Source organism: Vulpes lagopus, chromosome 1 (assembly GCF_018345385.1).
Source record: "Vulpes lagopus strain Blue_001 chromosome 1, ASM1834538v1, whole genome shotgun sequence".
Classification (NCBI taxonomy): Eukaryota; Metazoa; Chordata; class Mammalia; order Carnivora; family Canidae; genus Vulpes; species Vulpes lagopus.
The window spans coordinates 169,956,160-170,028,248 of NC_054824.1; the positions used below are offsets into that span (position 1 = coordinate 169,956,160).

Consider the following 72,089-nt stretch of genomic DNA (forward strand, 5'->3'; position numbering starts at 1 on the left):
AGTGAAAAGTGAACAGAGACAGTAAAACAGCAATAACAATAAAAAACAAACCTAGAGGAGGAGCATATTTTTTTAAAAGATTTTATTCATTCATTCATGAGAGACAGAGAAAGAGAGGCAGCAAAAGGTAGAGAATACTCAGTGGAAGAATTCAGGAGGGCTGCTCACATTGGGAACTCAAGGCTGACTGAAGTGATTTCCTTAGGGAAAGGACAAGGACAATACTAACTGGTCAATGTACTGGAGAGTCCAGATAGCAACTGCAACCTGCAGACCTCCCAGGCTTGTGAATATTACCTGCAGTCTTAGTAAGAGATGCTTTAGATTGTGCCCATTCCCTCAAGTTCTGAGATTGATCACTTGGTTGCAGTGTAGCCTGAGCATTCCCAGGAATGTGGTGTGTTGTCCTGGTGCCACCTCCTCCTATCTGAGACAGGGGATCTTAAGCGGGGCCAACTAGACTTGGACTCTCGATCACTGACATGCTTGCCTGTCAGTGGGAGCCCACTTCCAGGACCTCAAAGATAACTTGGTTATGTGTGCTTGCTGATGGGTGAGAGGCCCATCCCTCACATCAAAGGTTGATATTTGAAAATTTCTTCTGTGCCTACAGGACTTCATCCAACATCTGGCTCAAATCTGGGAATTTGGCATTAATGAAGGTCATTCTAGCTGCTGTGCAGAATAAATATTGGAGGTGAACATGATGTCCAAGCACCTAGGTGCTCCATCTGGCATAGAACTTGAACACTCTGTAATTGGTATATAGACACAGCTTAACAAGTCCTGCTGGATATAGGCTCTATATACATTTTGTGCATTTTGTGGAATCTGTTCCATTATCTTTACTAAGCTAATGTGTGATTAAGATTTAGGAAATTTCTGTAAGGTTTTCCTTCTGGTTGTCTAACTTAAAGTACTAAAAAAGTGTCCTATGTATCAAATGATTTCTCAAGAGTCATCAAAGGAGTTGGCAGTGAAAACATGATTTGGGTTATTCTGTCCACCAAGTAGCCATTTCTCAGCCCCAGGAACCCAGAGTGCAAGGCAATGCCCCACCTCTACCTAGGGCTTAGCTCTGCCATTTGTACAACTTTGATTCCAAGATTCCTTCTTAGTTTAACTGAAGGAAATTGGGTTGAGTGAGCGTGTGATAAAGATAGTAGTTAAACGGATTAGATCCATTCTTTGCTCTTCTTACTTTGACAGGCATGTAAGTCCCACTCCATTCTTCCTCATGTGAAAGCCCAAGGGAGCCCAGTTGGGTCCTGGTCTTGGACTACAGTCATTTTAGGATGTCCCTTATCCCAGACCAACCTAGCCTTCTCTCAGGCTTCAGAGTCCTGACAGAAGGGATTTATGTACCCTTCATGGATCATAAAAAGGAAATTTCTCTCAAGTTGTAGCAAACAGACTTTCAGGGAAGAATATGCATTACCCACTCCCCATGTACACTAGTGAGATGGCATTTTCCTACATCTGTGAATAAATCCTAAGTAAAACCAGTCCCTGGAATCACTTTGTCCTTCCACCAGCCTCAATGAATTAATCTCATAATTCTATCTTGAAACAAACATGGTTAAAAATCCATGTGTGCTGAGTGAAGAATTTCATATCATTATTTTAGTTTCAATATTAAAAACTAAATTCAAAGGTAACAGTAAATTTATAATACTCTAAAAGTTTACTTTTGATAAAAGGCATTATTAGTAACTATTGCTGTGTAACACTTGTTTCCAAGGAGTTGGATGTTAGAACACACAGAGCTAAACTCAACCCTGGTCATTTAAAAAAAATTCTCTCATTTCTCTTTGTGTTCACAAGATTTCATTAAACATCTTCAAAGCTATCTAAGCACTGACTTCAGAAGAATGAAAACAGAAAAACAGAGTTCTTTCTTTAGTGGATAGTCAAGATTTATCTTCATTGAAAAAATTAATTTGGCCTTAGTATACTTATGTAAGGATATGACACCTCCTCAATCAAAAATCTCCCTTTTCTTCCTTTTCAAATTAATGGCTATAAAGAAAAGTTTCAGCGAGAGAATATAAGCTCACATAAGTCACTGCAGTTCATTTTTTTACTCTGATGTCTTACTCTTGAAGGAGAAGGAAATAGGAGAAAATGGCAAATGTCATTCCTGAGCAAAAAAAAAAAAAAAAAAAAAAAGAGTGAGGAGCCATAAATATAACCCTTAACCAGCTGATCAATTGGCAAGGGTAACTAAATCCACAGATAATTTCCAATTCTCACTTCAAAAAGGTTTCTCTTTTTAAGAGATAAAATATAGAGAGTAAAACTGTTATGAATTTCAATACTTTCCTTTTGTCAATGAGGAGACTCATTAGAGAAGAAACAAAAACAAAATCCTAGGTAATTGATAGCCTGGAAAGTAAGGTTTAATTACCAAGGGTTTACTGACAATACACTTTATTACTGGGAAGCACTCACCAGGATTTGTTGGAAAGGAGACTAAGCAGCCATACTGAGAAAGAAGAGAGTAAAGAGGATGTGTAGGGAAAGCTAGAATGAAATCTCTGGGTTCTCCCCAAATCTTTCTTTACTGAAGAAATGTGCTGGAAGTGTGATCAGGAAATAATAGTAGCCCCTGGGCTTACCATTGAAGGGACGTTGGCCTTCACTTAGAATAATTCAGGGCACTATGGGGGAGATACTTTCTTCCCAATGGGGAAAGGGAAAGTGTGTGGTGCCCAGGAGAGCTCTTTGGTTCTTTGAGACTTTGAGCTTTTAGAAATTCCCTGTATAGCAAGAGGTGGAGACTTGCGTTCATCTTTGGGGAGAACCTTTTCTTTGTTTCATGAAAACTTACTCTAAATGGGCCCTTTAGCGGTAAAAACTAAAGCAAGTCTTCACCTAACCCAGTGTTTTGGGGGGAAACTGAGACATCACAGTTAATCTGAATTAACTAGAATTCTATTCTAGAATTAGACTGAGCAGTGAAGTGAGTTGGGGTGTTAATAGTTGTGTAGAGTTGAGTTATGTTGTAATTTGGCATTAAAGTGTACCTGCCTAAACTCAGTTGTCCTAGAGTCCAAATGAATATTTATTAAAATGAAAGTACATTATAATGGTTTAAAATTAGATAATTTTAAAATAGGATTAAGAATCAGAAATCAAAATCATGAAAGCTCCTAAAGGCAGATAGAATGAATCATTATAATTTTCCTCTTGATTCCATTTCATCCATATAAGTAGAAATTTCTCCACAAAAACTTAGTGAAATATCGAATGACTCAGAGCTCATGACTCCTTTTACAGTTTTTGCCCCTTCACAAAATAAAACATTTTTAGCATCACAGAAGATACTTAAACACTTGTTGATTGAGGTGAGATTTCGTTTGCTAGAAAAGAGTTTAGTTCACCTAAAAGTCTCTGAGAAATGAATGCACTACAAGGTACACACTCTGATTTGATGAGAGAGGCACTAGCTACAGGATTCAAAGTTTCCATCCTTTAAATCAGTGGAAAGAAGGAAATCCAGGCTCTTCAGCTTCGCTTTTGCATTATCAATAAACTCCCTGGAGGCTTTCTGCAGTGGAGGCCGGGGTGGGCCCATTGGAATCCCAGAGACCAGAGTCATGATGGCTTTGGTCTGCGACACTCCAAAACCTAGATGGGAAAACAAGGAAATAATGACCAGGAGCATCCACTTTGCCACAAACATTCCAAAGAAGAAATCGTTTTCTTACAATGACTTCTACAATAGGATAAGGTAGAAGAGAGGGGAACATTTGTTATCACTATGGCAGACTGAGCAGACATAGGGAATCCCTCTTTCTGCCTTGAACATATAGAACAAGTAGAGAGTTTTTCAACAAATTGACAAGCTGCAAAACAAAACAAAGGAAGACTCAATGTCAACCTCAAAAGCAAGAAAGAGGGACCAATGGTATCAGGAATAAAGAGGTCGGTGTGGTGAGTTGCTGAAGCCAAGTGGTGCATGAGCATAATCTGATTCAGGGATATACTGCATGGATCACATGACACAGGACTTCATTGCTAAGAGAGAATTTAGTTTAATCACATCTAAGAAGTCTCTGAGAATGACACTATTTAAGATGCTGCTATTTAAGAGCTGGCGTTATAAAGCTGGGGCAGGAATGCTAGATGAAGCCTTGGGTCTGTGCATAGCAGGGGGCTGAAACTAAACTCCCTGTGCAAAACTGGTAGCCAGCCTTCTATGAAAGGCAGTAGAAGAAAACCTGGCCTGCTGGCCTGGGGACAGAGGCAAGGAAGCTTGACTTTTGCCAGGTTGTGGATGGAAAAAGATCATATGAAAGGAATCAATCCCAAGCCTGTGCCACATATGAATGCTGAAACCATATTTGCATTAGACCCTTGGTGTAAAAACCAGACTAAGAAATTAACCTAAAAACTGGTTAGAATTGGTGAAATTATAGTGTCCAACAGAGGCAAATGTAAAACCACTTGTTAGGACACCTTATAACCCAGAGCACAATGGATTCTCCAGAAAACAACAGTCTCTGAAAACAAGTTCAGAGTTAAAAATTACAAAACACATGAGAAAAAGAAGCTGCACAAGAGCTAGCAAATGCACAACTGACAAATCCCACATCCTGAGATTAGAGGATACCAAATTCTGAAAGAGACCTCACAGAGATAAAAGAACTGGACTAGAAGCCATAGGCTAATAGAAGAGCATATATATAAAGAACAAGAAGATTGGGATACCTAGGTAGCTCAGCGGTTGAGTGTCTGTCTTTGGCCCTGGGTGTGATCCCGGGACCCGGGATCGAGTTCTGCATCGGGCTCCTCGCAGGGAACCTGCTTCTCCCTTAGCCTGTGCCTCTGCCTCTCTCTCTTGCTGTCTCTCATGAATAAATAAATAAATAGGGATCCCTGGGTGGCGCAGTGGTTTAGTGCCTGCCTTTGGCCCAGGGTGCGATCCTGGAGACCCGGGATCGAATCCCACGTCAGGCTCCCGGTGCATGGGGCCTGCTTCTCCCTCTGCCTATGTCTCTGCCTCTCTCTCTCTCTCTCTCTCTCTCTCTCTGTGACTATCATAAATAAATTAAAAAAAATAAAAAAAATAATCTTAAAAAAAAAGATCTGGGAAAAAGCAAACAAAAATACTAGGAATGAAAAATATATATTCAGTGAAATGAAATAGTAGAAAAGAGAGCTGAAGGGACGCCTGGGTGGCTCAGTGGTTGAGACACCTGGATGGCTCAGTGGTTGAGCATCTGCCTTTGGCTAAGAGTGTGATCCTAGGGTCCTGGGTTTTAGTCCCAAGTCGGGCTCCCTATAGGGAGCCTGCTTCTCCCTCTGCCTATGTCTCTGCTTTTCTGTGTCTCTAATGAATAAGTAAATAAAATGTAAAAAGAAAAAAAAACAGAGCTGAAGATAGAATTAGGGATTTTGAAGGTAGATCTAAAGAAACAACATAGCACAGAAAAAAAGGTACTTGTTTTTTAACTGGCTATGGCTTTTAAGCCCAAGGTAATGAGAAGTAACTTTCTTTTGCTAAGCTAACTAATCATAACAGTTGAGCATCTGGAAGAAAAATAGCACGACCAAAGATACAGAGAATAGTTTGATGAATGCAAAATGGCCGTCCCAGGCTTCTTACAAATGGCAGAACAGGGAGCTACTCTCATAATAAGACTATGAGTTTATTAAGTCTCTCCTTGCCTAAATCATGAATGCTCCAACCTGCCAGGGAAGTTTGAAATGATTTCTTTAAAGATATGCTCTTTTAAACCATAAATTTTTTTATTTATTTATGATAGTCACAGAGAGAGAGAGAGAGAGAGGCAGAAGGAGAAGCAGGCTCCATGCACCGGGAGCCCGATGTGGGATTCGATCCCGGGTCTCCAGGATCGCGCCCTGGGCCAAAGGCAGGCGCCAAACCGCTGCGCCACCCAGGGATCCCTCTTTTAAACCATAAAAATTATCTTCATGAGTCCATTTTTTCTATCTATCTATCTATCTATCTATCTATCTATCTATCTAGGCAGAGAGAGAGAGAATATCCAGAGCAGACTCCAGGCCCAGCACAGAGCTTGATCTCATGACCCTGAGATCATGACCTAAGCTGAAATCAAGTTGGATGCTTAACCGACTGAGCCAACCAGGTGCCCTGAGTCAGTCCACTTTTAAAATGCAAATATTCTGGCAAGAGAGTAAATTCTTTCAGCTAATATCTCAGAGCTGTAGTTGGCAAAAATGTTGCAGTATCATACTGGTATACAGAATGATCTTATATATACACAGGTACGAGTGTAGTTCTAATTTTAATAGTTCAATATTTATTTAAATGTACCTTAGGAACATGCATAGCTGTCACGCCAAATCACAATTTTGTGAAAAGCATTGCTTAGAACAAGGGAATAATAATAGGTAATTAATTGTACTTATGGCACATAAATATGACAAAAATCATGAAAGTGAAAAGCAAATGGGAAACACTGTCTCTGAAGGATTAAGGGAGCTAGCGGAGAGCTTCTTCCCTCCTGCAAGAAGGAGGGACATACCACATAATAGGTGCTTGGGGCTCAGCAGGAGTTGCCAGGACAAGACAGGCTCTGATGGGGAGGTGGGAGGTCTGCCAAGAATAAACCTAAAACTTTTTCTGGACTCGACCCAGGTTCTCAGGAAGGGTCAGTCTCCTCAGGAGTGGGATGAATGGTGGCATCTGTCATTTGTGATGGGGTAATATTTAGGAGACCCCGAGAAGGTTTCTCTATGCAAATTCACTGTATTTCCCTCAACTTTTACTTTGTCATATTATCTAAACCTCCATCCACTTGAGCTTACTTATGTTAATAAACTCTTTTTACATTGCAAATACTCTTGGGGGAGCTGTCAGTCATTCACAATTTAGTAAGATCTATATTCAGACTGCCTTCCTCCAAGTACTCAGGCTGCAATCAGCCACAGTGTGCTAGAACTCTAATGAGTAGAGGCAAGTAGCAGGAAGGAGTGCTCAGAAGGATCAAAAGATGGGATGCAGAGTGGGGAGACCAACAAAGTGCTAAGATGGGGGAACGAGATTTGTTGAAGGGTGCCAGAGACCTGCCAACTAGGTTCCATTTTATAGGGTGGGCCCTGAAGCTAGTATGGAAATAAAATTCTGCTTGCAACAGAACATTAAAAGGTGTCCTCACTGAACCCTCAAAGAAAGTGATAGTGTTCCATTTCCTTTATCCTATTAGCAAACAAAGCAGGAAACTTACCTAGTTTGAGCACAAAGTTGATAAATCTCTGAATACAAAACTGGAAAGGAAAAACAAATCTACAGTCAGCATCACTAAGCTGTGATAACAATTAAAGAATTTTGGAGGTCAAAGGACAGAAACCCCAAACTAAAAGGCCCATATACCTTAGTTTTCTGAAGCCCTGTCAGAGTGGACAAAAACAGCCAAGTGAGGATGGTTGAAAACCAGCCAGGATACGGTAAGATTTTTTCATACATGTAAGTTTTATAAGAAAGGTCCATGCAGAAAAGCAGCACCAAAGATAGAATTGAACAATAGACTTAAGATGGCGGTAGGCACCCTTTATCCATCTAGCTGATCTTTATCCATCTAAACTTATCAGTTAGTGTGATTGTTTTTAAAGTGAGGTACACTAGCTTCTGGGGTACTCTCTAAGATAGCTAAGGGGCGCTCAGCCAAGGCTAAGATTTATGGGAATAAATAATTTCTGGATCCTCCACTTCCACAAGTGCTATTTTCTAAAACTGATGAGACTACGAATTTGCATAGAGGTGCAGGTTGTCATTTTAGATTTCTCTTTCATAAGTGCTTCTTATCCCACTTTTGAAGGAAAAAAAGACATATCTTCTATATCACTGCCTTGGGACACCCCTGGGAACCAAATAAAGGAGCAGATCAAAATATTGGTATTGGCATCGACAAAATGACAAAGCAATTCCTCTAATTAACAGGGAAAGAGTCCTTTAAAAAATCATAGGGCTTTCAACTTTTTGCTTTCAATGTTGCTACTCAGGTTGTCAGCTGAAAATCACTAAAGCATTCTGTGATTTTTAACACAACCCAAAAAACTGTGCAAAGAATTGAGTGACATTGTGATGACAAAATTTCTTTCATTCTTACTACTGATTTACAAGAACAGGGTTTCATAGCACTTATTTCTCTAAAAACAAAAACACAAATAGTATCGATGCTGAAATTTAACTCATCCTAGCATTATGTAATACTCATCCATGAATTCGTGAACTAATTCATAAAAGACAGACTCTCATCCATTTAAGAGATGCATTTTCGATAATACTTTTACGTTGTTTTAATCAATTAGTTTAGTAACAAAAAATTCAGTGAAGAATGAAATTTTAATACCCAGAGCCTTACAAACATCTATGTATATGTTCTTTTCTCCCTCATACACAAACTGTAATACATTACATTCACAACTCTGTAGTCTGCTGCTTTTGTACACTTAATATATCATGGAATCCTTTCAGATCTATACACAGAAAATGATCTCATCCTTTTACAGGCTGCATGTAATTCCATTGCATAACTGAAACATAATGTTTTTAACTATTTCCTTATGGACGGATATTTGGGTTGTTTCAGTCTTTTGCTATTATAAACAATGTAGTAAGGAACATCACTTATATGTGTCATTTCACTTATGTAAATATAACAGATGGCATTTAAGCCCATGAGAATGAATAAATTCTGCCCTTTTTGCCTGTCTGCTTCTTCGCTTGACTGCAAATTCCTTTATAGCAAGAGACCAGCTTTCCTTAAGTTATGCACTTGACTCAGCCCTTAGCATATGAATAAAGGAGTCAGTGAGACCCACTCACACTAGCCTTCTGTAAGAAAAGACAAAGAATGTGGTAAACTACATTCCTTACCAATACCATTTTGAGTGGGATGACTATTTGAGTGGGACTAATGGGGTAAAAAGAAATGGAAACTGAGCCAGACATTAAAAGAAACTACTAAACAGAAGGGCTCCCTGTCATTCAACTCAGAACAGGTTGGAATTTTCAGAAATAATTTTCTTTGGGAGACTAACTTATTGGGACTGAGCACCTGTTCTGATCTTGCTTATGCCTTTCACTCCTACTTACTTTCTTGGGATACTCCAGTTACTTTTACTATCTTGAAAATCCCTGCACCTCTTGGCCTCCGAAAAGTCCTTCTCTTCTGCCTCTGCTGTTTCCTTCCACCTCATTCCACTTACCTCAAGTACACATATTACCCAGCTGCGAGACTGGTTCTGCCCTTCATGAGGCTCTTCATTCCCTGGACATCTAGCCTGCCTTCCGTGTAACATCAACAGCAGCCATCATTTCCCCCGGGGTCTTCTCTGTCATCCATCAGCTCCTGCTGGTTTTGTCTTCCTGTTTCAAAGCCAGCATCTGCTTTAAGATCACTCATTTGGCTCTTGTTTCTGCCTGGTAGATGCTCCCAGTTCTCAGCACATGGTAGGTGAAGATGACTGACCTGCTCTGACTTTGGATTAAGTCTCCCTATTTTAGGTTACCAGCTTCACAGCTTCTTCATATCCTCCGGAGACTGGGGTGTGAAGTCCTCAAGAGGATGGCATATGGTCATTTCCCCAAAAATCTATCACTATTGTTTTATTGTCACAAAAATACTTTGAACATAGAATACAAATAAGATCATTTCCAGGAGGGACAGAGAAGGTCATTCCCTTACGGGGCCTGTCCTGATTAGACACGTAGGCAACACAGACAATGGGTATAGGTTTGGCTTTAAACAAGAGCCAGTAAGAAGCCGAAGGAAAGTAAAGACAGATGCAGATAAGCAATTTTAATGAGGGCAGGTGTGGCAGGAGTGCACATGAGAGAGAATAAGAATTATCCAGTGGGGGAAAAAGTGGCTGTGATTTATATGATGGGAAAAACAAGTTAACCTGATGGTTCAGGGCTGAAGAGAAGTCCTTTTGTTCAAAAGCCTCCAACATCTGGTTTGTCTTTTTTCCCAGGTAGTTATAGGTACTGGAAAGAAAACAGTATATACTGCAGGATCAGTAACTCAGCAGGAGAGGTCTAGATCTTTAAATCCCTTTGATGCTTAAAAGGGAAAAAATATACCAGGCCTTCCAAAAGACTATTTTTTTGGCCCTAATCTATTAGAGATCAAGTGTCTTCAGTTCTGAGTTGTCCAGCAACAGTAAGCAGTGCCAAGAGGAGGCACAGAGTACCAGAGGGGATAAAGGGAAAGGAAGGAAAGTGGGAAAAGGATAAAATTAGAATAAAGGGAATAAAGCTAGAGGTGGAGGTGTGTTTGGTAGCTAAACACCTGCCCGAGGGCACAGGCACAGGCACAAATATAGATTCGAACTATTGGGTAAAATATAGTATCTGAGGTGAGGCCTAAAAGCCTTATGCTGAGGAACTGGGTGAATGGGGCAAGCCCCAGCAGATTATCTGAATTCTCTGCCAATTTATACATTACCTGTAATTTATATGCTTATATAATTTACATATTACCTAGCAATTACTTTCTAATAATAATAAGAATCATAATAAAATGAGAGATCATTTCTGGTCTATTCTGTTCTAGGTGCTTGACATAAATCATGTCTCGTCCTCTCACAGCCCTGGCTTCTGTTTCATTGTGAGGAAACTATGACTTAAAGAAGGCTATATAGTTGTGGCAAAGGCTTTTATCACATCACGCCGCTATCTACAATTCAGCAAAAATGAAAGTGAGAATAAGTTATTTGATCTGAGAAAATGTGGACTTAAAAAAACCCTCCAACTTTACTAGTAAAGACAAGTACCTCAGACTAATCACAGAATTCTTAGAAAAACCATCAAGGTAGACATTTATAGAAATTCTTAACAGGGATGTTTCCCCAGTTTCTAGCAGCTTCTCATATAGTCAGTTTCCAAAAAATATATTTGATGTACCAAGAACAGAGTGTTGTTGGTATTTCACATATGGAGACCCTAGAGTGAACAGTAAGGGATTCCAAGAATATGATGTTCACATTATCTTCTCATAAGAAAGTAAGGAAAAATAAAATATAATAGCTGAGATAAGTCACTTATAGATGTGAAACACTCCTAAGTCACAATATATTTGAGGAGCTTCAGAATAGTAAAATTCAAATTTCAGGGCTCTTAGGCATATTAAATTAGAGAGGAGTATAATTATAATGAAGAAGAAATAAAGTCTAATGAAATGTACCTCGCTTACAGATTATGTGGACAAAATTAAAATGCCTAGTATGGAGGCCAAAAAACAAAAGTCATCTTTGGGGACAAAACTAGTAAGAATTTCATGGTCAGTAGATCTAGGCATTCAGGTTCCCTTGGTAGAAATGTCCTTGTGGTGACAATGTATGTTGCAGGCCAATCTGGCTTGGTGAATAAGCCATTGAGATAATACAGCTAACTTATTCTTCATCAAAGCCATGCTCACCAAGACACGTTATCACTATTACTTTGCTTCTCCTACACTTTTCCTATAGGGAGGAAATGCACTTTCAGTTAATATGAATATTTCAATCAATCACTTGCAGGCACATTTCTAATGAATTAAGTTAACATGTGCAGTGGAGATGCTAATTGAATTCCCTGCCTTCCCTAAGCCTCTGCTGAGTAGGCATCAGGCCACAGAATTCTACTTCTCTGGCTGCAGCTGATTGGACTCAGATATGAACAGGGAGTGTTAGCCAGTAATATCCTGAGATGCCATGACTGGGCAGCCACGAGTGGCCATGTGTACACTGAAGCATGAAAAATACACATGGAGAGCAAGAGAGGGAAATAAAGAGGTGTGCAAAGAGATGCAGGGGTAGAATCTCCAGAGGACCATAGACGGAGAGCCATCTGCCATGGCTGTTGACAGCTTTGCTGTCCTGGGTTCTCATTTTCTCTGAGGCTTGGCTGCATTTCCTCCTCTTGAGTTTTACGTAATTTCCCAGTAGTTTATAATAATGTATCTTCTTCCACATTAGCTACTTTCAACGGGTTTCTGTTGTTAGCAACCAAGTAATTTCTGCCAAATTCTGTGCATGCTCTTAGCTCCTGGGCCTTGCCTCTAATTGCAACAGATGCTTCTAATATAATAACAATGACTGAGTTGCTAACAAACTGCTAAGCCATACTTAATTCCTTTTTACTGAAAGACTAGGGGAAGGAAAGGCCATTTTTTGTTAGACATGGTGTCCATACAAGAAGTAGAACCACATAGGCGGCAATGCCTCCATGGTGGGGGTGGGGGGAATTTTCCATTTATAACTGTTGGGAAAAATGAGTTAGGCTTACCTGCCCACTGCTCCGGTGGCTCCCATCACCAGGGCACTCAATAGTTGCTAATCAAAAACAGACACAGAGTATTTACTTTTATGAAAAAGAGTAAGAGACAAGATGCTGCTACATAAACAGCTTTACAAATTGTTCTGGAGGGCAACTAACTGGCTGGGATAGGCCAGTGGGTGACTTACCTCATCCACCCCAAAAAGGAAAGCAAACTGTCGCTGGCGATTCTGATCAACACACTGCCCGAAGTCTAAGAGATCTGTGTCACTGAACTTCAGCCCTTGGAAGGTGGGGATCTTATCCTGAATCCCATCCAACAACTCCTCGGCACGAACTGCTCAAAACAGTAAATACCTCACTAATCTGCACACATCCAGAAAATGTCAAATCCCGTCTTGTAGCACCGCTCACATTTGCACTGAGTGCCAGGGGCTATTTTTAATGGACATCACTGACCCTCACCTAGTAGTTCCCATATATTTATCAGATTTAAGCCCCAAGGTTTCCATTTCTCAAAGACAACATATGAATGTTTCCAAAGCACAACTTCTACTTTTTTTTTCTTTTAAGGAAGTAGGAAGGAATAAAATCTAAAAAATACTCTTTGTGTCTCTCATAAGTAATAAAAATAATAATCCCCTAATAAGTTTCCTCTAATTAACAATCTCCTTCCTGGAGAAGCATAGTAACCATAAAAGAAAAGCCCTAAAGAAAAGTGAGGAAAGATCAGAGTAACTTCCTGTGTGCCAGGCACTGAGAATACAATAGAGTACAAGGTAGACACAGTGGATGTCCTTGCAGGGCTTATAGGCTTGTGTCTTCTCATATAAGAAGTGGATGTATGTGTGATAGACAAAAGGTGTCTGCTAGAAAGGCATCTTTCATGCTTAAAAACTTTCATTATAAGTTAGTGTCAATGATAAGAGTGAATTATTTTTTTTAAAGAGGAGACTATTTTATTTTTTTTAAAGATTATTTATTTATTCAGAGAGAGAGAGAGAGAGAGAGAGAGAGAGAGAGGCAGAGACACAGGCAGAGGGAGAAGCAGGCTCCATGCAGGGAGCCCGACGTGGGATTCGATCCCGGGTCTCCAGGATCACACCCCAGGCTGCAGGCGGCGCTAAACCGCTGTGCCACCGGGGCTGCCTGAGAGTGACTTATTTTTGATAAGACTGACTTATTTTGGAGCCAATTGGAACCATCTGGTGAACAGTTTTATGTTTGTGACATGAGGTGGAGTGAAATGCAGTGGGAGTTTTTTTTTTGTTTTTTTTGTTTTTTTTTGTTTTTTTGTTTTTTTTTTTGCAGTGGGAGTTTCTTAGTGAAATGGTAAGATGTGAGAGATGGAGGGAAAGAAACATTGAGAGAAACATGGAATGGTACTTACTCTTTACTCCCGTCAAGGCCGGAATGTGATAGTAATAAAATGGTAATGCTGGGGCGGCAGCAGCCACCTCCTTTAGGAAATTAATCAAGACATCTGAAAGAATAGCAGGAAAAGCCATGATGTGAACAAGTATAAAACACTGGCTTTCCCTGGTAAAAAATTAACCGTCTATTGAACTGCAACCATCCCTCTCAGGAGCTGAAAATTCTCTATCACTCTTACCATCCCTGAGATTGTTACTGCAATGTCTTTGCAACTTGCTTCATTCAAAGTTTTACTTTTCTGTAGAAAGGCCAAAGTAAGATGATTGCTTTCCTACTGTACTAAAATACCATTAAAAAACTGGCATGAACCTTCCCACATAATAAGAGAAGCTCATGGAATACTCTTATAAAAGCCAGAAGCCCATCAGTAGGACTCTTGTGCTCTTACCACACAGGGGTAAATGTGGTCAGTGAACACAGGATTTTGCATTAGGATCAGAACCATCAAGTTGTAACTGAGAAAATTCTATAACAAAAGATAAACATTTGCTCAAAGAGGGAAGTTGTAAGAATAGTGGCACGTCTCACAATAATTCAACCAGGGGTTGGCACTTTTCCCATTTGGGGAGAAATCCAGATACAGCAGAAGAGAATTCATTCTAGTTTACTGAGGATTTGCAATTTCCAACATCATCTTCTGTAAGCTTTCACTGTGACATTACTGCAGAGGATTAATAAATCCAGCAGACTCGCTTATCCTGGATAGTGGGAGAGAGAATCTTAGGTACTCCATCTGAATACTGTGATGATGTACTCTGTCCCTGATAAATATTTGACAAAATTATTATGTAGAACTCATTATTTTTCCTTTACTCTTTTTGGGATATTCATGTAAAATTTTTATAACCATGTGAAAAAAACGTTTAAAATGTTCATCTTCAATTCCCCAAATGGCAGAATTTAAATTACTTATCCTATGTTAACAATTATTTTCTACCAATAATAGATATTTCATGATAATTTTGATTCAATCACATTTGGCTATGAATTTATTTAATCATGCATGCAATCATGGATTGTTTTCAATCCTTTCAAAATTTATATTTCTTTGTTTGCTAATCAGAAGGATTAAAAAGACTCAGTATATTTGGAAACTACAAATAGTTTCCATAGAGAAAGCAGAGAAGAAGGAGAAAGCAATTAACTTGGTATTTTGGGAGACAATGGATCTTTCTGTGAAATCTCCCTCAAATTCATTAGTCATTCAACCTTGAATAGAACACATAGTCTCAAGATGCCCATCACTTACATTCCTCTTTTTTGAGAAAAATAGTTATGCTTTGCTGGACTATTTCCAAGCCATGTGACTCTGACATTCTACACAGCCAACTCGACTAGGAATGGACACCTGACTCAACCACAGGCACCTGTAGGTTGACCTGGGGCTTGGTGAATGACTTAATCAGGTCACTTGGAAAAAGAGTTGAAGCCCTTCTTAAAGGAGCCTTTTCTTTCATGGATCCAGGGAGGCCAGATATTCTGGACGGCTGTTGTACTGCTGCAACTGCACACCATTAGTCCATACAACTACTTTCGTAAGTTCAATATAACCAGTTTGAATGAAGTCAAAAAGAAGTGGACCATGTAAGGCACTGTGTGTTTTAGACTATCTGTTTACCTTTGTTCCATGGCTTGAGAAAGAAAGGTGCAATGACAGCGATGCCATCGGCTCCAATTTCTGCTGCATGTCGGGCCTTTATGAGAAGAAAGAAGACCATTATGGGTCTGGTCACAATTCTGTCTGTAGGTTGAGGAGTGATTCCCCACATCAACAAGCAATTAATTCTCCGATAAGAGCTGCATGTCCTGCAATTCTACTCAGCTCTGATACTATCTTCCTGGAGACAGAATCAGATTACGGGTTAAGGGCTCAGTCCTATAAGACTAGCCTACTTCCCTGAACTTTAGATGCCTGTCACAAGCCCACGTCATCACCTGTGCTTCTGACTGACTGGCCACCGACTTGGAGGTTCTAATGATCCCTTTCTTGGGTCAATTAATTTGCTAGAGTGGCTCACAGAACTCAGAGGAACATTTTACTTACTAGACCATCAGTGTATTATAAGAGGACATAATTCAGGAACAGCCAGGTGGAAGAAATGCCAAGAGCAAGGTATGGCGAGAGGGCTTGTAGCTTCTCTGTCTTCTCCCAAGTGTGAGTGCACCACTCTTCCTATATCTCCACATGTTGACCAACCTGAAAGCCCTCTGAAACCTGCCCTTTTGGGTTTTAATGGAGGCTTCCCGGGCAGCCTGGGTGGCTCAGCGGTTTAGCGCCACCTTCTGCCCAGGGCGTGATCCTGGGGACCCGGGATCGAGTCCCACGTTGGGCTCCCTGCCTGGGGTCTACTTCTCTTCTCTCTCTGTGTCTTTTGTCTCTCTCTGTCTCTCATGAATAAATAAATAAAATCTTAAAAAAAAAATAATGGAGGCTTCCCTACATAGGCATATTTGATTAAACCACCGGCCACTGGTGACTGATTCAACCTTCAGTCCCTCCTCTCTCCACAGAGGTGCAAGTCAGGTAGGACTCAAAGTTCCAATCCTCTGATCACATGGTTGGTTCTCCTGGCAACCGGCTCTCATCCTTAGCTGCTTTCTAAGAGTCACCTCATTCACATAATAGGACATTTTTATTGCTCTCATCACAGAAATTGCAAGAGTGTTAGGAACTCTGCACCAGAAACTGGACAAAGACCAAATATATATTTATTATAAATCACAATATCACAACCATCTTGGAATAAGTGATTTATTATATTCACCTACTGCTTAGATACTGATAGTTGTAATAAATTTCAAATTTGCCAACTGATACACCACAAGATAGCAGAAAATAAGCCAAATGTAATAATGAATGTCATTACCAGGAAAATCCCAAATTGCAAAGTAGAGACCCTGGGTGGAGGTGACCTGTGCATTTAATCTTATTCTTCAGACTTTGTGAGTGCAAAAATACTTTGCTAAAGGAGACATGAGTGGTTCATTGTGATAAGTTATAACTGTGAATAGAGAAACTCACAAGTATAATTTCTCTTCTAGTGTTCAGCCCAGGAGTCTCTCCTGTCCAATGATATAATAGTCATATTTTAAAATTTATTCTAAGTTTATTAAAAATTTTTAATTTATGGATTGGGAATGCAGTTGAGAAAGGTTCAGAAGAAAAAGATTATGTACATAAAGGAAGATTCAGTGTACCACTATTCTGAAGTTTTCTCAAATTCTCCCTCCAAAAATGACCATTTCCTTCTGCTGGGCCCTCAAAACATTCTTATCTATTTCAAGTAGAGTACCTTAAATCTACTACATTGCAAGAGAGTGTATACAGCGACTGTTCTCAAACAGAAGGAGTTCCCGAAGGCAGGGGTCAGATCTTAATCACTCGTGTACAGTTAGTTAATTATGGTGCTGAGCACATAGAAGGGATTTGCTGACTGCTTCAGAACATGCCCCCTCCCCCAACCTAAAAGGGAAAAACGCTTTCCTCTGAGACTTTAACTAATAATATCGATCTCTAATAGATGTGATTTGCTTTCTGCAGAAGTAGGAGAACCAAAGAGAAGACCGGGATATAGTCCAAAGACCAATTGTGACATTGGGTAGAATTTCATTAACACCAGTTGGATGTAATACGTTTGAACATTTGTTTAACACTCTGTTTCGGACAAGAGTAGAAGGATAACTTTAGCTGAAAACAAGGAAAAAGGAAACAGCTAAAAGACAGTTGATGGCTATGCCCATTCAAATATCATCCAATGGAGTTATGGCTAAGCAGATACCAAATTATGGTCTTGTTGGAAAGATTTTCCCCATAGTAAGGGATTATCTCTATAGCAGGAGATTATACTAAGATTATTTCTATACTATTCAAGTGTTCAGCCCAATGGATGACAGTCTTTCATGCCATGACAATATTTTAAAAGTTATATTACACATACGCAGTTAAAAAGAGATGAAAACAAATTTCCTTCTTCCTACTACCTTAATTGAAAGGTCTATTTTAAGAACAAATCAAGCATAAGAAGGATAAATCAAGCCTCCAAGTCCTGATTCTAGGTTTATTACACAACCATCTAGCAATATATCTTCCCTGTGGCTTGCCTAAGAGTACTGAATTGCAATTTTGTGAATATGTATTATACGTTCCATCTGTAAATTCAGTAATAGGAAAGACAAGCAAAACCCATCAAGAAGATGTTGGGGCTAGATCAAGTCATTGTAATTTTTGGAATCAGAATATATAAATTCTAAAAACATGACTAATTTAGTAGTGATCCAGGTATTGGGCCTTCTGGTAAACACCTCAATACTTTTGATCTTTCTTTTTTTACCCAATTCACAAAGTCCTCAAAGTCACCAGGTCAGGTACTTTTCTGCCAGAAACTTTAACTCCTTCCATTCCTGCCCTTTGCTCCATGTAATCTGCTAATCTTTAAACCTGGAGCAATCCAATTGTTTGTGTTCTTGAACCCATGTTCTGGTAGAAGATTGTAACTAGAAAGAAATTTTTATAACTTAGTTGAATGGTGGCAAGACAAATTTATGACTTATAGCTTCAGTTGGTTTTTAGCACTTCTGAGCAGTACTTCTTAAAAAATTAACTAGTTAAGGGTGCTTGGCTGGCTTAGTTGGTAAAGCATGTAATTCCTCATGTCAGGTTTATAAATTCAAGCCCTATGTTGGGCATATAAGCTTATTTCAAAAAAAATTTTTAATGTGACAAAACCACATAAAATTTACCACCTTAATAATTTTTAAATGTACAGTTCAGTAGTTTTAAATACATTCACATTGTTATGAAACAGATTTCAGAACTTTTTATCTTGCAAATCTGAAACTCCATACCCATTATATAATTCTTTCTCTCTCCCTTTAGTTCCTGGTAACCACCATTGTACTTTTTTCTGTTTTTATGAACTTGACTACTTTAGATACCTCATTTAAGAGGAATCATTTAGTATTTGTCTTTTGGTGACTGGCTTATTTAACATAAAGTTCTTTTTTTTTAAATTTTTATTTATTTATGATAGTCACACAGAGAGAGAGAGAGAGGCAGAGACTCAGGCAGAGGGAGAAGCAGGCTCCATGCACTGGAAGCCCGACGTGGGATTCAATCCCGGGTCTCCAGGATCGTGCCCTGGGCCAAAGGCAGGCGCCAAACCGCTGTGCCACCCAGGGATCCCTAACATAAAGTTCTAAAAGAGGTTCACCTATATTACTACATGTGACAGGATGGATTCCCTTCATTTTTAAGGATAATATTCCATTGTATTGTTAAAAAGAAAACCACAGGACCCAAATGGAGTCACTTATGTTAGGTCCCACATCAGCAAACCAAGACCTAATACCTAACCTGATTGCAGTTTCAATTCTCCCAGGAATGTAATGTTTAAACTGTCCACATGGAATATCCTGGTCAGCCCTAGGAAATTTACTGCCAGACCTCTACTATTCCCCTTAGGAAGGCAATCTTGCTTAAAACAATGTGTTCTTTGCTAATAATCTCCTTTTTCTTGATTCCTCTCTGTCTTTAAAACCTTTCCTTTTCCATAGCCTGATGGAGCTCCCTTCTCTTTGCTAGACTGGTTGTTGCTGGATTCATGAATCACTCAATAAAGCCAATTTGATCTTTTAAATGACTTAGTTGCATTTCTGTCCTTTAATACTATGTATGTACCATGTTTTTGTTTTTTTAAATCTGTTTGTCCACTAACAGGCATTTGGGTTGCTTCCACCTCTTTCTATTGTAAATAATGCTGATATTAGGGGGATCCCTGGGTGGCTCAGTGGTTTAGTGCCTGCCTTTGGCCCAGGGCACGATCCTGGAGTCTCAGGATCGAGTCCCGCGTCGGGCTCCCGGCATGGAGCCTGCTTCTCCCTCTGCCTGTGTCTCTGCCTCTCTCTCTCTTTCTCTATCATAAATAAATAAATAAATAAATAAATAAATAAATAAATAAATAAATAAAATATTAAAAAAATAATGCTGATATTGGGTGTGGACAATCTTCCTGTGTCCCTTCCTGTGTCCACACCCAATGGGTGTGGACAATCTTCCTGTGTTTCAGTTTTCCTTCTCATTCTCCCGGGGCAGCGACTCTCAATTTTTACCACTCTTCACATCTGGACCCCATCTTCCATCTCCTTCAGGCCCAGCAAATGACTTCACCTTCTGCTTTTGAGAGCAACTGAGGTTGGCTTAAGTTCTCGTTACTTGCAAACTGAGTTATGTCTATACCCACCCTTACTTCGCTCAGAGAAAGAGGGACCTCTGTCTCCTATTCAAAACTCTGCTCCAGGAGTTACCACCTTGGGCTACTCATTGTGGTTCTGTGCCTGCTTCTGGATGGGGAGTTCTGAGGTCCCACATCTCATATTCCCCAATGACAGTAACTAATATATGGCAAAAACGGTATTGAGTTTAACTTCAGCATAAAAAAGGAGCTCCTTCCCTTCTGTGGAATCAAACAAATGAACATATAAACAAACAAAAAACCAGAAACAGACTCAAACACAGAGAACACACTGGTAGCTGCCAGAGGGGAGGAGGGTAAGGCGGGAGGATGGGCAAAATAGGTGAAGGGGATGAAGAGGCACAGACTTTTTTTTTTTAAGAGGCACAAACTTTTGGTTATAAAATAAGCAAGTCACAGAGATGAAAAGTACAGCATAGAGAATGTAGTCAATAATGTTGTTAACATTGTATGGTGACAGATGGTGACTACACTTATCATGGTCAGTGCTGAGTAACACACAGAATTATCAGTTCACTATGTCATTCACCTGAAATTAATAGAACACTGTATATGTTAACTGTGCTCCAATAATAAAAGAAAAAGGAGGTCCCTTGAGTGGTCTCTCTCAGATGGACCTACATACATACCAGTTCTTGTGACTCTTTCAAGCTCAGGGCTCCTACGTGAATCACTACTTGATCCAACCTGCAAAAGAGAAAACACTGTTGGATCACTTGGAAGTTTACAGTAACATAGAAGGGCTGCACCACACAGGTTTGTGCTGGTTTTGGCAGTGAACTAATGTCTCACTAATCTCAATCTCAAAACGATTAAGTTCTATAATGGTCTATTTGAAATTAATCTAATAATGGATTAAAAAAAAAAAGAATGTCCAGAGAGTAAAATTTAAGGTCCAACCAAATGGAATTTTGAAACCATAAATCAATTAATCAGTATTTGAAGATATACTCTGACGAAGCATTGTTTTAGATGGTGTATTTGATGGTGATATGTGCATGGAGATTGGTATGAAATGGAGGTATTTTTGGTTAGAGATAAAAATTAAGAGGTTCTTCAAAGAGTACAGCCAGGAACAAGCCATATGAGAAATGAATTCACTGTAAAAAGCTTTTTCCTGTCTTGTAAGTCCTCGGAATTTGGCCTCTTATGAGAGGTTTCCTCTGAGACCCTAATATTCATCTTTGGGGTTGCTCCATGTGTCCCCATGGGCAGAGGCCACAGTGAGTGACACTGGTGTTCAGAATAGGATGAATAAAATGCAGCTGTGAGTCCAGTCATCCCAACGACTCTTCTGAGGGACCCTGAAAAACTCACATGCCATCCTCAAGGGATGGAAACACAACATTCTTGTTTAGGTCTCACTAGTGAGTCCCCAGTGACTCTGACTTGTCGTGCCTCAGGTGAAATGGGCCCTCACTAAGGAAGTAATGTGATTAGGGTTGCATTTTTATTCTTATTTTTAAAAAAATATTTTATTTATTTATTCATGAGAGACACACAGAGAGAGGCAGAGACATAGGCAGAGGGAGAAGCAGGCTCCATGCAAAGAGCCCAACTCGGGACTTGATCCTGGACCCCGGGATCATGCCCTGGGCCAAAGGTAGCTGCTCAACTGCTGAGCCATCCAGGTGCCCCAGGGTTGCATTTTTAAAGATTTTATTTATTTATTTGAAAGAGAGAGAGAGTCAACAGAGAGGGTGGGGGAAGCAGAGGGAGAGGGAGAAGCAGACTCTAAGCTGCACAGGGAGCCCAATGACCAAAGTGTTCAGTCCCAGGACCCCGAAATCATGGCTTGAGCTGAAGGCAGACACCTAACAGACTGAGCCACCCAGGGTTATATAACCTCAGGGTTATATTTTTAAAGTATAAGACCTCTGAAAGGAGAAAGGAAGGTTGACTGCTGGACTCTTACCAGCAGCTTTTTTGCACAATCTCCTTAAACTTTTCAAACTCCTTCTCCTGGCTTAGGTTAAAACGAGCCATCCCATTCCTTCCCCCTTCCCCCCTGCTGCTAGGTGCTGCTACAGAAAACCATCCTATGGCTTTCATACCAACCTGTCCTTTCCCAATTTAAGAGAACGAGGCTCCAAAAAGCCTTCCGGTCATCATGACTTACTTCCCTTCCAATTCCCCGCAGTGGCTACTTCAAATCTGGACTATTCTCAAGCTCTTGATTCCAACCCAACTCCTTGTTCCTGGTTGATGTCCTCACAACACACCAGAAGTATAGACATTTCATACACAGACTGCCACACTTTTCCTCTTGTGTACCTCTATGTTTAGCCACATCCTCATTTATGCTTTCTTTCCAGGTGTCCTCTGAAGTTACTCTATCTTTGGTTTTGTTTTAACCTGCCACCCCCTAGACCTTCTCAAAGGTATAAGCTGTCTTCTCTCTCTTAAGCTCTTCTCCCATAACAATGTCTTTTCAGCAGAGAAACGTGCTCAAGACTTCCCCACTTTAAAACAAACTACCCTTCTTTTAATCTTGCTTCCTCCTCCTTAACCTACCACTCCATCTCTCCTTTCCTTCACCAGAAAATGTTCTGAGAATGAGCTGTACTCATGCCCCCCATCCCTGCACTTCTGCAGCCATCCACAGTTCACTGCACACTGCGTCTATTTCAACAACCGACTGGCTCCATTCTCTCTGAGGTCATCAGTCACCTCAAACCAAGCGGTCTTCTCAGCCCTCCACCTGCTGACTTGCACAACATCCAACTTTTATAACAAATTTGATGATGAACACAGCATCTACTGCAAATGATTACAATGAATTCCTGTATAATACTTGCTACATGCCAGGCACTGTGTGAATCCTTGCTGCACCATTTCTAGTGCTTTTCTTAATGTTGATCCTTAACATTCCTCATTTCTCTGTCCACAGTCTTTAATCTTTTGGGGCCCACAATCTGACTGGAAATGAGCTGAAAGCCAATGCATCACCAGAAACTGTCTCTGTGGACATGCACTCAGCCTTGCATACGGTCTCAGAGTACTCGAGGTGCTCTGAAGCCCTTTAAGGATCCCCAAGGAGGTCATGGGCTTCACACTGACAATATCTGCTCTAGGCTCATTTGGCACTTACCTCTGATCTTCGCCTCCATCTAAGGCAACATCTCTCACTGCCTTCTCTCATCCCCATTTATGCTATTTATCAGAAGAATCAGTGTTACATTTCATGATCTGACATCACCATTGGATGGCAAGCAAGCTGAAGGCAGAAACACGGTTTCATCTCCCCAGCGCCAGCACAGTGCGGAACACACAACATCACAGACAACAATTTCTTTGTTTCTTGGTGAATTGAGTGTGCTTACTGAACTGATCCTGTCCTATTTGTTTACCATGGCATGAATTGAGCATTATAACAAAAATATACCATTACACTGAAGTTTAAAGGATACCAAAAGTTCCCTAAGACTATAAAATGAAGCACCATAAAGAGCAGGCTAAGTCATATGCACAGAGATGTAGGGAAGCAAGGGCTGAAAGAAGCATCAGGTACTCATCCCGAGAGGGGAAGGGGCAGGAGCTGTTCAGAAGGGCAAGGGGACAGCAGTCTTTCATCAGCACTCCCCCTTCTCATCCCTTCAGTTCAAGGATGAGTAACCCAGGGGATTGGCTTTGTCAATAGATAAGGGGCAGCTTCCAGCTTCTAGATAGGCCCTCTGGGAGCCAGGTGGGCCATACAGTCAGGCTGCCCTTACACCCAGAAAGGAGGGGCGCTCCTGTGCCTCAGCTCCTCGCCAAAGTGCCAAGATCCTCATGCCTTGAGCCTGACCTCTGACCAGAAGGTGGGAGTCTGTGTCATCAGAAAAGAGCCATACTCTAGGCAGCTCTCTTGAAGAGTGCCTTTATCCTGGTAATGCCACTCACTTGTTCCGCCCTTTTGTCACCCACTCCTCTGCCACCCGGCGACGCTCTGAGACACTCAGGGACAGGCCTTCTCCCGTTGTGCCATTCACTGTTCCAAACAGAGAGACAGTTAGTGGGGCCAACCAATTCCTTTTGCTCCTCTAACACCAACATTGAAGTCAGACCTCCCTGCTTAAGAGGAAGGGGGGAAAGATCAGAGGATGGAATCTGGATGGGAAATGCCATGTTTCCATTTGTATCTAAAATTTTTTTTAAGACTTTTTTTTTAAATTTTCACCTTGTTCAAAGCAGCAGGCAGGTGAATTATGACTTGTAATTACAAATCTGTCCTTGCTATCAGGGACAGATAGCAAGTACTTGAATACAGACTTAGATAACTATCCTCATTTTAGGCAACCCTCTAAACACACCTCCCAGTTCTATTATTTGGCTTGAATGGCAGGAAAATCAACACCGCCCAGTACTGGGATGTCAAAGGGGCATAAGTGGGAGTTACAAGGACAGTGGTGCATACTACAGGTCTACAATGACCTCAGGTTATAGTTTTACATGATGAGCAGATTCTAGGACAATCTTGCCATGGTAATTCATAAGAAAACACCAAGGATATTAATATTTCTTGTTTAAGCATTCTTGCGTGGTTACTTATCCTCACAACAACCCTGCAAAGTACAAACGATGCTTCTCATTTACAGATGAAAAAGATGAGTTTCTGAATCACTAAATTTGAAACCAGAGCTGTGTGTTTCCAAAACTTTCCCTTCTAATACAATAATCTCTTAATGGACCACAGAAAGTATGCAAATGGCACTAGGATACATTACTGGGACCTAATGCATATGGCAGCATTTTGGATCTCCAAATACTGAGCACTCAGCTGGGGTAGAGAAGCAAGGGTGAGAGTAGGAAAGAGTGTTTTTATCACTCTTTTGGGCTCTTGAGACACTTCAAGTATGCTCTACTAGTAGAAATGTTCCTGTTTCTTCCCTATACCCAGGGGAGATCTGTGGCCGTTTGGAGAATAAGAATCAGTCTTCCCCGACCATGGCTTGGAGTTGTAGGGGGACACCAAATGATTCTGTAATCAGATTCTGGTTTTGACACGTGCTCTGAACACCTTTTTGCAGTTTTAATCTGCCTTGATTATGACCTTGTACTTCCAGTCCTTGAGGGGCCCCTGTTGGTAGAATACTAGCTTGAAAAAAAGCTATAGTGTCCAGTTTAAGGGGCCAAGCACCCAGAACACTAGGCAAGGGGCAACTCAATCATAGGTAAGTATAGTTCTCAGTCCTAAAATGTTCAAGGTCTGATTTTTAAAATTTCTACTGTCTGTGACATAAATGAGGGTAATGCTGGACCTGTGACTCTTTTGTGTTCTGAATTTAGAGCCTTTCTACATTTATTGTATGAAAGGTCTGGGTGAAGACACAATAAAGCTCATTCTTAAGAGAGAGAGGTCTGGATTTTGCTATTACTCTACCATTTCTTGGCTAAGTGCCTCTAGGCACTGTAAATAATATATCTGAGCCATAAATTTTCTTCTTTAAGTTGGGATAAAAACAATACCTTATCTGTTTTGAAGGTACACCACCAAATTAGATAATCTCTTGAGGTACTTTCCAGGTCTAAAATTGATGAGTCTACAGATTCCCAAATTTTACTTAGCTTAGCTAGGCTCAATCATAACTTATGACACAAGATACTGTGACTCCCTAACTAGTAACCAGGTGACAGCTACTTTCTAAGGAGTGGACTAGAGATATGTAGAGAAATCTCTAAAGATGACTCACCAAAAATATTCTTCACTCCCTGTTCTTCCACAAGATAATCCACATACTGACCAATGACTGAAAAGTTGATTTCTCTAAAGGACATGGGAAAAAAAAGGTTAAAATAATGTATATTTAGTCTTTATTTTTTTTTATTTAGTCTTTAGATTATTATTCAACCAATCCTCAAATCTATAAGTGGCTCTCTTTTGTTAATAGTTATTAAAAGTCCACCCAGCCGTATTATACTAAGCAAAATAAGTCAGTCAGAAAAAGACAAATACCATATAATTTCACTCCTATGTGGAGTTTAAGAAACAAAATAGATGAACAGAGGGGAAGGGAAGGAAAAGTAAAATAAGATGAAAATTGAGAGGGAAGCAAACCATAAAAGATGCTGAACTAAGGAAACAAACTGAGGGTTGTTGGAGGGGAGGTGTGTAGGGGGATGGGGTAGCTGGGTGATGGGCATTAAGGAGGGCAACTGGTGTAATGAGCATTGGGTGTTATATGTAACTGATGAATCACTAAATTCTACCCCTGAAACTAATAATATACTCTATGTTAACTAAATTGAATTAAAAAAAAAAAGTCCACCTACCTAGTTTGTAAAATTCTTAGCTTGCTCTAAATAACCCCTGGATTTTTCCTTCTTTCCTTTTTTTTTTTCCTTGCTTTTTTTGAATTTAGTGATTTTTCAATCAAAATGCAGGTGAGGATGATGGGGGATGGAGAGTGAAAATCCAAAGGAAAACTGTGGCTATGGCTAGCAGGTATTAAATATCACAGAACCCACAGTTACATTGCCAAGAACAAAAAGTACTAGTTGGCTTCCATTTACATTTTGTGGATGGGGCCAGAGAATTAAGTTTCATTTCAATCTTATTAACATCTTTTTCATCTTATTATATTCCTTGACAAACAAAAAAAAATCAATCTGATGCATATAAAAAACAAAAAAAAATCAAATGCAGTTATCACAGGTAATAGGAACAGGAGAGATAAAAGCAAAGAATGCACAGGTGATCACTGCTCACAACATGCAAATGACAGCTGAGCCAGCCACTTGGGAAGACCTGCTTTAAAGAGAGCAGACTCCCTCCTTGATGGCTCCTGGTATTTTAACCTTGCTCTCCCTGCCCCACCTGCTCAAATGCCAAATTATGGCCTCTGTCTTGCTGAGCAGGGAGGCTCCCTGAATGCACAACAGCACCAAATTTAGGTTGTTTTCACCTAAAGGGAGGATGGGCAAGTTATCTGCCTAGATAATCTATCTCAACACCCTCACTTAGGTGGGCTTGACCTGTGCAACTTGAAATGTCTACGCCTCAGACATTCCTGACCATTTGGAACTGGCTCCTGGCTGCTTCCACCAGCCCATCACCACTTGGGATAAGCTCTGAGATGCAGGAACCATCAGCAGCAGCTTTGTTTGCATATGAACTCAGATTTTTGACCAATAATGTCCATCCTGCTAATGCAAGCAACCAGGAAAGAGCTCCCAATCACACTTCCAAATCACAGGTTGGAAACTGGAAATAAACCTAGTGGGCAACAGCCTGCATTAGAATCACAGATTTCAATATGGTGGCTCCTGTACACTTTCACTGAAACCTTGACACCTCCTCAATCCTATTCCAGCCTGTGTACTCAAGATCACCTAGAGTAGGCTTGGCTTCTTCACCAAGGAGGAGCCTGTAGAGCTTCAGATGGTCAAGGGCTGGTAGGTAATTGTACTCACTTTGATGTGTGTTTTTTTGGTTTGATCTAATGTTTCTTTGGAAAGGGAAGTGAGAGAGCTTGTTTCCATTTTCAGAAATACTTAAGGAGAGAAACTGTTTCTGTTAGGGGGTGTATGTGTATATCTCCAAATTGGACTCTAATCTCAGTTAGGGACCCATTCTGTGAGTAGGCCTCTAATGGCCTGTCTAGTACATGGGCTCAGCACTCTACCTGGCTCCACTGAAACAATCATTGCTGCTGTCACTACTCCCTCATGACAAAACCCAGAAATACCTCACACCCTCAGCAAAGTTCATCTCTCTCTTACTATGAGGATGATCTTGTAAATTGTTTATGCACACCCTCCAGGCTAGAGCAAGGACCTCGTGAAGGTAGGCACTGTGCCATTTATACCTTACAATCCCTAGTCTGCACCTGGCAGAGTGTGGAAGCTCAATGATGATGAAAGTCTCATGATCTCTGCCTTAAAAGCAGCTTATCCCCACACCTGCAGGTTACACTTAAACTTCACTATTAACTGAAGAAAGGAGATGGCACAGTATACAAATAACTAGAATATTGATGAATATATATTGAAGGCTATGACTGAGTTAAAAAGTGTACAGCGGTTCAGATGAGGGATGAATCATCCCAATTAGGGAGGCCGCGAAAGGAGACTTCAAGGAGGTGGATCTGGAATAAAGAGGATGAAATCCTGTGCTTTCTTCCCTCTGATGTTCTTTGGTTGCTATCTGGCCCTGTGCTGGTGTCCTTCTCTTTCTAGGGAGATAGCTACACCCTTAGGCAGATCTAAGCCAGTTTCTTCTCCTTCCTCAGTGAACTCCACACTATTTTATGGCTTCAGTGGGTAGTGCTTACATCTACATTGATCCCGTCCTCCTATGCCTTTAGGCTTTGCTGGATGACAGCTGTAATTTCCCTTGGGTTAGGGATGCTAATTTGGGTGATACATTATCTATCCCTTCAAGAAGGCAGTTGGTTGCTTCTTATAGAACGTCCCTAGCCTACAGGAGTGACACTAATAATAGAATCTCTGGGCAGTGATAGAGTCACGCAAAAATGTCCTTGGATGGATAGTCTTTTGGAACTACCAAATCCTTAGAGAAAGAAAGGTTGTAAAGAGATGGCTCCTAAATATGTTTTGACTTCTATGATGTTAAAAATTGGTTTTCTTGTTTAAAAAAAAAATGAAAGCCAAAGATCTAACGAGGACAGGCCTACATTACTATGCAGCACCAAATGGCTGGGAAAAGCAGTGGCTGTCCCCTTTGGAGGCACAGAAGCTTCCCAGACCACCTCAGGGATTTCAGATCTCTGCCTGATGAGAGGTGCAAGTTTGCAGCCCTTCATGTTGTTGCTCAGTGGCTACAGTCACCAGTGAGCCCAGGGGAATCACGTAGAGCTGTTTCCATAGCTGTCACCAAAGTACCCCAACAGCAGGACCAGGGTGGGAGCGGGATGATAATTCTCTCTGGGTACTTAGCTCCCTTTCCTGTTTTCTCACTGTAATCTACCTCTCCGTGGTATGTCGGCTTATGTTTATTGCTGCAGGCACTGTATCAGGTATTTGGAAGTCACTAGAGATAAGGCAAGCAGTAAGACCAGATTATTCTCCTCCCTGCTGGATGGCCACTTGGGGCTCACTGCGCATAGGAGTGAGAAGTGGCACAAGCCAGTTCATTTCCAAAGGCAGGACTGGCTTTCCATGGCAATGTCTCTACCTTTGTGAGCCCTAAGAACACACTAAGTACTGCCACCTCGGCCGAGTAACCCAGAACCAAATCCCATGCTTGCTGAAGTCACTCCCCTACTTAATTCTGATTTAGGATCTTAATTTCAGTTCCCAGGAGTTTGGATTCCTTGCCGTAGGTCCATGATTTTCTTTTAATAAAAATACTTAACTTTTTTCATATTATAGAAGCTATGCGGTTTATTTTTGAAAGTACACACAATAAAAAAGGAGGGGAAAACCCACTCATTATCTCCTTGGAGATGATTACTCTTATTACATTTGACATTATTCTATTCACCAGTACAAAATACAGTATTTTCTTAAATAAGTATGGTCATACTGTACAAAGTATTGTAATATTTTTCACTTAGCATGTGGAGTATTTTCTCACAACTTCAGATCTTCTGTTCCTATACTGGCTACACAGCATTCCATCGTATAAACAAACAGAATTAATTTAGTGAATCCTCTACCCTTGGACATTTAGTTTACTTCCAAACTATGTAAGAGGAGAGAATGTTTATCCAATTATTTTTGACACAAATCGACGCCCTGAGTAGAAACAGTCTGAAATAGCATGTAGGCTGTATCTTTTCTCTTAGGGTAGAAGGGTAATAGAATTTTTCTAAAGTGGCTTTTCAGAGAAAAGTCTCTATTGCTATTCATTTCCTCTCCTGGTGTATGACATAAAGTGAAAGACTTTCATTTTGAGAATACAGAATCACCAGGCAGGTCTTTCCATAACTGGCATACTTGTCAAAAAATCTGATGTCCTTTTTTTTTTCTTTTTTTTGCCTTTTACATATAACTCTCAGCATTCAAAATCAGATGAGTTATGTGTGCTTTAGGCATAATAACTACTTGGCTACTTTAAAACTCCTTTGGTGGAGAAGTATTCAGAAACCACAGCTGCCCTGGCTTGCCAGAAAACATTCTGTTCTGGGAATCTGGGTCATGTAGTCTCCCAACACAGTGAAAAAGACAATACACAACTCCGACTCCAGTGGTCCAGGCCCTTTCTGACCGGGGTAACCGGTCTGTTTTTACTAAAGGGTGTTGTGAGGATTCCCATGGTGAAGCCAAAGGCATTTGAGGAAGAAAACAACTTTCTTCCTAACATTGCAGCCAATCTGAAATGGACTTTCTGTTTTAACAACTGCACCTGCTCCATGGGAAGAAGTGACTTCTTGAGACAACTAAAGGAAGCAAACATCTTCTACTCTAGTGTAGAAAGACGAGAGTTGAGATAGGTAGAGAAAGACCTTTCTCTCCAGCTATATGGCGAGGTGCAGCGTGTTAATGTTTAGGATCTTGGTCTCATCAACTGCAGAAACAGAAGTTGTGTTTCTCTCTCAGAGTTGTTATGAAGAGTAAATCAGAATATGGACATTAAAATGCCGGCATGACTGACACATAATAGTAGTTAGCCAATCAGTGTTAGCTTTTTTTCCTCATGAAATAACAAAATTTACCATTCACTGTGCTAGATGCTAAAGATAACAAAGATAAATAATAAACATGTTCAGTCCTTGTATATTGCTTGGTACTCAAAAAATATCTGTGGAATAAAGTGAAGCAGCTCAATGCTTGTTGGGAGAGACAGGCATGTAACAAACAGTTATTATAGTAGTTGTCATAAATAATTCTGATGTAATGTGAAAAGGCATGCACAGGCTGCTGTGGGATCATAGGGGAAGGACTCTCTAACTCTTTATTGGAAATGGGGAAGCACCACCAGAGGATGGTTTTGATGGATAAGTAGAAGTGTTCATGTGTGGTAGAGAGAGGAGAGGATGATGGGAGAAAAAGGCAGAGGAGACAGAATGTGTAAAGGCACAGAGAGAAGAAAGAACACAAAGTGTTTGGGGAAACAAATGTAGCAGGAGAAGTATCCTGGGCAGTCTGGGCTTTAATTTTAGATCAGTTCATCTCAGACTTTATGGTGCTAAAGGGACAGTTAAAATGCACATTCTGATTCAGTGGTATGTAGTAGGGCCTGAAATTCTGGTTTTCTAGCAAGTTCCTATGTGATGTAGAGCAAATAGTCCATGGACCATATGATGAGTAGTAAGCCTGAGACAAAAAGGAGTCAGCAGAGATTCTTAACACCAGAGGCTACCCTCTCTGAATTCAAATGGGCCTTGGAGATGATACGGCCGAACCCTTTACTCTGACAGAGAACTTTTAACAGGTGACAAGGCCTCCCCAGAGTCAGACAGCTAGTTGATGGTAAAGTTGGAGCTCAAGAACCCAGATACTCTAACTAAAACCCATTTAACTACGTTCTTCCTGCCAACTTCTCCACTTTAAACATCAACTTATTTTCAGATTTGAATCTGAGTATTTCTTAGAATTATAAAGAAAAAAGGACGCAGGGCAACAGCTCTTGTTCAGCCATTCTTAATCATGGAGACTGTGGCCTACGTTATGAGCCAGGTTAGGAAAACACCCCTGATGGCAGGTCACCTAGCCAGAATTTCCAGTTATTCGATTCCATTGGACCCTTCTTTCCAGAAACATGTCAGAAGTTCACACTTCCCTGCGGGCAAGGAGGCAAATGCCGACCTGCTCTCGGTGGCTGCTCCAATCCTGTTTTGTACCCACAGTAATGTTTGGATGGAGCAGATGGTGGGAGAAAGGGGAGCTAATATAGCTTACAAGCCTACTACATGCCATGTACTGACATACGTTTTAATTTAATTTAATTCTTAAGACCCTCGCAAAAAAAAAAAAATGCATTCTTATTTTGATCTCACACATCAGGAAAGTAAAGGTCCTAGAACGTCCTGGGAGGGAAAAGAATTGATGAAAAAAGAAGAAACAGAGAAATAGAGGAAGCAGGGCCAGAGGTCTTGGGGGATAGAGAAGGATCCAGAAAAGCAGAGTCATTTATCTCCATACACAGGGTCTGGCGTCCTCTGGAAAATAGCAGAACAGGGAGGAAGAACACACCAACACACTGAGTCCCACATGTACAAATGAGACTGTTTGAGAAGTGTCTTCTAGGCTGAGGGGTCTGATTAAAAAGGTTACAGCAGCATCAACCAGATGTAGTGCTGGGAGCCTGCAAACAGAATCCTTCTCAATAACAGGAAGTGAATCCTGCCTGCCCATGCAATCACATGATTTATCTATTTTATTGGCCTCACAAGTGGCTAGCACATCCACAAAGAGCTGACTTCAGCCTTTCCTCGGAACTTACGGAGATGGAGAAGCAACAGAAAAGAAATTGCTATGAATCACTGAGTAATCTAAATGCTATCTCAGCATGAATTTGATTTAGATCTAGTCAGGATGGGATTTTTCATGAAATTGAGAAGCTGGAAGTCTTGAACTCCAGTGATCTAAGGGTAAACTGTGATTCGGCCAACTTGGAATGAGAATACTAAGTCCTAAGAAACTTCAATATTTTAAAGGGGTAGGGTAGGGGCACCTGGGTGGCTCAGTTGTTTGTCTGCCTTTGGCTTAGGTTATGATCCCAAGGTTCTGGGATGGAGCCCTGAGTTGGGCTCCCTGCTTAGCAGGAAGCCTGTTTTTCCCCTCTCCCAGCCACTCCCCCTGCTTGTGCTCTCTGTCAAATAAATAAACAAAATATTTTATTTATTTATTTATTTTTAAATTATTTAATTTATTTATTCATGAGAGAGAGAAGCAGAGACATAGGCAGAGGGAAAAGCAGGCTCCATGCAGGGAGCCTGATGCGGGACTTGATCCCGGGACCCCAGGATCATGCCCTGGGACGAAGGTAGGCGTTAAACCACTGAGTTACCCAGGGATCCCCTAAACAAAATATTTTAAAAAATAAAGGAGTAGGGTAAAGGTTTGCAAATTCAGCAACAGAAGACCAAACTAACTAAAAGCTTTTCTTAAAGATACTTTAAGTGCCACACCTTCCTTTTATTCCCATCTGATGCCACAATAATGGTTCAAAGGAACCTACTGACCTAAGTGCATCCTGACCCTGTGCAGAGCACCATTATGTGGATTATCTCGCTTTGACGCTCAGAACTCCACCATGCAGGTTAATTATCATTATATTTTAAAAAGAAAGAAACCAGAGGCTTAAAGAAGCTAGAATTCTGTTTTGGCAGACTGAGCCCCCTAACATGTCAAATGTATTTAGATAAATCCCCTTATGTTCATGCAATGTCCAGAGGGGTTATACACAGCATGTGGACACCCATGGCACATGACCGTTAGCTGACAGTACAAGCAAAGGACTGCCATAACATTCGCCTGGGAGTTAAGTGCTTGTTTGGATAATGAGTTCTCAGCAATCATCTGTTGCTACCTCTCACTCCTGCAGGCCCCCAACATTTAACCCATGTGGAAATGAGACTGTAAATATACTAAGGGGTCCATCCTGCAGTTAACTTTCCCAATTTCCTCAGGGTAGGACATTTTCATCACATCTGTGAATAGCCTGAAGTGGAATCATGCAGCTACCTAGGGACAGGATCTAGAAGGGCCCAGGCCAGGGCTTTGGAGCAAATTCTGCTAAAATGAGATTCTCCTTATCCAACTCCACTGGCCTTATTTGGGAAAGTCAGGGCAAATCCAAAACGAATTTCTTTTGTGGAGCTACCGACACTGGGAGAAAGGCAAGATCCTATTTCACCTTCTCTCTTTCTGCAGTTTGTGATATAGAGACCTCTTCTCTGACTTGGGATTAGAGACAGTACAGAGAGGATGACAGAAATAGCTACCTGGCAACAGTACCACAGAGATCTAAGTGACTGCTGTTAGAACTTCTGTCCATTTTGGTGGAGGGAGAACAGACCCCCTTAGGTCCCAAATGATAGTTACCCATGCTCAGTCATTGGTGTGATGGTTGCAGCAACAAGACCTTGAAGCTTCTTCTTCGGGGAGGCCATTGAGCTGCTGAAAAAAGTCTGCAAAACATACAGTGCAATTCCTCTCCTTCTTCAAGGAATGTCAATTAATGATAAAACTCCCAGGCAAAGTCCATTCCCAGTTTAGAACTATGAAGAATGCTTATACGTACACAAACACTCAGAACAAACGAACAGAATGTAAAATGTAGAGCTTAATTCTGCAGAGGAGGAGACTATTTTTAAAGACAAGAGAAGCGGGGAGGCGAGAAGGGTGCAGTGTGCTGGGATAGAACTATCAGAAAGGCCTCCCACTTTATACAGGTGATTCAGGCAGTCTAAAACCTTGAGGAGCAGGGGTAAGTAACAGCAGACTCAAGAAGGAACATGAATCTAACTCAGGGAGGTCAAATACATAAAGAAACTATTACCTAAATTATAATATAGTCAGGAGAAAAAGGAAATCCCTTTTTCCATATCTTCATTCTTTTAAGCAATGATCTCACCTAAATCCAGCGCTTACAAGTTTTAAGGGCTTCAGTGTGATCTGCTTCACTATCTTCAGATTTCCCTTTCATATTCTAATTTTGACCAGTTCTGCCCTGTTTTCCCGCCTCTAGTAAACCATGTAAATTCCATCATAAGTGTTTATGCACCTCTCAACCCACTAGACCAAGCTCCCAAGGACAGGGAATACATTTCATTTGTCTTTGCTTTTCCTGTGCTGAGTTACCTGCTGGACACCTTATGTTCAATTAAAAAGTGATGAATATGTGAGTAACTGAGTGAGGTGTTTAAACTGTAGCTGGATGATGACTTCCACACACAGGGAGATCTGCTGAGAGACTCAACCTGACTCTACTCATTTGGGGCAAAAGGGATCTCTCACCATCTGGCAGACAGTACACCTGTCTAAACTAGTGGAAGAAAGTCTAGAGGTTGTTGAAAACAGGCAATGAGAGGCAACAGAGTATCATAGCTAATAGCTTCGATTCCACAGGCTGACCACTAGTTCAGTTATCATCTTTGCCATTTACTAGTTATAGAAGTGCATTATTTTTTGAGCTGTAAGACATAAAAATTCAAAGCCACAAATGCAAAGTCTAACAACTACAGAAGAAAATACAATCAGATAGTATTTCGTGACAATTAAACAAAAGATGGTTGGCTTAAAGCAAGCCCAGTGATGCCTATATGTAATGGACAAGATGGGGTATATCACAGTTCTGAAGTCACTGGCACATTTAAAATCCCAGTGCCTACTATACTTAAATTTGACCTACATAATGCAGTGATTACAAACTATTTCATTTTGTTTGCTCTTTAAAACTGTTCATCTCATCTCTCTAAACGGGAATATAAACTTATGGAGTACAAAGATCATATCTTCTACTCTTTCTATATCCCCCAAGAGTTCTGGCTTGGGAGTGCCCTTAAAATCTGAAACAGGACAAAACAAGGGAAAAGACATGAAAGGGCACAGGATGGCAAAATGTACTGCTTTTGTAGGAAACCAACAAGATACTTCGCCTTATAGGTATGTGCCTAGCCAAACTTGCTCCTGAAATTAAGCCCAAATCCTTCAAGTAGCTTTGCTCTGTACAAAAGGGCAATAAAGGGGCACCTTATCTGATATATGGGATACTAGGATTTCTCGGACTTTTCCTACTTTGAAGATGAAACTAAAATCCTGTTAGAGGTTTTGAGAGATAAATGGGAGTCCACCAGGAAAACACAAGGCCATGACACAGGCCCTGTCCATCCCAGAGGAATGTCAGTGCATTAACTGAGATGGATGCTATGCCTGCTGCAAATCCTCACCCAGTACTCCTACAAGCATCTGAACTCCAGATACCTCAAAGTGAACCTGCCAACCTGTCCCCTCAGATTTCTTCCTTTGTTCCTTACAGTGGAGGGGTTGGAGCACTAGCTCTGGAGTCAAACGTCATGGGTCTGCATCCTGGCTCCACCACTTACCAGCGGGGTGCCCCTGGAACTGTTATTCACCTTCTCTGTGCTTTCGTTTTCACTCCTGTAAATAACAGTAGTCATAGTTCATAGGTTGTTGAAATTACATGAATTAATTCTTATAGAGTGATTTAACAAGAGAGCCAGGCACATAGTAAGTACAACTATGAAGTTTTGTCAGATGGCTACAGGATGTTAGCAAGGATCGTTTGTTTTTTACCAGGGCCTTCTTTCCTGCCATTTCAGCTTTACTGGTACTGCTTCTCCGACTCTCACTACTCTGGTCCATCCAGGGACTAAGTCGTTTCAATGTTCTTCTCTTCCTTCCCTACAATCCTTCCCTCCCCCACCCCTTACTGCCCCTCTCAGAATTTACCCTTTGTTACTTCTTATCTAGACCAACAAGCACAACCTCAGGAACAAGGGGCCCAAAGGGACTCAAGAAGGCTCAAGTGATAAGACTCTCAAGAGCCAGGTTCATTGCTAAAAGTCTCTTGATTCAAACACTACCAGGCTGTTCACACTAGACTTCTGTATTCTGAGCTTTCAGCTGCATCCATTTCATATTTAGGGCAATGGCATTGACATTCTTAGGACTGTCAGAAGCTTGGATGGGTAGTTTTATATCTGCTTTTGATCAAAAGAAATAAAATCAAGTGCATGTACATGCAGTGCGGTTAAAAAATTTCAGAAACATAGAGCCTGTGGGGGTGTGGGGTCAGAATTGGGAATGATTGCTCTTATCCCCACTCTCCTCCATCAATCCACACAGACTGCCCGGCTAATCTCCTGGCAGCACAGACATTTCTGGTCCTGCCTTTGCCCTGCTCAGAAAGGCCAATAACTTCCCCCGTGGCTCCTGTAGGAGAAATAACCAAACTCTCTGGTCTAGGTCTCTGTATAGATCTCTTCATGCCGGAATGCACCTGCTCAACTGATCGCAGTTGCTCCTCCCTACCTTGTCTGGCCTGCTTCTTTTCTCCTGAAGCGCTCTCATCAGGAATGACATCTCCCACTTGAGGCCCTCGAGGCCAGCCAACTTTTAAAACTCACCGGAAAGCTAGCAAACATTCCCTGATCTGCCAAGATAATTTCTTATTCCTCAAACACTTGCTTTTCCTTAAAAACTGCATCAGTTATTAGGCTCTTCTACAAGACAAGCCACCAGGGGGCAGGAACAGCTTCAAAAATCTATCTTTTTGCACAGAGCCATACACTAAATGAGCAAAATTTGCTGATTCTGTGAACACTGAAACTCCAGGAAGAGAAGGGGGAAAAGGTCACAACAACGGTAACAGATAATGGTTGCTATTTTGTAAGTTTGAATTTTAAAGAAACTAGGTAATGCCAAGCTTTAGTATTCTTTATAGTGTGTATCGGAAGCAAATAGAATGTTCTCCAGCCTAAGGCTTGACGTGAATTTTGTATGTTAACACTGAAACGCTGGGAAGGGGCTATTACTCTCGAAATCTTGTACCTCTACTCACAGAAGACACTAAGTACAAAGAATTCAAGTTGCCTAAGTCAAATCTTCTTAAAACGACACAGTTAAAAATATAAAAGTCTCTTGGGGGAAAAGGATGCGGTTCTGGGTATGGTGTATGACTCGAAAACTACATGGAAAGGAAACAGAAAATGGAGAAACTAACGAAACAAACACAGAAAGAAAACCCAGAAATACAAGCAAGTTCCCACGGACAGAAGGGGTTTCGCTCCACCGCTGCCTCGGGGCACTTAGAGCGAAGGAGCCCTCGAGAAAGCCCCCGGGCCGGGAAGCCTCCGGGCGGGAGAGCCCCGCTTCCAGCCGCTCTGCCCTCGCCTCCTCCGGCCCTTCTCGCCCCCTCCCAGCCCCGAGTCCCGTCCCGCGTCCCTCGGCCCCAGCCTCCCGGGGGCTGGCTCTCTGCGGCCCCCGCCGCGCTCACCCGCCGCGCGCCCGTCCGCCGCTGCCCGCCGCGCCTCTCCCCGCGCCGCCGCGAGCCGCCCGCCGCGCCCCTCCCCTCCCCTCCCCGCCGCCGCCCCGCTGCGCCCCCTGCCGCCCCGCTGCGCCCCTCCCCTCCCCGCCGCCGCTGCGCCCCCTGCCGCCCCCCTGCCCCCGCCGCCCCGCTGCGCCCCCTGCCGCCACGCCGCGCCCCTGCCCCCGCCCCGCTGCGCCGCCTGCCGCCCCCCTGCCCCTAGCGCCGCCCCGCTGCGCCTCTTCCCTGCCACCGAGAGCCGTCCTGCCGCGCCCCTGCCCCGCTGCGCCCCCTGCCGCCCCACACCAGGTGCTCCCGCCACCCCGCTGCGCCCCTGCCCCCGCCGTCCCCCCCGCCGCCCCGCTGCGCCCCCTGCCGCCCCGCTGTGCCCCTGCCCCCGCCGCCGCCCCGCTGCGCCCCCTGCCGCCCCGCTGTGCCCCTGTCCCCGCCCCGCCGCGCCCCCCGCCGCCCCGCACCACGTGCCCCCACGCCGGGCCGGGGCTGCAGGGCCCGCGGCTCTATTCCGGCGGGGCCCCGAGACCCTGCGCACGCGCGCGGCTTCCCTTCCCTCCGCTCCCTGGACGGCCGGGGCGAGGCCCGGGGCTGCGAGCACCTGAGCGGGCTCCGCGGTTCCCGCCGCGTGGGGCCGGGCGCCCGGATTCCGGAGGCAAACTGCCTCTTGGTCCGCTGCTCAGCGGGTCCTCCCGCGGGCGGTGCCCCCGGGCTCCCTTTCGCCTTAGCTCCTCCCCGGGGCCCGCAGCAGGCCGGGCCGACCTCGGCTGAGGGCCTTGGACGGCTGCTTTCGGGAGCTCGCGGAGCGCCCTGCGGCCGGCCCCAGCCCCGCCTGCTCTCAAGCTCAGAGCCGGGACGGGGATGAGAAGCGGATTAGCTCCTAAAGCGGTAGCTTTCCGGAATATTCTGGAGAACAGTTGAAAGAGTTTTGAAAGGGAGGAGTCGTTCTAGACAAAAATTACTCCTCTACTTGCAGGAGTGTCCAGAGTTTATTTTCTAATATCGTGTGCTTATTGCTAATAAATCAAACACAGCCATAAACAAGGCCTCAGCTCCCTCTTGCTGAGGTGAATTAACCTCAATTTTCCGTAAAAGGCAGTACCGATGCTTGATTTCACTTAGCAAAAATAAATTTCCCAAAGGTCCTTCTAGTTTGCAACGTGCTTTAAAATCCATTAGAGAAGTTCTTTCATTGCACACAGCTCCAGAAATTAATTCATTTATCAATTCATAAAACAATCGTTTGTGGTGCGTACTAGTCTTTAAGTTCATATTTTACAGTTGGGGAAGCACCATCCCATCCGGTTCAGAGATTTAGAGAGTTTAAAGTGATTTGCCAAAGGCCAGCGTGCCTGCAAGTAGTTGAGTGGTATTTGGATTCCAGTAGTCTGAGAGATGATACTTTCTTTTTTAAATGAATTTTATTTATTTATTCATGAGAGACAGAGAGAGAGGCAGAGACACAGGCAGAGGGAGAAGCAGGCTTCGTGCAGGGAGCCCGATGCGGGACTCGATCCCAAGACATCAGACTCACACCCTGAACCAAAGGCAGACGCTCAACCGCTGAGCTACCCGGGTGTCCCGAGATGATACTTTGAGCCACTACTCTTATGTTATCCTGCAAAAAAGGAAAGAAAAAGGCCTAGGTGTATCTGTTTGTCTTGTAAGGTTGATAAGAATATTATATCCTACTGGGAAAAGGTTAGTAATTTTTTTTTCAAAGTCACACCTTAATGCACGCAAAATTAAATATTTCAGTACCCCAAAGGTATAGGACGTTCGGCTGAATTTTGTCAACCACTTAACCAGTACGCTAAATGAATAAACTACTGTTTAGATAAATACAGTAGTACAAAGCACTGCCTTCTAGTAATGTGTTGGGAGTTTGCTAAGAAACAGATGCTAAAATGGGATCTGGTGTGCAGGAAATATATTGGGAGGAGGGACCCAGAGAAGGCAGGGAGAGCCTTGATTGCCATGCAGGGCTGACACCTGTGGAAGAAGCTATGGAAACAAGAGGGTGGAGAAGGACGAATTTCACTGGAATGAGGGAAGCATTGCATCAGAGCCTCCACTGTCTGCCCTTAAGAAACTCACAGCTTTTCCAATGAATTGTAGGGAAAACATTGGTCTTTAAGAATATGTATGCCTGTGCAAAGATATGAAACACTGAGGGAGGGGAAGACCTTAATCTGGGCAGAGAGGTGAGTGTGTGGGTATGTGTGTATGTTTGTGTATGGTGAGGCAGTGGAGTCTTTTTGAAAAGTCTTCCTGGTGGAGGTGACACCTGAGCTGTGCTGTCTTAGACAAGGAGTAGGCCTTAGAAGAAGGGAGAGGCGACAACAAAAGGCTCACTACTGGCCAGAAGTCCTCTAACACTTGTCTGATAAGTGGTATGGGCCCTGGGACCTTTCTTCTGTGGTTATACAGTATTGTCTAATCATTACTTTTCACGCTTTTATTTCTTGCCCCCTAATTCCACTACGAGGTGGTCAAGGCAGGTGCTATGTCTTGTTTCTTTGTTTTTCCACGGTGCAGAATGCGGTGCTTATTTACCTACAGGCCTAGAGAGTGGGATTTAGGGACATTTACTCCCTTCAACTCTCCTTTGTTTTTTAAAAAATATATTGAGGTTCCACATCATATTGTGTTTGTTATAATTCAAGTTTGAAACTCAGTGATGTGAGGAAAAGAGCTTGGGGATACATGTTCCATCCTGGGAGCCGGCAGTGTAGCCCTATTGCAGCCTCCTGAACTGACAGGGGGGAGAAGGTGGTTCCCTAGGAGGGTTCCCCCTCACCTTCGTGTAATGATGCTGAAATGTTTGAGTACCAATTCTAGTGTACGGAGGGTACTCCCCATGCTAAGAAGGAATAGTTCTCTGACACCAGCTGGGTGTCCTCCAATTTAAGTCAATTCCGATACTATCTACTCAGAGATAGCATCAGATTCCACAGATTAAGGGTTCAGTCCTACAAGTATGCCCTCCCTACTTCAGATGCCACATCAGACCCAGGCTCTTACCTATGCTTCCGACCCCCTGGCCCTAAACCAGAGGTTCCCATGACCCCTTCTTTGATTAATTTGCTACACCAGCTCACAGAACTCAAAGAAACATTTTACTTACTAGATCACTGGCTTTTATTTATTTATTTAAAATATTTTATTTATTTATTAATTAATGAGAGATACAGAGAGAGAGGCAGAGACATAGGCAGAGGGAGAAACGGGGATGTGGGACTCAATCCTGGGACCACAGGAACACACCCTGAGTCAAAGACAGGCGCTCAACCGCCACCCAGGCGTCGCCATCACTGGCTTTTATATAAGGATCCGATTTGGGAATAGCCAGGTCGGGGAGATTCCTGGGGCAGGGATAGGGAAAGGGCTCGTAGTTTCCATGTTTTCTCTGAGTACGAGTTCACCACTCTCTGAGAATCTCCATATTCACCAACTGGAAGCCCTCTGAAAGCCCTCCTTTTTGGGTTTTTATGGAGGCTTCATCACATAGGCATGATTGAATCACTGGCTATTGGTGATTAATTCAACTTTGGAGAAGGTTGGGGGTGGAACTGAAAGTTTCAACCTTCTAATCACAAGGTTGGTTCTCCTGGCAACCAGCCCCCATCCTAAGGTGCTTTTCCAAAGTCACCTTATTAACATAACAAAAGACATTTATTGCTCTCATCTCTTAGAAAATGCCAAGAGTTTTAGGAGCTCTGTGCTGGAAATGGAAGACCAAATACACATTTTTAAAAAAATTATAAATCACAATATGACAGTTGTCCTTACCAGAAAAGAGGAAACGGATTGTAGACAGCCAGAATATTGCTACACTGGGGAACACTCACGAAGGAAGGAGAACATAATTTGGATCTTGGAAGTGTTGCAATCCATTGGTGGGCTGAAAAAGTCCAGAGGTGAGCCAGAAGAGTCCTTTGCATTCCTTGTAAAGACATATAATCAAGTCATAGGTATGAGAATTACTCCTGGAAATTCTGATTGTGTGGGCATGTCAATGGGGCTGATGGAAAAGCCGAAGTTTATTTTACATCAAAGTCCAGAGATATTTAGAGCAGGGAGCAGGCCCTGAGGACAGATTGCTGGCCCCCAGACAAAGACCCTTCCCTTTTAGGGTTTTATTTCTGCTGAATGCCAACTAGTAGAGTGACATCTCTTGAGGGGAGAAAAGTCCTGTGCAGAAGCTGGGTTTCAGAGAACCGTTTTGAGGTCACAGGAAGGGCTAGTTTTGAGAGCAGTCAACTGTCTCTTGACCTAGCCCTTTGATGAACGCATATTGGGTTCCAACATAAAGGGAAAAATAAACAGGACATGCACTTCCATATGTGGCATTCTTAGCCTGGGATCTGTGACTACAGATTTTTATTTGTAATAGCAATAATCTAAATCTTAATAATACTAATCTTTATTAAGATACTATTCAATACGATACAATTCACCTATTTTTAGCAAATTTTATTATTCTTTACTGTAATTTCACAGAGTTGTGCAGCCATTGTTGCAATCAATTTTAGAACAATTTCATGTTCCCCCAACAATGCATATAGGTAGCAGTCATTTCCCCTTCTCCTCCCCCTGGCTCTAAGCAACGGTGAATCTTTCTGTTTTTATAGATTTGCCTGTTCTGGACATTTCACCTAAATGGAATCATACATTATGGAGTCCTTTGAGTCTGGCTTCTTTCTTAGTGTAATATTTTCAAGGTTCGCAGCAGGAATCAGTACTTCATCCCTTTTTATGGCCAGATAATATTCCATTGTGTGGATATACCACATTTTATTCATTGGTTGATAGATACTTGAGTTATTTCTGTTTTCTAGCTATTATAGATAATAATCCATAGTTATTATGGATTATTAAATAATCCACTATTGTGATGGCAGATTTTAGATCTCTTGGAATATTGTGGTATCCTTTTTCCAGTGGAGTTAAGTCCTTACCAAGGTCCGGGCTTTTGCATGTGCCCGGGCTGCTTTGCTTCAGGCTGACAGTGACTCATTCTTTAGATCATGGCTCAGATGTAACCCTCTGGAGAAGTTCACTTGCACAGACCCTCCTCTTGGCACCCAATGCTTTTCCTTCCTATCACAAGTCAGTAGTATGTTTAGTTCTCCCCATGAGGTGGTAAGTTTCTTGAGGACAGTGATCTGTTTTTTCTCTTCCTTGGGACACATATAGTGCCTGCAACATGGTAGGCACTCAAAAATAGTTGAAATGACACGTAATGCAGAATGAATCTTGATAGGTGAGAGCAGTATCCTAGCTCTGTTGCCTGAACATAGACTTTTGAACTGATGGGAGGAGGGTACCTCCTTGTTCACTGGTGTTGATACAAGATTAAGGACCCCCGTGGCCAAAAGGGATGGTGTTGACACAGAGAATGAGACCTAGGGAGCACTGAGGACACAGGAGCCAGATAAAAAAGGACTGTAATACCCCTCTGAGAGGAGGAAGGCGGGATTCCTGATGTGGATTAAGTCTGGAGGAGGTTGCCTTGTTGCTGACTTTGAGACCCTCTTTCTGAATTTTATCTATGGATTGGAATGCCAATGGGCTACCCACGTTGATTTATCATCTCCATAATAATTGGAAAACCTTTTGAAAATTTGGGCCTAGGGCACGTGGGTGGCTCAGTGGTTGAGCATCTGCCTTCGGCTCAGGTCACGATCCCGGGGTTCCGGGATCGAGTTCCGCATCCAGCTCCCTGAGCCTGCTTCTCCCTCTGCCTATGTTTCTGCCTCTCTCTGTGTCTCTCATGAATAAATAAATAAAATCTTAAAAAATTTGTTTTGTTGGAGTTCAATTTGCCAACATATATCTTAACACCCAGTGCTCATCCCACCAAGTGCCCCCTTCAGTGCCCATCACCCAGTCACCCCAACCCCCCACTTCCCCTTCCACTGCCCCTTGTTCATTTCCCAGAGTTAGGTGTCTCTCATGTTTTGTCACCCTCACTGATATTTTCACTCATTTTCTCTCCTTTCCCTTTATTCCCTTTCACTATTATTTATATTCCCCAAATGAATGAGACCATATAATGTTTGTCCTTCTCCGATTGACTTATTTCACTCAGCATAATACCCGCCAGGTCCCTCCACGTTGAAGCAAATAGTGGGTATTTGTCATTTCTAATGGCTGAGTAATATTCCATTGTACACATAGACCACATCTTCTTTATCCATTCATCTTTCGATGGACACCGAGGCTCCTTCCACAGTTTGGCTATTGTGGACATTGCTGCTATAAACATTGGGGTGCAGGTGTCCCAGTGTTTCACTGCATCTGTATCTTTGGGGTAAATCCCCAAATAAATAAAATCTTAAAAAAAAAAAGAAAATTTGGGCCTTGTTTGATGACTAGCAAGGGGGAATTATGAGGATGCCATAGTTTGAAGACAGAAGAGGAAGTTAGTAATATTTATTTTGCTTGGCAGGGCTTCTTTGACAATATTAAAATACTTACAGAGGCAAACCTCCTTTTGAAGGATGTCCAGCCTGTATTAGGTATTGCCTACGTGAACATTAGGCTGTTGGAAAGCACACAAGTGAGGCTTGTTTTACTTGTGACAGTACCCTGTAAGATTCTTCAGGGATCTCAGAGAGAAATAAACCTGTTGTCAAAAGCATCCCAATGCTCCAGCAGCTCATATTATGAATTAGGTGAGAACTCACCACTAGGTGACAGTCTCTCAGCAGAAATTGCTTTCTCAGTTAATGACTTTTCCCCCACTGAAAGTTTCTGGGAATATCAGTAAAAATAAAAACATTAAGTAATCTTCTGACCCCATTTCCGTATCCTGTTTTTCCCAAAAATTGGTAGAGCTGACATCCTCCATTTTAAAGATTCTTCTTCAATTTCTGTCTCAGTATTAAAATAATGAAAAAAATGATGTGTGGAAACAGAAATCAGACCTAGAAAATTCAGTCCCCCATAAACGAGTTCTTTGGGTTTTGGAGATAAATATGGATGTAAAAAGAGTACTCTCAGTGGTCTTGACTTTTTGATGTGTAGGGAATACTTAAAAAAATCTGGTTTAGGTTTAGTTTATGAGGATTTTCTCCCTCACGAATATAACTCTATGCTTCCTTTCAGCATTTGAAGTGAAGATGGAGCCCTTAGGAGAAATATATTGTAGCTCATTTATGAAGAACTTTCATTTTATGTCCTTCCTGAGTGAAGGAGAAACTCTCTGGAGCGCGTTCAGTGAGGTAAGTGCAACTTGAAATTTCATTTGCTTCCACCTGAGGCTGCTTCAGTTTTGGGTAATAGCCTAGTTCCAGCACTAACAGTCTGGGTTCAGGGAACTTGGGGCGCCTCCTGTCAGCCAGTAGCAGGAGGCCAGAGCTCAGATGGCTTCTGGAGGGGGCATTGGGGCCTCACTTGTGCCCAAGCCATCTGGGCGCTGTTGTCTTGGACTAGCAGACTCTGCTTCCACTACGTCCCCCATCGACCAGGTCCTTCTGAGCCTACCCAAGAGTTCCCACAAGTTATTCTACAGTCTCACTCTTACTCCTGTGCTCCATTTCTCAGCTTAGTTATCTTAGTTACAGCGAAACTATGTCAACTCTGAAAGAAATGCCTACAATCTATATTTGGCCATACTTTTAAAGGTGGGCCGAGTAGGTTAAAAAAAAAAAAGCAAGAAAGAAAAGCGAAGTACAGAACAGTATTTATTCGATTCTTCCATTTGTATTAAACGAAAAAAAGGTGCGCGTAGAGACGTACCTGTATGTGTAGGCATGTTGTCTAGAGGAATTAACAGTGATATTCAAATATTTAACAACTGGGTCAGCATTGGGGAAAGGGGTGGCTGCTGGCTTTAGATCTGGAAGCATGCTGAAGATCCTCAAGGATCTAAGCTTTAACTCTTCATTTATTTTTATTTTTTATTTTTTTAAAGATTTTATTTATTCATCAGACACACACACACACACACACACACACACACACACACACACACACAGAGGCAGAGACACAGCAGAGGGAGAAGCAGGCTCCCCATGGGAAGCCTGATGTGGGACTCGATCCCAGGATCTCAGGATCACATCCTGAGCCAAAGGCAGATGCTCAACCACTGAGCCACCCAGGTGCCCCTAAGCTTTAACTCTTTAATGATGGGTTGCAATTCAGCGGGGCATCACTCCAAGGGCTTCAAGCAGCAGCTGGGTACCAATCTAGAGACTCTTTAAACGGTTCAACAACGTGTGGTTATCCTAGTTCTCAGCTGTTTCTCCTGGAACGGGGGGTGGGGGGCTCAGGGGTTGGAGAGACTTCTTTTTCACTATGCCCTTTAGTACTGTTTGAGATGTTTTGTTGTTGTTTGAATCCTATTCAGTCATGTACTCGGAGATCGAATTTAATTTTGTTTGGCTCGGGGGATGAGTCTTATTTTTAGCATTTGGTTCTGGACATTTCTGTCGAGTCATCCGACTCCAGTCTGCCTACAGACGCAGGGCTGCTCTCTTTACTGCTGTCCTACAGAAGCCCTCCCACCCAGGGCTCTGCTTACACCCCTCTGCTCACCTGGCTGACCCCCTTGCACCCGCGCCGTCTCCACCCCCAGTGCTCTATGTGGGTGTCTGAATCAGTCTCCTTTGGTTACTTATCCTGCATCTCTTGTCTCTGCACCTCACCAGACCTCAGGTCCATGACTAGCTAGGAGAGATGTTACTCGGCCTATTCTCGCGGACAGACAATAAGCGCTTTTTTGTGTTCACACAACTCTTGTGTCTGCAGCACCTGCACTTCCTAAGTTTTGTCTGAGCATCAGCCTCAATGGTACTGGTCATTGTAACCACGGTGATAACTCACATTGCATTGTTGTGTGCCTCCGTCTGCTGGTGCAGAACCACCCCTGCCTCCGTGTCCTGCCGCTGTGTCCAGGAGGCAGGGTGGCACAAGCCGTGGGCCCCCTTCCATCCTTTCCTGTTAAGCTTGGAGCTCCTTGTTGGTGTCCCCTGCTGTGAAGCCACTAGGGGGCAGTGTCTCGTCTCAGCAGCTCAGCCAAGGTGGCTCGTGCCTGGTGCCTCAAGGTGTGGAGAGAAGCCCTGTCTCTTCCTGTCACCCAGGATGTGCCTCTGCAGGGCTCAGGTTTGAGTCTATGCAGCCAGGGCAGGGAACCAAAGAAGGAGACAAGGCATTTCTGGTTTCCCATCCTGCTTCCCCACCCCAAGGCTAACCCTTCCTGTCCTCCTTTTCTCCACCCAAGGCTGTCACAAAACCATCTTCAAGCAGTGGCTTCCTTGAGTCTAATCAACTCCTAACCCGGTCAACTGTGCCCTTAGATTTATCAAACGAAGTTGACCTTTTGTGGTGGGCACAGCTGGGCTCCGGCTGGCACCCTGGCCACACATGTTCTATTCATACTTATCTCACTGCGTGGTAATTGTCGGCTTCCCTGTTAGACTGCTGGTTCCTCAAGCAGGAGCTCCTAACTGTGTGGTATTCATCTTTGTATGGCCAGCACCCAGCCCCTGCCTGTCACGTGGCAGACCTTGATACATATTTTTTGAAGAAGAATCAAATACAGTCATTTTGCATAGATAACGAAAAAGAAAACCTCTTGTCTTTACCAGAGGGACATCCAGGCATCACACACAGAGGGAGGGGGAGCTATTTTAAAGGGACATCCCCGACCCTACAAAATAGCCATTCAGGGCTCTCTGGGTTCCTTGAGTCCTCAGGGGAGGAGAAGATGCAGGGGCAGAGTGGCACTTCTGGGAGAGGCTTGCACTGGTCTCTTCAAGACAATAACATGTTGAGCAACTGTTTGTCTGGTTACATCGTATTGTGCACCTGCCAATTGAAAAAAAACAAGGACAAAAGCATGACAGGGTACAGTATTGGCAAAACATACCGATCGGAAAGGGAAAAGGCAGATGGCATACAGGGAAAGGACATTTTTATTTGTATCATCCCAAATTCGGAGAAATTTGGTTAACTCTGCGCTCCAGTCACCTAGATGTTCACAGAGGAAGTAGAAGTACAGACTAAGGCACGGATCTGCTAATGCTGGCTCTCGGGTGTCCCTTCTCTTGTTATTTACTAGAAGTAAGTCTGATGTCATGTAATAGACCACTAAGCGTAAACGACTCTTCCAGAAAGAGAAAGAAGTTGTGTAACTACCTGACTTTATTCTCTGAGAAGCAAACCCATGAATCACAGCCGAGGCAGACACTCTTCAGCTCGCATGTGAGACTCACAGAGGTACTAATTATGTTTATTATAATAATAATAACAATATTCAACACTGGCTTCAAGGCACCGCATTTGCAGAAACTAGAAAAAGGAAGAATATTCCAGCAGGCTTCTGGATACCCAGGGGCAGTGTCACAAATAATCACAGTCGCTGAATACTTACTTTCAGGGATGGGGAAGGAGGGTTTAATTTTAGAGGGAGGTGTTAAGCAGTGTGTCGAAGGTCACACCCAGGAAGAAGTCTGTCTAATTCTAGAGCGTGGCCTCTTTCTCTTCACAGCAGCGCCTCTGCCATTGGAGGATGTTATGGTGTAAAATCTTCAGATGAGAAACGTCACTCTCCTGTGATTTTGAAAAGGTCTTGTCTGGTCACATGTTTTGGTTTCCATGTTCTATGTACATAGAAAACTGTAGGGACGAAATGATCTGGGAGGTGACAGCAGGTCATACGGAAGGGGAGTGGCGGGAAAGGCCACAGCCCTGGAGCCCCCCACCACCCAGTGTGTCCCCTGTTTGGGGGTCTCCCTAGCTCTGCCTTCTTCGAACCTGTCACAAGATCAATCTACTGGCCTCCCACCCCACCCACCAACCAGTAAAGCACTTGTCACAGGCCCACTTTGTTGTTCCTCGGTCAGCGTTTAATGCTATGGGGAGTGCCGGAGCCACACCAGACAGGCCCCTGCCACCCTGGTGCTTGTAATCTAGGTGGAGAGACGAGGCAAAAATACGTGACACAATTACAGAATCTGACAGAATGTAATAAAGTGCTAAATTGTGTGGTACAGACAATTAGAGAACAAGACAGTATATAATAAAGTGCTAATTGTGTGGTACAGACAATAAGTATAATAGGAGTTCAGTGAAGGGATGGATGAGTGTGGGCTGCAGTCTTCAGGGAAGGCTTCTCATCATGTCAGGGCTGCCGTGTTTATCCGGTGCATGACGGGAAACTGAATACGAAATAGAGGATGGATGAACAGCAGAATAACTGTGCTGTACTTTGATATCTCTTCTCTGTCTAGATGAGGGCAGGAAGGGAAAGGATTCTTTGAGAGGTGGCCTTCTCCATTTAAAATAAAGATCCAGTAAAGAAATACCTTATTTTTTCTATTAATTGTGTTACAGAAAATTTTCACAGAAACTTACAATCATATTTTATTTATTTATTTATTTTATTTTATTTTATTTTTATTTATTTATTTTTTAAAAAGATTTTATTCATTTATTTATGAGAGACACACACACACACACACAGAGAGAGAGAGAGAGAGAGAGAGGGAGGGAGAGGCAGAGACACAGGCAGAAGGCAGGCCCCATGCAAGGAACACGACGTGGGACTCGATCCCGAGACTCTAGGATCCCGCCCTGGGCCGAAGGCAGGCGCCAAACCGCTGAGCCACCCAGGGATCAGAAGTGATTTACAATGATATTTTAAATTGAATGATGGTCTCCTTGGTACTAGGTGAGTTCAGTGTTTACAGAACTCGTGTTGTAAATCCTTTTCGTTAATGAAGAGTACTTGACAGATAATCACTAGTTTGTATGAGACCTCTTAAAGCAGGTAAATAGATACTCTTGTTTACTAGTGGCAGGATTGATAAACCTTATGCAAGGTAACTTGACAGTGGGTACCTCAGACCTTGAAGATGTGCCTGTTCTTTCAACTATCAGTTTTTCTTTGGGAATTTATCCTAACGGCGTAATCATGACTGACTGTAAGAATAACTCCTCTACAAGGATCCTTGTCAAAGAGTTGAGAGAAACTGGGGACAATCTAAATGCTCCCAAATAGAGGACCAATGAAATGAATCAACATACTTGTAAAAATGGAGTGTGTCATCAATAAAATGTGGCCACGCAAAACCATTTAATGTGATGGGAAATGTTCACAATATATAGATAAGCGAGAAAAGAAAATGCTACAACTCCTAGAGTGTGATTCCATTTTTGTGAAACACGTGTTTTACGCAGAGAAACATGTTTGAATGGTGAAGATACATGTTATTTCCACTTCTTTATGCTTTAGTGAAATTTCCACATGTTTTCTAAGCTACATGGTTTACTCTGAATGAAAACATGTATCAAAATCCTGTGGTTCTCTGATTTGTATTGAAAGTTTGGAGAGTCACAATTTGGACTGTCTCATCCAGTAAGTATCCTGAGAGTGGAGCAGACCTGTCCTGGGAGGGCTCCTTCAGACCTAGAAGGTGGAGGTAAGCGAGAGCTGCAGATACTATGCAGCAAAGAAGTTTTGGGCCGAGAGATAAGCTTTAGAAGCATTATTTCAGGGGCATCAGGGTGGCTCAGTTGGTTAAACATCTGCCTTTAGCCCAAGTCCTGATTCCAGGGTCCTGGGATTGAGCCCCACATCAGGCTCCCTGCTCACATGTTCTCTCTCTCTCAAATGAATAAATAAAATATTTTTTTTTCAAAAGAAACATTATTCCATTTTTCTTTGAATTATAAATAATTCCTATCTAGCAGAATGTGTACTTATTTTCACAAACTCACATCAAGCTAGGAGGTAATGAGAAGTATGCATACTTTTTAAGGTTTTTAAAACATAAATTTTTAGAAGCAGAGCCTGTCAGGGGCAGAAAGCCCAGGACATGGATCAATTTTTAGGATTTCTGGAATACTAAAAAAAAAAAAAAAAAAAAAAAAAAAAAAGAAAATAGTATAGAGTACCAAAATAGAGTTTTAAAAATTGTGGTGTTCTAAAAATGCTTATCTTGAGGAAATCAGTACCTTTAACACAGAGAAGACAAAAACAGGAAGTTAAACTTCATGTTAAGAATATGTTGAAAGTGTGGATTTGAGATCTTTGGTGAATATTTGAGTCCAGGCTAAATTAGGCCCTGCCTGGAAACCATGTGGGGGATGTGGGATGATTGAAAAACATCGGAAAATATCTGGGAAAGACTTTGGAATTTTGGGTTCAGGGGATTTTCCATGTCTAAAGTGAAAACAAAATACTCTTTTTCTATTCTGAGAACTTAATTTAGAACTATGTTGAAAAGGGCCTTTCTCTGAAAGATTTCAATACAAAAGCACGATATTTTCTTATCTGATGACTTGGTGACTAATTCCATTTCTAGATTTTCATCCATTTTCTAGATTTTGACTAATTTAAAGTCTTAAAATATACATATTTCAACCCCTTCTAGTTAATAATTTTCTATTTTTACCTCCTCATCTAGCTTCTCATCTCTTTGTTGGTCCAGTGAAAATAAAGTACAGTGAAGTCAGAATTTTACCATCTTTCCTGTGCCCACCCCCTTCCCCAATAGATGGAAACTCCTTGGATACCCAGGGTTTTGTTTTTTTTGTTTTTTTTTAAAAATTTATTTATTCATGAGAGACAGAGAGAGGCCGAGACTCAGGCAGAGGGAGAAGCAGGCTCCCTATGGGGAGCACAATATGGGACTCGATCCCAGGACCCCAGGATCACAACCTGAGCTAAAGGCAGATGCTCAACCACTGAACCACCCAGGTGTCCTGGATACCTAGGTTTTTGAGAAGTCAAACCTTAGCTGAAACTGGGACATGTTTGCTTCTCTTGAAGAATCCATCCTGTAGGAAAATTTCCTTTTGCCAAAGTGGGCAGCATCCCCATAGTTACAAGTTGTGAGGACTTGTCCCTACACATTCCCTCGTCTTTCAATTAATTTGGGTGAATTAACCCCTCTTTGCTCCAGGCTTTCCAATGGATGAGACAAGTATAGTGCCCAGCTGAAATATTTGTGACAAATAGCAGCCTGAGCTGACATGGACAAGCCTTCCTTTCCATTACTGCCACATAGAAAGCCTAGGTAAAATACCAAATATTTATATACTACCAGTTTTTAAAAAAGTAAAGAAAATAGTCTCATTCTTAGTATGAAAAAGGAACTCAGAGCCAGTGTGATAACTGTTGTTGGTGATAGCTAATGTTGCTGGAGCTACATGTGGGTCCTAGAATCTGGAGGCTCAGATATTAAGGCCATGTGGGGACGGGATATGTGGCCCCAACGCCAAGTTTAGGCTGGGCACTGTGACTAGGGCTATCAGATTTAGCATTTAAAAGTACAGGAAAGGGGCACCTGGGTGGCTTAATGTTTGGGCATCTGCCTTTGGCTCAGGTCATGATCCTGGGGTCCTGGGATCTAGTCCCACATCGGGCTCCCTGTGGGGAGCCTGTTTCTCCCTCTGCCTGTATCTCTGGCTCTCTCTTTGTGTCTCTCATGAATAAATAAAATCTTAAAAAAGAAGTACAGGAAAAAAGTCAATCAGAGAAGGACAATCATCAGATGGTTTCACTCATGTGGAATAAGAAATAGTGAAAGGGACTATAACGGAAAGGAGGGAAAGTGAGTGTCTCTGCCTTTCTTTGTGTCTCTCATGAATAAATAAAATCTTAAAAAAAAGAGTCTCTCTGCCCCTCCCCCTCTGTGTACTCTCTCTCTCTCTAAAAAAAATAAAAATTAAAGAAAAAGTACAGAATGCCAGTTAAGTTTGTTTACAGATAAACAATGAACACTTTTAAAAAAGATAAGTATGTTCCAAAAGTTGAGTGGGACATATGTATACTAAAAAATGTTTATCTGACATTCAGATTTAACCAGGTGTTCTGTATTTTGTCTGACAACTCGATGACAGAGTTCTCTCAATAAATTCTGGGGGCCAGGTGGGCTGTCTCATCCATGAAAGGGTTGTGGAACTACCTGACTTTAAGTACCTTGGGGGTAACATTTACAACTGTTGTGAGGAAGCATAAAGGAAGCTTTAATTGATCTGGGGCTATTGGTGGGAAAATGTAAGTGTCCCCCAGGCCTTACCATGAGTTAATGTAGGATTCGAATTTATATAACCTATGGAATATAGGAATCTCAACCTGAGAAATTACCATAAAAACTGGTCTAGGACCTTTAGAACCTCAGAATTTCACCAGAGACAAACTGCTATGTTAGGGATATTTCTACAACTTAGCACACAGGTATCCATTAGGATGACTGGTCCTGCTGAAAACGAAGTCTTAATAAAAAATTACAAACCAAATGAGGAAGTGAATCATCCTGAAGGGGAACCTGGAGATAAAATAAACAGGAAAGTTAGTTATCCTAAAACTGAACTAACTTAAAAAATCTGAAAGAAATCATGAAATAGGTGACTTTTAAATGTCAAAGACATAAAGGAAGACACAGGATAAAAGAAGAGTATTATGAAAGAAGAGTAGGTTTATTTGAAAAAGAACCAAATAGAAACCATAAGAATTAGTAAATATATTTGTGGACTTTAGAAATTCAAAGGGACCTGTTAAATACCATATTAGACTTTTGAAGAGAATGAGTGAACTATAAGAAAGAACTAAGACAAAAAAAAAAAGAGAGAGAGAAAGGGCTAAGACATTCACCTAGAATGCAGCATGGAGGAATAAGGAAGTAGAAAAAAATGTACATGAATAAGAGAAATGGAGGTTAAAATGAGGTCACTTGTGCATGTGCGTGACATGCCCCCCCCAAACATACATGTATGCACACATTAAAGAAAGTATAAGGAAAGGGGACAATAGAACAGAGGTCCAATTGTTGAGGTATAATAGAAGTTGCTTTAAAAAACGATCCTGGGGGCACTCCAGGCAAAGATGGCGGAGCGCGGTTACAGCTTTTCGCTGACTACATTCAGCCCATCTGGTAAACTTGTCCAGATTGAATATACACTGGCTGCTGTAGCTGGAGGAGCCCCTTCAATTGGAATTAAAGCCGCAAATGGTGTGGTATTAGCAACTGAGAAGAAACAGAAATCCATTCTGTATGATGAGCGAAGTGTCCACAAAGTGGAACCAATTACCAAGCACATAGGCCTGGTGTATAGTGGCATGGGCCCAGATTACAGAGTGCTCGTGCACAGAGCTCGAAAACTTGCTCAGCAATACTATCTCGTTTACCAAGAACCCATTCCCACAGCTCAGCTGGTACAGAGAGTAGCTTCAGTGATGCAAGAATACACTCAGTCAGGTGGTGTTCGTCCATTTGGAGTTTCCCTACTAATTTGTGGTTGGAATGAGGGGCGACCGTATTTATTTCAGTCAGATCCATCTGGAGCTTACTTTGCCTGGAAAGCCACAGCAATGGGAAAGAACTATGTGAATGGGAAGACTTTCCTTGAGAAAAGATATAATGAAGACCTGGAACTTGAAGATGCCATTCATACAGCCATATTAACCCTAAAGGAAAGCTTTGAAGGGCAAATGACAGAAGACAACATAGAGGTTGGAATCTGCAATGAAGCTGGATTCAGAAGGCTCACTCCGACTGAAGTTAAGGATTACTTGGCTGCCATAGCATAATAACCAAGTGACTGAAAAATCTGGAATTTCAGATAATCCCTCTACTTAAACATGTTTAAAGTATGTTTTGTTTTGCAGACTTTTTGCATACTTATTTCTACATGGTTTAATGGACTGATGTTTTTAAAATGATACTTATAAATCATAATAAACTGTTAAATCCAAAAAAAAAAAAAACAAAACGATCCTGGGGCATTTGGGTGGCTTAGATGGTTGGGCATCTGCCTTCAGCTCAGGCCATGATCTCAGGGTCCTGGGATCCAGCCCCATGTCAGGCTCCCTGCTCAGTGGGGAGTCTGCTTCTCTGTCCCCTCCTCCATTGTGCGCGCTCTCTCTCAAATGAATAAATTAAAAAAAAATCTTAAAAAGACCCTACAATATAGAGGCCTAAAAAAGATAGAAATTTATTTCCCATATAACAGTCTAGATGCCAAGGGCTGGTGAGTGGCTCTGTTGTTTTAATCTGTGGCTTTTATTTCAGGATCCCACTTGATTTCTTTAGCTTAGGCTCTGGGGTCTGTATCCTAAGCAGGCATGGCAGTGGTGGGACGGTGGGGCGGGGAGTTGAAGGGAAGAGAGGAGTCATGTCTGCCCATGTCTTTTAAAAACACTATCTAGAAGATACACATATCACTTCTTATATCACAGACCCATTAGGGAAGCAGGGGGAGGTCCTGTGTTCCCAGAAAAAAAAAGTGATAGCTCTTCTCCCAAAGGAAATAGAGAACAGTGGATATGAGAGGACACCTAGCAGTTTATCCTGCAGAAGTGAGGCAATGCTAGAAGAGGTCATGATGGGGAATTAGTTTCCCAGAATTGACAAAAGATAAGAGTGCTAGGAATGAAAATTAGAGCATGTCCCAAGCAAGATAACTAAGAACAAATCTCACAATGGACTAATATTGCAGACTATTAAAGAAAAACAAAATATTAAAACAACTAGAAAAAATAGATTAATTACAGATGGACAAGTAGATCAGTAGTAAACTTTTTATTAGCCTCAACAGACACTAGAAAACAATGAAATATCTTCAAAGTGTTGATGAAAAATAATGTTCAACCTAGAAATCTATATCCAATTGAGTTGTCATTCAAGAATTAGGAAAAAATAAAGGCATTTTCTGATAAATAATTTAAAAATAGACTTTTGCTGAAAGACCTACCAAAGAATATGTTTTGGTAAGGTGGACATTGAATACAGAAGGAAAGTGTTGGATGCAAGAAAAAATCGGTCACCTCTTCCGTGTATAATATTCTTAAACCCAGTTACACTTAAAAACTCATCAGCAACAATGTGGCAGGATGATGAGGAAGAGAGGTACCATGGAAAGTGCATCAGGTCTGAAGGTTTGTGACCTTTGCTATGACACTGTATTTTTCAGAACTTTAGATAAGACTACATATTTATATCATTTACTCTAGCTTAAAAAAACAGCCACAACTCGACTCTAATTCATATAATCTTTCTGATTTAGATATGGGCTTTGTTATTTATTTATTATTTATTAATGACTTAATTAATTTATTTTTTATTGGTGTTCAATTTGCCAACATATAGCATAATACCCAGTGCTCATCCCATCAAGTGCCCCCCTCAGTGCCCGTCACCCTATCACCCCCACCCCCCACCCACCTCCCTTTCTACCACCCCTTGTTCGTTTCCCAGTTAGGAGTCTCTCATGTTCTGTTAGAGATGGGCTTTGGATTATGATAGTCTTGGTTCAAATCCTTGCTCTCTCATTGACTAACTTGATGATTGTAAGCAATTTAACCTCCTCAAGCTCAGTTTTCATATCTAGGAAATAGAAAAAGTAATTATATTAGAGTTCCTGTATTAGTCAGTGTTCTCTAGGCAATAGAAGCTGACTCTTGGCTGAATAAATGGAAATACATTTTATTTAAAAAATACCAGGTGGATCACAGAACTGGTGAGTGGACTGGAAGTCTGGGCTTGGGGCTAAGTCTTGGCATACAAAACCCCAAACCAATCCACAGATCTGATAGGAAACTCCTGCTGCTCCACAGCTGCTGTTTCTACATCAGAAAGGTATTATTGCAAACCCTGAGAAACAGTCACCACAAAAACCGGACAGCTCTGCTTCCCTCTCACTAGCAAAGATGCCAAGATGGAAGGTCCATGTAGAACCTTTTTCTTTTTGTTGTTTACTTTTGAATCAGTAGCTTATGATGGTGTCCCTGATGGGCAGGAACTAATCCATGTGCCTGAATCCTAAGATTGCAGATTGCATTGGGACTCCGATGTTGAAGTGGTGATAACTCATGATTTGAATATTTTTTCCAAATTGAGGAAGGAGACTCAAAAAAGATAATAAGGTGCCATGACTAGGATAGATACCCATAATAGTAGTAGTAATAATAGTAACATAATAGCAAAGATAATGATATCTACTGTCTAGAATCTGAACTCTCTTCTGTTTGGGGAATCCACCATTTTGAGAGTCTTGCTAGGTAAAGGATCTTCATCCCATAGAAGCCAAAAGAAGGCTAGATGCTGGTTTGCTTGAAATTTGGACATGAGACAGTATGTGGACATGAGACAAGCTCTTGTCCTGAGCTGTCCAACAGTAAGAGTGACAAAGAAGCAATGGCAGTTTGCTAGTCATTCTAGGACTAGTCATTCTAGTGGCTGCAGTATTCATTGGTATGATGTTCACCTTCCAATGTTCAGTAGTGATGATGACAGTAGGGTGCAGAGTCCACAGCACTTACTCTCATGGTGGACATCTTTTCCCTTCTCTGAAAATGGGTGTGCTTTACTTTAGAGGGCGTGTGTAAGCGTTCAGGAATTGCATCTGTAAAAGGTCTCTGAGAACCATCAAGCACCTAATCCATGCATCTCCTATCACAATTGCCAGCCTTGGGAACATAGCATAATACTTAGAGTTCCAAAACAACAAGAGAATAGATAAAACATGTTAAGAGGATACAAAGACCATTCATTCATTTGACTGTTATTATTCATTGACCATTACAAGATTATAAATGCAATACTACATTCACTCACTGGGAAAGTGACAGATCACCTATTTTGACAAGTGGGTTATTCCCTCATTATATTAGTGAGCAACTGAGATGTTTGAATTTCAGCTGTGAAATGTCTTTTGAGTATATTCATTTGTGACTCCAGATAAGGCTGATTCAAAATTCTCTAGCAAGTGAAATAAGTCAATCGGAGAAGGACAAACAGTGTATGTTCTCATTCATTTGGGGAATATGAATAATAGTGAAAGGGAATATAAAGGAAGGGAAAAGAAATGTTGGGAAATATCAGGAAGGGAGACAGAACATAAAGACTCCTAACTCGGGGAAACGAACTAGGGGTGGTGGAAGGGGAGGAGGGCGGGTGTTGGAGGGGAATGGGTGACGGGCACTGAGGTGGACACTTGACGGGATGAGCACTGGGTGTTTTTATGTTGGTAAATTGAACACCAATAAAAATTAATTAAGAAAAAAAAAACAAAATTCTCTAGCATATTACAGTTACTCTCAGTTAAAAACAACAACAACAACAAAACTTGACACCTCCTTGCCAGAACCTTGTGTGGTAGGAATGTACAATTAATTTACCAAGGTTTTTCATTTTGTTTTTGTGTTTCTACTGTATAGTGATATGTCTCTGTAATGTTTCCCATCCAATATTTTTATGTGTGTTCCATTGATCTTTTTGTGTCATTTAGACTAGAAAGTGATGGTTGGAGGACTCTTGAGTCCTTTTGGGCTCAGCCACCTTTTGGAGAGGAAAAAAAAAACCCTCTAATTTATAACATTTGTCAGTTGCCAGAGTGAAATACTCCCACCATGGCTAATTTCAAGCTACCCATGTGGTGTCACAAAACATGGGGTTGGGAGGACATGTGCAAAGTCAGTTCTAGCTAGCTGGAGGCAGCCAGCTCCCAAAGCATGCCATTGTTTGCATTGTAAATGTTTGATCTTAAGAAAACTCAATGTAGGCCATAAAACATACTGTTTAGTTTCATATATCTTAAAGCTACACTAGCTCAAAACCAAAAAAACAATAAAGCAAAGGTAGATTCCTAATAAAAGTTTTATCCCAAGTAAACCTGGACATGTATTGTCCTTCTAGACTTCTTTAAAACTTGCTAATTTAAATGAACAGGAGGCATAGACATCTCTTTCTACCCTAAATGAAGATGGAGAGGCTTCTGTTCAGGTGGGAGCCCCTTTTGTGATTTGGTGTAGGAAGGAACCTTTTCCAAGAGTATTGAATCATGTCTTAAACATTTATATGGCGCTTTACAGTTTTCTTCATTTGATGCTCCATTTTGAAGAGGAGAAAGCTTACCAAATGGAAGGATTAAGACTTGATTGTTTTGATTCCAAATCTGGTGCTTTCCCTGCCATCGCAAGGCAGCCAGAACTTTCCTTGGTTCCTCTCTCTCAGTCCAGCTCAAACAGGATGTTTTCTTTCCTCTGCCAGGAAGCAGGTTCTTTCATCAATCCCTTTTTCCCCACTTTCAAAGAGGAAGTTCCCTTGGCCTTCGATGGACTTGCTATTTTCAGCATCTCCTTGGATCACATCCCTGCCAAAGCCTTTCTCCGCTGACAGATAGGCTGCTGTGACTAAGCACTCTTGCATCACTCCTCAGAAGGGTGACCTGTCCTGTGTCCCAGCAGTGCTGGAGGAATGCAGGGCTGGAGAGCTACTGGGGGAAATGTTAAGGCTCATCATGAGAGACACCATGTGTTGGGCTGAGTCCTTCTGCCGTCTCTCTGATAACATTGGTCCACTCTGTTAATGGTGCTAATGAATTTTTCTGATGCCAATGATTAGTGTACAAAGTCTGAGGCAGCTCAGAACTTTACTTGTTTGGATCTAGAGGCACGCACAGCAACAGCTATCACTCAGCAGTTTCATGCGAGAATGGGAACATATGGATTGCATAGGAAACTCGAAAACCACTCATATTTATTGTGTCCATGGTTCTGTTGTAAGGCCTGGAGAATCTAAAGGTAAAGTGTTGTTTTCATTCCTCCTATTTGTACATAGTGGCAAAGGAGACATGCACACATTGATGGTTGTAATTGAATGTGTAGAGACAAGAGCAAGCATGGGACAAGTGTGTCACTCTGCCCAGGGGAATGAAAGAACTGGAGCTAGAATTTGAAGGATAAGAATGATACCAATTCTGTAGTGCTTACTATGTTCCACGAACTATCCTGTTCTAAACATTTTCCATATATTTACCTATTTAATTTTTCAAAAACCCTGTAAGGTTGGTTCAGTTATCGTCCCCATAGGAACCTGACTCACAGAGAAGTTAAATCACTTGCCAGATGTCAACTAGCTGGGGAACCGTAGAGATGGGATTTGAATCCGTGCCACTAACCTCTGCACTATACTTATGTGATTTGCTAGGATTAGGGGAATGGTTGGAATAGCATGAGCTGGGGTGTAGATGATTTTTCAGGCTGAGGAAACAGCATAGGCAAAGGCCCAAGGATGTGAGAAAATACGACACACTTGTGATCCTTGCTTTGAATTTTGGTGGGAAGGCAACATAGAGCCATTCAACATACACACATTTTCTTTCATTGCAGAAGTTTTCCTAGAGGATATTTGGAAAGGAATTTATCAACACCATTTCTTAAATTTGAGTGTTTTTAAATGACTACTGTCCAACTGTTCACTCTGCTAACTTGTCGGCTGAGGGTTGTTTTAAATACATCCCCAGAAGGATATGCATTTCTTGATTTCCCATTATTCCTGAAATTGATTTATTCTACTGCAACTTGAGATCAAAATTGCAAATGGATTTCCACAGAAGGCAGTTAGCGTTTCTGGAAGAAAATCTACCACAAAGTATATTCTTGGTCATGGCCAAAGTTCTTGCCACTGTTAGCAGTTGATCACCAAGTGAGATAGTGTGTTCCATGTCGTACTTTACCATCTCCTCAGGATACGTGGTGTGTGCTCGAAGGTATGTACTTTAGTAGCAACAACAAAGTATGGCCATATTCGTCCTAGAGCAGGACCTAAGTGAAGGATCAATCACCTGGCCAATTCCATATTTCTTTGATAATTTTCTGCTCTCGATACTCTGAGATAGGTCATTCATTTATCCTTTCAGCATCTTTAAATATGCACTGTAATAAAAGCTGGTAATAACAATGACCATTAGTAGAGCTTACCCCTTACAGACACTGTGCTAAGCACCTTAAAATGATCACATTTTGTCTTCACAATAACCCCACAGAGTAGGAACATTATTACCCCTGGAGGAGAAAATGGAAGGATTAGGAAACTTGCTCCATGTGACATAGCTTATTGAGCTGGGAGAGCTTTTCATCACAGATCATCTTAGTCCAGAACCTGCTGTGCCAAGTCATCTCCTTATGTCCAAGGTTCTATAGCAGGCATGGTTAGGGATGCAAATGACAAACTGTAATCAAGTCAGAATGAGACAGGTACAGAACACTGGTTCTCAGTCTTTTGATCACTGAAGTGTATGCCATCCGAGAGGCATGCATGAGCTACGTTCTCTGGGACAACACCAGCATTATGCATAATTTCAGTCCTTTCCCCTTTTACCTCACCCTCCTGCCCCGGAAAAGCATATTACAATACACATGAGTAAGTGACATTATTATGAATCAGAATGAATTTATGAAGATGATAAATCCTTTGCATATTTTCATACAGGAAAATAGTGTCTATATATCTCAGGGCACAAATAAAAGTATCTGAGAAATATGATATTTCCTTTGTTTCTGTAAATCAACTTAAATTTGGCTCTGGACACCCAGCTTCTTGGACTGAGAGGAAGTTTAGCCTCTGTTATTTTGAGCTAACCCTTCTTACTCCCTGTGAACTTGTGTCAAGATTCTGGGCTCTGATGCAGGGCCAGCGTTGTGTAGAACAATTATCTATACTGGTTCCCTGGAGACAGCAACTAGCTACTTTCGGCTCCCAGGATCCATTTGGCACTTGGGGCCCTGAAATCCATGAGGAATCTGGGAGACCTAAGTGAGAATCCAGCCTCTCAGATTCCCCAAAATGACACAGGGTCTTTTCCTCTGAAATCCCTTTGACCTGTCTCTCTTCTCCCTAAGCCAGGCCAGTTCTTTTTCTCAGAGGGAAATCCCTCCCCATTTTCCCTCTGACGCTCTTGCTCTTTTTCAATGATCAAATTTCAATTCTCCTTGGTGGGTTGTTTCTCCTTGGAAGAAGGAAAAAAAAGCAAGCTGGGAAGTGAGGTATCTTTTCTCTTTGTTCTTGCTGCTAACTTCCTGTAAGGCATGTAAGCTAGACTCTACTTGAATTAGAAGGGGAAAGTAGTAATAAAAATAACAGGAATGGTCATTAGGGTAGAATTTACATGGAAGCAGATATCCTTCATTTCTCCTTTGTATTTTCCTCCTCTTTCCTTCTCTTTCTTTTTCTTTACAAAATGCAAATAACTTTGTTTTTAATTATAAAAGATGCCCTTGAGCAAATTAACACTCAACTACCGAGTGGTTTATATTTTTTTCAGATGTCTTTTTACTATGCATACAACATTTAACAACATTTAAGAGATATTTGAGTTCTTGCTGTGCCTCGTAAGCTTGTATGAGGAGGTTACATTTCATTTGAAGTGTCAACCCACTGGGGAATCTACAGGGTAGTCACCAAGAATGTTTTTTTACATGTTTTAAAGATTGTACCAACTCTCCCATGAAGAGCAGATTTTCAGGACAATACACTATTATAGAGGTCCAGATAAGACCTGGGGATTCTGGATCTGGTTGGGAAGATAAATAGATAGGACCAGCTGGGTACTGGATATGGACATAAAGAGCAGTGAGGAATTGAAAATGATTTTCAGGTTTGGGGCTTGTGTAGCTGTGTGTGTGTGTTGTTGTCTAAAGATAGGAAAGTCTAGGGGGAGGGGGATGTCCTTCATTTCTTAAAACTCGGCCAGAAGAACACTTGCTAATTCCTGGGACTTTCTAGAGTCTTGAGCAATGAATTTTGGATATAAATCTTTAAAAAAATTTTTTTAAAGATTTTATTTTTATTTATTCAAGCAGGCTCCCTGTGGGGAGCTCCATGTGGGACTTAATCCCAGGACCCCAGGATCACACCCGAGCCAAAGGCAGACGCTCCATCACTGAGCCACTCAGGCGTCCCTCGGATGTCAATCTTGACCAGGAGAGCCGCAAGATGATCCAGTGGATTGAAGGAAGAACATTTAAAATTTAAACTATTTAAACTTGTTTTTTCTTCTCATCCTATTAAAAGTGTATGTCCACATATGCTTTATAATTGCATATATATATGCTTTATATATATACATTGGCATATCACTTATAGATAAATAAGAATGACTAAATTTAAAAAAAGAATAAACTGAGGGTTGTAGTGGATAGCTAAGTGTTCACTGAAGTCTGTCCTTCATTCCAGATTATACAGTAGTAGCTGGGAGTAGTTGTAGCTGTAGTAGCTGTTCAGCCAGAGACAACTCTCTCAGACCCCTCATAAGTAGCTGTTATGGGTTTTCCCCAATAGGATGTGAGTAGAACTGATAGGTGTCAGTTCAGGACCAAAGCTTTTGAGAAACAGGCATGCCTCCCTTGTACTCTTACCTCTTTTGCTGGCTTAGATGCAGAAAATAGCCTGGTCCTGGGGATGATGGAGGTCTGTGATGGATGGAACTTGCATCCTGAAACATTGCTGGGAGGAGAACTACTCACTTACCAAGAACATCTACTTCAGGCTATTGCAGGACCAAGAAATAAACTTTTGTGTGTTTGAGTCATGACACATGTCTCAGTCTCTGTTATTTCTGCTTAGCATACAGGGAGCATATCTAACATTTTTTATTGAGATGCATGTGAAAATTATTCTGAGGCCACTGGTCATAGTACTTGCCAAATGCAAATGTCAGAGTTGTCTTATCCTGTCAGATGCAGGGGACAGCAGCTTGCCATTTCTAAGCCATGCCCTCACTTAATTAAAAGTTGTAATTATCATGGAATGATGTTTAAATAAGCTGAGTTTTAGTTTCACAGAAAGTGAAAATCTTTAGGAAGCCTCAAATGCAGATCGCCATTAATTATATAAAAAGCAACTAGCCTATTGGTAATCCAAGGGTCATCTTAGAAAATGTGGAAATACTCAGTGAACATTATTGGAAGAAATCAGTGAAATTCAGCAAGATGGAACATTTGTTTGGCACAGATTTTCCTAACATTTGCAAATACTTTCATGTGCTCAGATTTTAGCTTAAATTGTCTTCTTTCCAGGTCTGTGGACTTTCAAGATCCAACTGTTTTCTAGTTACCTTTGCAAATGAAATAACAGTGCTATGAATTCCCTCTACCACCCTCCCTGGGGTTTAGATGGTGAGACTCAGCCTTCCTCAGAGCATTTAGAGAAGGGAGAGAATGATGTATCAAGGCAATATTCCTGGAAGCTGAGATCAACAGACCATGATTAAAGTCAGCTTGCAGTTATATTGGCTGAGAATGTCATGCCAGCTGCTTGCAAACCCCACAAGATGACGGATGTCTTACTGCTATCCTTATTGCTCTCCAGAATTTATCAGCAAAAAAGAAAAATGGGGATGGTTACAACTCCCAGATATTCACAAGTTCTTTTTGCAACAGTGAGCAGTGAAGGCTTGGGTGACAGTTATGAATGAATCACTGGCCATTTGTATGGTGGCGGGAGGGTGTCTGAACCTTGGCACCATAATCAAGAGAAGCAGGGGCTACCTGGGCTACCTGGACAGAAGGGGCAGGCGAGGCCTTAAGAGGGCTCTCATGGCAGATCCATTGTCATTCTAACTGGAGAATTTTAGCTACTTGCTGTTTTGGGGAAAACTCATTATTAAGATTAGAGAAACAAAATTGTATGGCCTTTACTCACTGTGGAGGAATAAATGGTAGACAATATAGAGAAAATAGAGAATGGAAATCTCGCACGGGTTCAGGGGTGAGACATAGGAGTTCTGGTGTTGTAGAACTGGGGGAAGGATCTGTAGGAGGGATTCCAGGGGCTACTGGCTAGGGCGGCACAAGGATGGATTTGAATCAGTCCTCTTGGGTCTTGATGCTAATTTCCTTCCTTTCCTTTTTCCTCTCCTTCCTCCTAGAAAGGGAGCTAAGAATAAAAATGCTGGAACCTGCTGTTTTATTTTCACTCAAGAAACTGATTAATGAGGGCTGCTGGGTTTAATCAATGGTTGTCTATTTCAGCTTAGAAAACACTATTTTGGGGAGTGGAAAAAATATTGGCAATCATTCACCTTGTGGAGAGCTGCATTATTTTGCAAATGGTTAAAGGAATAGACTTTGGCATTACAGAAGCCTGGGCTAGGAACCTTGTGCCTCCATCTGAGTTAGAATATTTAATAGATGTGTGACTTTGAGTGCTTACTTCACCTGATCCTTGGTCCCCACACCCAGGAAATGGTGGTAATAATGCACATGCCTCTTAAGTTTGCTGTAAAAATTGAGTAAGAGCCTTTTATGTTGGATAAATGTTAACTCTCTCCATTATGTATCTATCTTTTCTCTTTTTATCTTTTCAGAGGTAAGATAGAGATTGTATTTGTTTATGGATTGTTTGGTTTAGAACCCCTGATCCTGGTTAAATTTCCTGCTGAGTGTCTTCCCCCACTACTCTTCGTTATTGAATCTGGAGGTAACATCACCTGTATTCATTTCTGTCTGGAACACTACCCTCTTTTTCTTGTCTTAGGATGTTAAAAATGAACTGATAACGAAGGGAAGTTTGCTTTATTTTCCTGAAGAAAATACTTAGTGTTAGGCACCCTTACATACTTTGTGCAGAGCTGCATTATTTTGCAAATGGTTAATATGCCATCTGTGTTTTAGGACCATGTCATCTAAGAGAGAAAGAGTCCAGAGGCCCAAAGTCAGTGTAGTGTCCATGGACTAAGTGCACTATATCCCAACTATTGTATGTGATTGTTTGAGAACTTCATTCAAGCACTGTGCCACTGTAACCTCTTGTACATAGGTATCTCTTGTATCTGGGAGACAGGGAAATGTCAGTGAGGGTTGTGTTCAGGAAGAGAAATTACCTGAGGTATTTTAAACAGAAGGGGGATTAACATAGGAGACTGGGTGCTTCCAAAATTACTGGAAGAGGTAGAAGGAATGTGCTCTAGGCTAAGCCTCCAGAATGACCCCGAGTACTTTGCAAAACTGACCCTTGAGAGACCCATGAGAGACATGAGGATCTCTCTCCCTATTAGGAAAGGCAGCCAGAGACTATAATCATTGACTTTCAGAACACAATGACATAGATCAAGAGATCAGAAAGACAGCATTAAGAAGCAGCTACTGATACTGAGTTGGGGAATTAAACAGTGGACTGTGGAGTCTGGTGATCTCGATGGCCCAAGCACCTCTCCACATTCACAAAGGTGGGGACTAGGTGCTGATAACACTAAAATCATCTCTGTTCACAGAAAATAGAAAAACAGCAGGAAGATAGCTTACCATCCTCTAACCAGAATCTGGAAAGTGTATCTTTTTGCTTCCAGCCTCTGTCACATTGGAAAGCACTTGGAAAGAAGTGAGAACAGATTCTGAGCCACAGTTTATCAAATCCTGCACCTTGCCCTACCTGAGTCCCATTATATACACATCAAGCTGTCCAATTCAACAGTATGTGCTCAGTAATACCAAACCAGTTCATTGAGGGAGAGAGAGAGAGTTAAATATGGTTAGCAATTATGCTGAACCCTCTACTCCAGGAGAGAATGTCAGATCTGGTGTGAGTGTGTGATGGGAGGGGGACATGGGCTGTCTGTTTCCTTGGTGTACATTGCACAGTCAGAGAACCTTGCTGTCTAGGCTTGTGTACTCTGAAAAAGGGAGCCAAGTGATCAAAGAGTTGTATTATTGTCACAGTCTGGGTCAGACACAAGACCAAATCCTTTGTGTTTACAAGATAAAATGGTAAGCATAAAAAGTATTCTAGGAAGATAATATTTTATTTTATTTTATTTTTTTTTGGAAGATAATATTTTAAAACTATTTATGAGTTTTTCCTTTGTGGTTGAAATTTTATTTTATTTTATTTTATTTTTTTGTGGTTGAAATTTTAGATCACTTTTCCCCACCCTAATCCCATAAGACATGGCCTCGCTGTACTTCACTTAGAATTCAGTAGGAATCAAATCAAATGGGAAGTCATGTGAAAGTATATTGTAAACTAAGAAGTCCTACCTAATATGAGGTATTAGTATCATACATAGTACCTTACATGGAATGGGTGCATTTAACATTTTAAAATTTTAATTTAATTTTTTTTGCATTTAACATTTTATAAAATTTGTTCTATCATTATCTCTCTCTCTACCTTCCTCTCTCTCTCTATGTTTCTCTTTCCATATATATAAAAACATAAATTTAATAGGGATAAACTTAATAAGAATAATTGTAAAGTCTTATTTAAGTTGTAAAAATTCGTTTGCAACACATATCATGAGCATTGTGTTCTAACTGGTGTGAGAAAAGGAGAACATAAAAAAATTACCAGTTTCTCTACTAGGTCTCATACTATTATGTAATTATAGATCTTCCATCTTACTAATTGTTCCCATAATGATTTTTTATAGCAATTTTTTTTTTTTTCTGGTCTAGGATCCAATCCAGAATCATACATCTGGAATGGTTTTCTGGCCTTTCTTTGATTTTCATGATGAATAATTTTGAAGAATTTAGGCCAGTTATTTTTTAGAATGTCCCTCAAATTGGGTTTGTCTGATATTCCCTCATGATTAGAGTCAGCTTATGCAATTTTGGCAGGAATATTAAATAAGTGGTTAATGTTTTGTGCGCTAAATTGAAAACACTATCCAGCATAGATTCAGTAAGTGATAGTTTGAAGATCACTGGACAGGGAGTCAGCCTAAAGTGGAGGCCAAGTTCTGCCATTTAACCATGAGATATTGAGTTACAATAGTAAAAATGATTATAGTGATGATAGTAATAATAATGACTTTATTTGGTAATATGTAAAGTACTTTTACATTCATTATCTCATTTTTTCCTTTATCTCATAAGGTAAAAATGATTCTGACTTTATGGATGAGGAAACAGACTTGGGGAGATCAAGTTCCTTGCCCAAGGTCATACACGTGGAGAGAGGCAGAACCAGGGGTTCAAACCCAGGTCTCAAAACCAGGCTCTGATGCTTGTGCTTCTAAACCCACATTCAGGAGTAGAAGCCACATCGCCTTGTTTGGAATTCATTTCTAAAAGGAGAGGAGTAAATAAAACAAAATGCATAAGGTAGTAGTGCCCAGCCTTGTGGATTTCATAGAGCAATAAAAATAGTTTTAAAAATTAGGGAATAGACACAGGGATTTTATTCTTTATATTGCCAAGTAAGAATATTAAAATACAAAGCTATTTCATAAAAGGACTTTTCAATTTAAAAAATATAAAAAAGCCATAATTTTAGAATAAAAAACATTCTTCGAAATTGGATATATTAGTTTGTGGCATACTCAGTACCTTGTCATTAATTTTCCCAGTTCGCTGGGGCCTTGTAAAAGCTCTGCCCAGAACAGCCCCCATCTGGGGTGGCATTTGGGGAGCACTGTATGATACTGTCTTCTTCCTCTGTGGTCCAGTGGCTTTATTCCCCCTGACAACACTGTGAGCAGGGAAGGGAACAGTGCACAGTGAGATAGAACAAGGTTAGAGGAGAGAGGAGAATTTCAATATTGAGGAGTGTGTATGTTATCAGCTTCTAGGATTTATGGATTGCCTTTGATTCTTCTCCCTTACTTACCACTTTTTGCCCTGTATTTACTACTGTTGTTCTTTTTTTTTTTTTAACCCCATCCCAGTTCCTCTTCCTTTGCTCCTGTGTTCCTTAGCCCTCATTTTTAAGGGGTATTGGAGAGTTGATAGGAGATTAAAGACAACATCATCATTTGGGGAAGGGAAGAATGGAATACCACCTGTTTTGTGTCTGAGGGCTCAGGATAGAAGGTCCCAGGAGAAAGGTTCTGTGAGTTAAGTTAGGCAACCATACTGGCACAGAGTGTACTTATTTTATTTTTGTGTGTCTTTTGTTAATGCATTAAATCTTGAAGTGTGTCTAATAACTCCTACAATGTCAAAATAGGGATGATTGTAATATTTTACATTATATCAATTGTAAGGTGAGATTAAAATGGCCATGATCTATATAAAAATTTGTTGAATTTCTATACTTTAATGACAATGTAGCAGAAAGAGAAATTAATAAAACAATTTCATTTAAAATTGCACCACAACTAATGAAGTACCTGGTGATAAACTTAAGGAGGTGAAAGACCTATACTCTGAAAACTATAAAACTTTGGTGAAAGAAATTGAAGATGACTGGGCACCTGAGTAGTTCTGTTGGTTGAACATCTGCCTTGATCATGGAGTCCTGGGATTGAGCCCCATTTTGGGATCCCTGCTCAGCAGAGTCTCTATCTCCCTCCCTCTGCTCCTCCATCTGCTCATGTTCTCTCTCTCTCTCAAATAAATGAAAAGTCTTTAAAAAATTGAAGATGACACAAACAAATGGAAAGATGTACTAGCTCATGGATTAGAAGAATTAGTGTTGTTAAAATTTTCATACCACCCAAAGCGATCTACAGATTTAATGCAATCGCTATCAAAATACCAATAATATTTTTCACAGAACTAGAACAATACTAAAATTTGTATGGAATCACAAAAGACCCCACAAAGCCAAAGCAGTCTTAAAAAAGAATCAAACTAGAGGTATTGCAATCCCAGATTTCAAGATATGTTACAAAGCTATAATAATCAAAACAGTATGGAACTAGTACCAAAAAAGACACATAGATCTACAGAACAGAATGGACAACCTGGAAATAAACCCACTCTTAATCTATAATAGTTGATCCATGACAAAGGAGGCCGCGATATACTTGGGGGGAGAGGCAGTCTCTTCAATAACTGGTGCTAGGAAAACTGGACCACTTCCTTATACCAAATTTTTTTTTTAATGGATTCGAGACTTAAATGTGAGATCTGAAACCATAAACCTCAGAATTACTGCACAGGCAGTAATTTCTCTGATATCAGCCAAAGTAACATTTTTCTAGATATGTCTCCTGAGGCAAGGAAAACAAAAACAGAAATAAACTATTGGAACAACATCAAAATAAAAAAGCTTCTGCACAGCAAAGGAAATATTAAAGACAACCTACTAAACGGGAGAAGATATTTGCAAATGATGTATCTGATAAAGGGTTAGTATCTAAAATATATTAAGTGTTTCTATAACTCAACACCAACCCCCCCCCAAATAATCTATTAAAAATGGGCAGAAGATGAACATATATTTCTCCAAAGAAGACATACAGATGTCCAACAGACACATGAAAAGTTGTTCAACATCACTATCTGTCAGGGAAATGCAAATCAAAACCACAGTGAGGTATCATCTCATGCCTGTTAGAGGCTAAAATAAAAAAAACAAAAAACAAAAAAACAAGTGTTAGTGAGGATATGGAGAAAAAGGAACCTTGTCTACTGTTGGTTGGAATGCAAAGTGGTGTAACCACTATGGCAGACAGTATGGAGTTTCCTCAAATAATTTAAAATAGAACTACCATATATCCCAGTAATTCCATTACTGGATATTTACCCAAGGAAAATTAAAAAAACACCCTTCTGTTTATTGCAGCATTATTTACAATAACCAAGATGTAGAACAACCCAAGTATCCACTGACAGATGAATAGATAAAGAAAATGTGGAGTGTGTGTGTTTGTGTGTATGTTATGGAATATTACTCAGCCATAACAAAAAATGAAATCTTGCCATTTGCAGCAACATAGATGGATCTAGAGAGTATAATGCTAAGTGAAATAAGTCAATTAGAGAATGACAAATGCTGTATAGTTTCACTCATATGTGTAATTTAAGAAACAAAACTAACCCCCAAAACACTGTTAACTATAGAGAACGAGCTGATGATTACCAGAGAGGAGGTGGGTGGGGTAATGCATGAATTAGATAAGGGGATTAAGAGTACAGTTATCACAATGATCACTGAATAATGTATAGAATAGCTGAATCACGACATTGTACACCTGAATCTAATATAACACAGTATGTTAACTATACTGGAATTAAAATAAAAAAAATGGGCAGAAGACCTGGTAGACATTTTCCAAAGAAGACATGCAGATGGCCAAAAGACATGTGAAAATATGTTCAACATCATTATTCATCAGGGAAATGCAAATCAAAACCACAATGAGATATCACCTTATATCTGTCAGAATGGCTAGTATTAAAAAGACAGGAAATAAGAAGTGCTGGCAAGGATGTGGGAAAAAAAGAACCCTTTCACACTTTTGGTGGAAGTGTAAATTGGTGCAGCCACTGTAGAAAATAGTATGGAGGTTCCTTGAAAAGTTAAAAATAGAACTACCATATGATCCAGCAATTCCACTACTGGGTTTTTTCCAAAGAAAATGAAAACACTAATTCAAAAAGATATATGCACCCTTATGTTTATTGCAGCATTATTTACAATAGCCAAGATATGGAAACAACCCAACGGTCCATCATTTGATGAGTGGATAAAGAAGATGTAGTATAACAAAAATAAATTCAAAATGGATGAAAAACCTAAATGTGAGACAAAACCACCAAAATCTTAGAGAAGAACACAGGCAGCAACCTCTTCAACCTTAGCTGCAGCAGCTTCTTACTAGACATGTTGCCAGAGGCAAGAGAAACCAAAGCAAGAATGAACTATTGGGACTTCATCAAGATAAAAAGCTACTTGCACAGTGAAGGAAACAATCAACAAAAATTAAAAGGAATCCAATGGAATAGAAGATATTTGGAAATAAAGGCTTAGTTTCCTAAATCTTTAAAGAGCTTATCAAACTCAACACCCAAAACCCAAATAACCCAGTTAAGAAATGAGCAGACGACATGAATAGACATTTTTCCAAAGATGACATCAGATGGCCTACAGACACATAAAAAGATGGTCAACATCACTATTCATCAGGCAAATACAAATCTAACCCACTATGAGCTACCACCTCACACCAACACCTGTCAGAATGGCTAAAATTAACAACACAAGAAACATGTTGGCAAGAAACAGATGAAAAGAAAAGGGAACTCTCTTGCACTGTTGGTGAGAATGCAAACTGGTGCAGTCACTCCGGAGAACAACATGGAATTTTCTCAAAAAGTTAAAAATAGAACTACCCTATGATCCAGCAATTACACTACTAGGTATTGACCCAAAGGATACAAAAGTACAGATTCAAGAGGTACATGCACCTTGATGCTTATAGCAGCATTATCAACAGTTGCCAAACTATGGAGAGAGCCCAAATGTCCACTGATTGATGAATGGATAAAGAAGAAGTGATATATATACATATATATATATATATATATATATATATATATATATAAAACAAAACCGTGAACATATGGGAGAGGGGAGAAAGGAGAGAGGGAAACAAACCATAAGAGAATCCTAATGCTAGAGAACAAATTGAAGGTTGTTGGAGGGAGGTGGGTGGGGGTTAGGCTAGATGGGTGATGGGTATCAAGGAGGGCACTTGTGATGAGAACCAGGTATTGTATGTAAGTGATGAATTACTGAATTCTACTCCTGAAAGCAATATTGCATTGTATGTTAGCTAACTAAAATTAGAATAAAAA

General features: G+C 41.3%; 2 protein-coding genes across 11 annotated transcripts; one reads left to right on the top strand and one right to left on the bottom strand.

Moving 5' to 3' along the window:
• Window positions 1-2,413: 2,413 nt before the first annotated feature.
• On the bottom strand, window positions 2,414-38,667 carry NPL (N-acetylneuraminate pyruvate lyase). 10 transcript variants are annotated; one of them, XR_005988453.1, is made up of 14 exons: window positions 38,430-38,661; window positions 35,874-35,928; window positions 33,871-33,956; window positions 25,611-25,684; window positions 23,821-23,908; window positions 20,568-20,625; window positions 15,306-15,381; window positions 13,644-13,736; window positions 12,442-12,590; window positions 12,263-12,309; window positions 9,465-9,982; window positions 9,202-9,361; window positions 7,218-7,257; window positions 3,530-3,630 (listed from the first exon to the last, which is right to left on the bottom strand). XR_005988453.1 is itself a non-coding variant. In XM_041759127.1 (13 exons), the coding sequence occupies exons 3-13, from the start codon at window positions 33,936-33,938 to the stop codon at window positions 3,446-3,448; spliced, it is 963 nt and encodes a 320-aa protein (XP_041615061.1). In that variant the 5' UTR covers window positions 33,939-33,956; window positions 35,874-35,928; window positions 38,430-38,657; the 3' UTR covers window positions 2,414-3,445. The 10 variants fall into 10 exon arrangements, 2 of the variants coding, with proteins under 2 accessions (XP_041615061.1, XP_041615074.1); XR_005988452.1 differs by having other exon boundaries at window positions 9,202-9,379; XR_005988463.1 differs by having other exon boundaries at window positions 9,898-9,982; window positions 38,430-38,658.
• Window positions 38,668-53,668: 15,001 nt separating this feature from the next.
• Window positions 53,669-54,556, top strand: LOC121495064 (proteasome subunit alpha type-2-like). Its single transcript, XM_041762363.1, has one exon. The coding sequence runs from the start codon at window positions 53,670-53,672 to the stop codon at window positions 54,372-54,374; it is 705 nt and encodes a 234-aa protein (XP_041618297.1). The 5' UTR covers window position 53,669; the 3' UTR covers window positions 54,375-54,556.
• Window positions 54,557-72,089: the final 17,533 nt, after the last annotated feature.

Coding starts and splice junctions, on each gene's coding strand:
- NPL (XM_041759127.1), bottom strand. CDS start 33,938: ATGGCCTCCCCGAAGAAGAAGCTTCAAGGTCTTGTTGCTGCAACCATC. Junction 20,626..23,820: donor GTGACAAAAGGGCGGAACAA/GTGAGTGGCATT, acceptor TCTCTTTTGCAG/GTTGGATCAAGTAGTGATTC. Junction 9,983..12,262: donor GCCACCGGAGCAGTGGGCAG/GTAAGCCTAACT, acceptor TTTTCTTTCCAG/TACCTATAACTACCTGGGAA.
- LOC121495064 (XM_041762363.1), top strand. CDS start 53,670: ATGGCGGAGCGCGGTTACAGCTTTTCGCTGACTACATTCAGCCCATCT.